At 29.0% G+C, this 72,089-nt stretch overlaps 4 protein-coding genes and 1 long non-coding RNA gene across 7 annotated transcripts; 3 read left to right on the top strand and 2 right to left on the bottom strand.

Moving 5' to 3' along the window:
• Nucleotides 1–88: 88 nt before the first annotated feature.
• LOC126654841 (uncharacterized) lies at nucleotides 89–2,664 on the bottom strand. Its single transcript, XR_008789509.1, has 2 exons — nucleotides 2,415–2,664; nucleotides 89–366 (listed from the first exon to the last, which is right to left on the bottom strand). It is a non-coding gene; the product is annotated as an uncharacterized LOC126654841 (long non-coding RNA).
• A 10,833-nt stretch (nucleotides 2,665–13,497) lies between these two features.
• Nucleotides 13,498–15,276, top strand: LOC126656306 (vascular-related unknown protein 1). Its single transcript, XM_050350841.1, has 3 exons — nucleotides 13,498–13,957; nucleotides 14,091–14,156; nucleotides 14,940–15,276. Exons 1-3 carry the CDS (start codon nucleotides 13,559–13,561, stop codon nucleotides 15,087–15,089), a joined length of 615 nt encoding a protein of 204 aa, XP_050206798.1. The 5' UTR covers nucleotides 13,498–13,558; the 3' UTR covers nucleotides 15,090–15,276.
• A 33,041-nt stretch (nucleotides 15,277–48,317) lies between these two features.
• On the top strand, nucleotides 48,318–57,843 carry LOC126656061 (syntaxin-132-like). 2 transcript variants are annotated; one of them, XM_050350523.2, is made up of 13 exons: nucleotides 48,318–48,462; nucleotides 49,083–49,193; nucleotides 49,453–49,509; nucleotides 50,236–50,284; nucleotides 50,498–50,586; nucleotides 50,699–50,772; nucleotides 50,926–50,968; nucleotides 51,040–51,100; nucleotides 51,207–51,232; nucleotides 51,315–51,392; nucleotides 51,603–51,683; nucleotides 51,770–51,835; nucleotides 57,527–57,843. In XM_050350523.2, the coding sequence occupies exons 1-13, from the start codon at nucleotides 48,445–48,447 to the stop codon at nucleotides 57,689–57,691; spliced, it is 918 nt and encodes a 305-aa protein (XP_050206480.1). In that variant the 5' UTR covers nucleotides 48,318–48,444; the 3' UTR covers nucleotides 57,692–57,843. The 2 variants fall into 2 exon arrangements, with proteins under 2 accessions (XP_050206480.1, XP_050206479.1); XM_050350522.2 differs by lacking the exon at nucleotides 57,527–57,843 and adding an exon at nucleotides 51,949–52,358 and having other exon boundaries at nucleotides 48,322–48,462.
• On the bottom strand, nucleotides 57,415–61,015 carry LOC126656062 (peptidyl-prolyl cis-trans isomerase FKBP16-3, chloroplastic). Of its 2 annotated transcripts, XM_050350525.2 has the most exons (8): nucleotides 60,903–61,015; nucleotides 60,521–60,810; nucleotides 59,632–59,715; nucleotides 59,249–59,298; nucleotides 58,967–59,015; nucleotides 58,527–58,601; nucleotides 58,026–58,191; nucleotides 57,415–57,674 (listed from the first exon to the last, which is right to left on the bottom strand). In XM_050350525.2, the coding sequence occupies exons 1-7, from the start codon at nucleotides 60,925–60,927 to the stop codon at nucleotides 58,072–58,074; spliced, it is 693 nt and encodes a 230-aa protein (XP_050206482.1). In that variant the 5' UTR covers nucleotides 60,928–61,015; the 3' UTR covers nucleotides 57,415–57,674; nucleotides 58,026–58,071. The 2 variants fall into 2 exon arrangements, with proteins under 2 accessions (XP_050206482.1, XP_050206481.1); XM_050350524.2 differs by lacking the exon at nucleotides 57,415–57,674 and having other exon boundaries at nucleotides 57,966–58,191.
• Nucleotides 61,016–61,752: 737 nt separating this feature from the next.
• On the top strand, nucleotides 61,753–66,217 carry LOC126657484 (ribosome biogenesis protein BRX1 homolog 2-like). Its single transcript, XM_050352180.2, has 9 exons — nucleotides 61,753–61,905; nucleotides 62,084–62,307; nucleotides 62,519–62,660; nucleotides 62,988–63,066; nucleotides 63,254–63,378; nucleotides 64,133–64,234; nucleotides 65,276–65,344; nucleotides 65,446–65,544; nucleotides 65,856–66,217. Exons 2-9 carry the CDS (start codon nucleotides 62,099–62,101, stop codon nucleotides 65,985–65,987), a joined length of 957 nt encoding a protein of 318 aa, XP_050208137.1. The 5' UTR covers nucleotides 61,753–61,905; nucleotides 62,084–62,098; the 3' UTR covers nucleotides 65,988–66,217.
• Nucleotides 66,218–72,089: the final 5,872 nt, after the last annotated feature.

Below are 72,089 nucleotides of genomic sequence, written 5' to 3'. Positions count from 1 at the left end.
CATTTCTCTATGGTTTATCATGCATCTCACGTGCATACCATTTTACTATGGTAATTACTGCATTTCACTATGCAGGCCATTTCTCTAATGGACTTAACTGCATTTCACTATGCAGATGCGTTCGCCGCATTTTATTCAAGTGCAGTCGCTCGGACTTTCGCACAGCATTCACATATTACATTATATCAGAGTTTAAGCGTTATAATAAAATATAAAGCATAAATAAGTCCAACGACTACTAAGGTATCACCGTTCATTATTCTAGCTACTGCAACTCTAGACACACAAAGGAAAGGTCATTCTCACTTATTCAATCCAGGGATTTCCGGAACAAGAAATTGGAAATCCTCACCTCAAACTACTCGCCTGTAAAAATATTAAATTCAACGGGGTCAGTTATAAAAACTGGTGAATGCGTACAACATGTACTAATAAACATTAATATGAAAGCAATGCATTCCAGATTACCGATTCATATGAAACCCTAAACCATGATTCATGTTCCTATATGCTTTCAAAACAGGAAACATAAATATTCCACATCATTTCATCATATTCGGGTTAACCTTTTTTTATGGCCGTATTTATTCATTTCTTTTTGTACTCTAGCCCGTCAAATCTGATCATTCATATTTTACGTATGTGAAGGTCTTTAGACTCTTTTCACCATACAACAGATTTCGGCAGTACATATATACCGTCGCCATTTTCACTTTTTTATAAAAGGTTCAACCTCTCAGATCTCGGCAGTTTCTCTTTACTGCCTTTGGTCGTCTATATTCCGTTGCCTCTGAAGATCTGTTCACACAGAGTCTAGGCCGTCGCCTGACTTTCCAGGCCGTCGCCAGGATTCACACAGAATATTCACATGCAACCCATTCTAAATGCAATACCGGTGATCACACAGCACTATTGCCGCCCAATAGTAAGCATGTTTCAATGAATCTAAATCGGTTTCAAAACTATGTATATAGTTCATGCGATTTAAATTCAAAATAAAATAAAGCATTTGCAAATCATGTAAAGCAGTTCGCAAATATTTTTAATACTAATATTTAGCAGTATAAGTTGTAAACACACTCACAGTACTCGCTTATTCCAAATATAAAAATACCACCCGTTGAAATATCAAAACCTTTGCTCGCCGGTTTCCGCGACAAAACTCGCTGGATCTAATTTAGAGATTAAAACATTAATAAATGTAATAACTCTAAATTCTAGGATAAACTCTAGACCGACTCAACCATATAACCACATAATCACATAACCAAATTTGATTCCGACTATCTATTTCCGCGTCATCGTATTTCTATACGATACACCTCGTAGTTTATTTATTTTCAATAAATAAACATAGAATTATAATTCCATATAATTCTATCACACATTCAATTCACATAATTTTCTAAAAATACACTTTTAGAAAATATCAACAAACATATCGCAATTCATAAATAACCAAAAATATCTTTCTGTAAAATATTTTTGACCCGGGGCTCGGCCCCCCCTTATTTTCTGCCAAAAACATTTCGGCACTAACTGCTGCCAATTGAGTTTAGGACTGAGCCAACATGCTCTATCCCCTCTACTCAAACTCCGGTCACCGTATTCCGGTGGTTTTGGCCGGAAAACTCAAAAACGCTAAAAACGCTTAAAAATCCATTTTAAGCCATTTTTATACCGAAATTCATCAAAACCATTTCAAATACATTTTTAATTTTTATCTTGTAAAAACAGCAGCCCAATATTTTTAAAATAATATTTTCCATTATTTTAACCATTAAAACCGAAATATCAATTAATAATCAAAACCGATTATTAATCCTTCAAAACACTACACAAAAATCATTTAAACTCCACAAATAATTATCAAACACATTTCATAAATTTTTCATAAATAATTTCTGCCCAGAAATTAAAATGACAGTTTTACCCTTTTTAGAACAATTTTGGCCGAATAGAGTTATTAAAAATTAAACCCGATTATTAAACCGAAAAATTAACCATCAACCATTTAATTAACATCAACCACAAATATAACTCATCCATGAACAAAATTATTTCCAGAAATTAAAAATCAATTTATTTACCACTTTTAAGTTATTTTTAAGCTTTAAAACAATTAAAAATCGAAACCCAACTAATTAAATTTACACCCGAATTAATTAACATTTTTAATCCACAAAAATTTAACTTTAAAGCATATATAAATATCATCATCTAGATCAGCCCAGAAATTTAAATAAATAATTAAATTTTCACGGAAAAATTATTTTAAAACCGAAACCCATTAAAACAATTACTAAAACTAGTTAATTAACCAACAAACATCAATATTTAACCATCCTAAGCATGTTTCTAAACCTCAACCAACATCAGCAAATAAAAACTAAGATTTGAGCTTGAAATTATACCTCAAACGAACATGCAAATATAGATTAATGATCTACGTAAGCTCCTCGTCAATTTTCGTGAAGAAATTTTTGAGAGAAAATCAAAGGATAAATTTTTGTGTTTTGAGCTTGAATGGTTCGGCACCCACACTCAAATGGAGAAGATGAAATAGAGACTTGGGCACCAAGTTTAGCTTAGGAAAATATCTAGATATTTATTTGAAGTTTCAATTATTTACAAGTTTGCCATTATGGCATTCTTGTAAATAATTCGAACTCTAGGGGCAAAATAATTTCAACTTTTCCAAATATTCAAAAACATTAAATCATATCATATGGGCTGAGTTAAAATATTTTTGGGCTTTTAAAAATATTTAAAATAATTATTTTTACGGTTTTTTAGTGAAAAATCGCAAAACTCACTTTTAACACGTAAAATTGCCAAAAATCACATTTAAGGCAAACACATAGCAAATCACATTTTCACCCATATAAATTCATCACGTGAATTTATTCACTATTTTCGAGGTCCTAATCAATTAAAATTGGACTCTAGCGAAAATAAACACTAATAATTCTACGGGGTATTACAATTAGCAAAGTTCATGTTCGTGCAACATCAAAATACATTATGCACCATTCATGCACGTTTCGTTCATAGTGAAAAAAAGAGAGGGTTTGGTGAAAGATTTTTTAAAATTAATTTTGAGTCTTGAAACAAACTAAAAAAACGAAGAATGTGAAAAAGATTTCTAGCCATCTCTAAATCATTAGGCAAAAAAGGCAAAGTATCATCAAAAAATTGCAAAAAAAAAAAATCAGATCATCATAACTAGAATATCATCAATCAAACCTAAATTAATTGCATTCACAAATATGGCTTTCAAGCCTTAAAAAATGCTTTTAATTATGCTAAGACACCTATGCACACACAATTTCACAGATATTTTTCATTTGTTCATAGTTGCCACTCTATTAATAGAACATTGATTTCTATATAAAAATGATCAAAATTAAACTTGAATGCTTCTACTGTGTGAGATAAGGCATACAAATGTTAGACGGCATGTTAGGAAGACTCAGTTGAACTTGATTTCATTGGATGCTTTCAAAATTAACTCATAAGAACTCAAGTATACTTGAATACCTAAATTGTTTGACCTTATTTGATTTAGGACATTCTAAATTTATTATTTTTTATTGTTATCTTATTTTTATTTTCTACCTTCAACCAAATATATCCTGATGAAATTGTTATAGTATTATGAATATATATATTGATTCTTGTTCAAATTGCAGTACAATGATGGAGAACAACACAATACATGCATAGCATTGAATTCATGAGAACAACTATTTTAGTAATAAGAAAATTTACATATATTTTTAAAGCACCTAAAATGCATACATTTGAGAAAATATACATACTTTATATTGATTAATAATATTGTCAGGGAGATAGATTAATTAATGACGAAATCTTTAGGGTTTAATGTTTGGGGAGGCTTCTTTAAATGTAATTTCGAAGAACTTTTTTTGGTAGATAAATTTATTATGAAATTTAATTTGGAATATACTTGCATTAGTTGGTTGGAGACAATAACCCTCCAATAGAGATTAGAGAGCATTTGGATTTTTGAAATCAAGAAAAATATTTGTGCAATTATTTTGCTTTCATCATTTAATGTTTAAAATGCTTAAACTTTAGAGACAAGGGCATGTAAAATGCTTAAACTTTATGTCTATATATTACAATAATCAAATATGATAAATGGGAGATCCAAGTTCGACACATATACAGAGAAGCCAACTTTGCCGCTGACCATTTAGCTTCACTCAGTGAGGACTATATTATTGGGATAAGTTATCACGACAGTCCCCCCTCTAGTTTAATCCATTGGATCATGCATGATTTGTATGGTATCTCTTATACTAGAGATATTGTGGTTTAGTTTGTTTTAGGCTTTGCCTCTTTTCCTTGTACCAAAAAAAAAAAATATGATAAATGTGTTCTTTTAAACTGCGTAACAAATTTCAAAATTAAAGTGTTAATTGTTTTTGAATAGTAGTAAGAAAAATCTCAACTGGTCTTACTATCTATGTAGTGTAGCCCTCTTCAATACTCTCTGTATTGTTTTCCTCTCCAATTATATCCTTATTTATTCTCTTTAATATTAATATAGTTAAGTATAGCTTAATATTTAAATAATGTTAAAATTTAAATATATTTTTTTCTAAGAGTTAGAGTACTTTCATTTAAATATATTTAGCAAGATGGCTGATATTTTTTAACCCCCGTATCTCCATATATATTTTATATTTATTTTAAAAATATAGTTCCAAATAACTAAACTGTATTTTTTATTATTTTTAATTATAAATAAATTTTAATTTAAAAGCTAATTAATTAGATAAATAATTAAAATATATTTAATCGAATTAGTATTCATTAATAAATATTTATTGATCATAATTTTAATAATAATATAGATTTATTATGTCTCATAATTTTAATATTAACGGTAGTTTTATATGCACCTCACGAGTTATAGTGAAACAATATATATAATTTTTTCACTACTTTAATTGGTAACACTAAATCAAGTAAAATGTCTTCAGTCTTTGAATTTATGGTCAGAGTTTATATATTTCAACAACTTAGCCCATAACGTTTTAAAATAAATTCATTAAATCAACTCTAATATTTTTGAAGCGTACAAAAAGTAACCGTAAAAATATTTTATTTAACTTTTATACCAATTTCAACATACTCTTAAATTTATTTAATAGTTTATGTTTTTTCCAATATGTTTGTATTGAATATTTTTATGGTCGCTTTTCGCATGCTCCGAAAATACAAGAGTGAGCGTGAATAGAGTTAATTTGAAGAACTGTGAATTAAATTGTTAAAATAAACAAAATTTAATTTATAAGCGCATATCTCGTAAATTTAAGGACCAACATAACCTTACATTCATATTTAATGTAAAATGATAAAAAAAATCTAATACTACTTTAAATTGGATTTATAGTAGGGATTAATTTTAAAATATCTCATTTTAAAATATATTTACAATAAATTTGTCTATCTTTTCATAATTTTCCACTCTACACTAATAATAAACATATTTATAAAAGATATATATAGAAGTCTTATCTCATTTTAGGTTACAATTTTACATACCTCTCTTTTCTTTCTTCTCTCTCAAAATTCTCTCTTTTTTTCTTCCTCCTTTTCGTTTGATTTTCCGTTTGTCTCTTCCGGTTGCTTAATTTTCCGTTCATCTTTTTCGTTCGTTTTTCCGTTCGCGTTTCCGTTCGTCTACTTCGATAGATTTCTCGTCGTTTCTGATCGTTTTTCCGTTCGTCCCTTACATTCGCGCTTTTCCATTCGTCTCTTCCGTTCGTGTTATAGATTTCTCAACATCGTTTTTAGATTTGTGTAATTTTTATATTTTTTGTGATGATATAAACATTTTATAAATAAATTATTGTAGATCAATGATTTTTTTATATATAAAATTGTTCTACTATTCATATAATTATTTTGTATTTCTCTTATTAAAAGATTTGTTTATTTATTTTAATGCTACTGATTTTGTGAAGAACGAATTGATTTATGGTGTATTATTAATATTTTTATAATATATTTATGTTATAGCGTATTTTTGGTGTATTATAGTGTATTTATGGTGTTTTTCATGTATTTATGTTTTTTAGTGTATTTCTGTCGTTTTTTTAAATATATTATGATGTAATTACATTGTTTATTTGTATTTGCAGTGTTTATGGTATATTTACAGTGTTTATGGTGTATTTGCATTGTTTTTATGGTATACACCATAAAAATACTACAAAAATACCATGAATACACTTATATATACTATTGTTATAAAAATTTCATAGTTTTATTAAAAATGCACCATAGTTACACTAAAAAATACAATAAAAAAACACCAAATAAATCTATAAAAAAATAAAAAATAAATCATTGAAAAGTGAAAAAAAATATTTGTGAAATTAAAAAAATATATATTTTTTGTATAAAAAGGTCAAAAAGTAAAGTCAAAAAAATAATATAAAGTTGTGCATAAAATAGAAATTAGTGTATTGTAGGAAATTCTCTATAAATTTGATTTTTATCTTTTTTAATAATTTTTTATAAGATAAATGAATTTGATTTTTTTTTTTTTGTAATTTTTTTTAAAACAAGATAACTTTAATTGAAACCAAAATGAAATCTAAAATCAATTGAATTTGAGGACAAACACAAGGAAGCTGGTAAGCTAATAGGCTGGGTTGAGATAAGACCTACCAAACTGGGCCTGCAAGTTGTTCTAGAGTCTAAAACAATTGTGAGCTAAGCTTCACTGCCAATCCAGATGCAGATGGGCTTCGACCTGACTTTTTTGAAACAATTACAAAAAACTCCAAAAAAAAGAGAACAATTATAAAAATACATACTTCCCAAAAAAATTATAAGTTTACAAAAATACGAAATAGATTTTTAATTTTTACATATTGTATCAAAAATGTATCAGAGATATATTGGTAATATATCAAATATGTATCAATTATGTATCAAAAATATATTTTTTATAGTAAAAAATCTACGTAAATTATGTAATTTTTTTTAATTTTTAGGTACTGTTGAATTTTTCTGACTAAGTATGTATTTTTATAAATTAAGTAATTTTTTGGGGTAGTTTTGTAAGTATCCCAACTTTTTTGGAGTTATTTTAAGAAATATTCATAAAATAATAAAATATTCTCAAATATGTGATTTGACCAAATTTATTGCCAAAAAACGATTTGACAAGAAAAAATTGAAAATATGATTTTCATTTTGTACAAATATTTCTTAAAAAAATAAATTTAAATTTAATAACAGTTTATTATCAATTTACTAAAATATAGATTTACTATTGCTACTAGTTTATTTAAAAAAACCAATTTAATATTGGTATACATTTTGAATTATAAAAGATAAAATAATTATTGTTTAGTTTACAATCATTTTAGTAAAACATATGATAAATTAGTTTTAACTTGTTCACTTTTATTTTATCACAAAAAAATTTACTATCGATTTACTTATATTCTACTTGTTTATTTGTCTTTTCAGTTTATAATGTAAAATTATTTCATGATCAATTTTTTGTATATACAACCCTTTAATAACTAGTATATATATTGTAGATTAAAAATTTATTGATTATTAATATTATTGATTTACTAAATTTATATTATAAAAATTATAAAAACTATATTAATTTGCAGACTTACTATTTATATTATATTATAAAAAAATTTAACTAAATACACTTCACAGTCACTCTAAAAATATTATCTCTATCTCTATTTTCAATCCAAAAATAATTTAAAAAATATCAACTTAACATTCAACAAAAAAATAATTATCAAGAAGCAATTTCACAAAAACAATAGCTTCATTTATATGTAATAAAAAATAAAATAATTGTTGAATAAAACTACTTTAATTATGTCCAATATATATAAATTAATTAAATTCATATTGTGTGTGTGTGTATATATATATATATATATATATATATATATATATATATATTCCTTAAAAAATCTATCTAATAATTAATATTTTTATAAAATATATTTTAAATTATATAAATTAATAATTAACATAATTATTAATTATTCAATATGGAGCGAAGTTGGTTTTTTGAAATTTTGTTAATTATTAAAATTATTAATTTATAGAATATTAAATATTAGAGGGTCTACTGTATACACATATATTAAAATATTTTTAGTCAGTTTTTAAAATTAAATTGGCGTAGCCATCAGTTCAACCGGTTTAATTACTGGGTGAACCATTTGAATTTACGAAACTCTCTCAGAATAATAAAAATATACAGTAGAATTTATGCACGAGTTCTGTAATTTTATAAAACAAAAATTAATTAATTATAATAAATCAATAAAAATCAATTAGTTCTGTACGTACAATTTTTTTGTTTCAAAGTGATTGATCTATAGATTTAATTTTTAGAGAAGAATTAAACTAGGGTTACCTCTAACTTATGGTTGAACATGTCAGATTTTATGCTTAAAAAATTGTTTTCAGTTATGAATTCTAGAAGGAAATTGATTGTGGATACAAACACTAAATCAGTTGTTCTATTTTAAAATACATGAACGAGTAATGAATTTTGCATAACTATAATAATTGTCTCTAAATTATTAATTTATGTCACTATGTAAAACATTAATAGCATTAATGTGATAAGTGATAACAATAATAAGATAAGTTTGGATATATAATGTACGGAGACAGAATCAGATTGTTATGTTGTAGCTAAATGACATGGTTTGCCAACCATACAAATATGTCTGCTCAAAATTTTCTCATCAGACATGCAGAAAATGGCAAGAAACATCGATGTGACCAAAAGTTTGGAGGAAATGCATGCTTTACATGAAAATCAATTTCAGTAAAAAAGGCAACATATTTTTTTTAGATTTAATGTCATAAGATTCACCAATTTTATACGTTTTTTTTTATTTTAATAACGTAGTTTAAATTTTTTCATTTTCATGCACGAACTATCACTTAATCTCAAATTCATGCACGGTGCTGAGGTGTCACGGCTCCATTGGTGTAATTGGCTGAGATAAAGATTATTATGAATGAGTGCCACCTCAGTACCGTGTATGAATTTGAGAAAAAAATGGTACTTCGTGCATGAAAATAAAAAAATTTAAACTGCGCGATTAAAATGAGAAAACGTGTAAAGTTCATGATTTTTTTTGACATTAATCCTTTTTTATATCTATAATTTTAATCATTTCAATAAACATATTTTAAAAAAATATAATCTCCGTCAAATTTATAAATTTAAATTTATATTCAAACATTAAATTTTACCTATTTTTAGAACTTATTTTTATAAATTTTTAGTTTCACAAATGATTAGGTTACATAACTTATCTTTTATTTCAGTTTAAGAAAGATTATATGAGTTTAAAATAAAAATTATGTGTCTGAATTGAATTTAAATAAGATTATGATATATTTATATCAATTTTATAAAAGCTTAAGTGCACCAAAAGTTATCAACTTTCGCGTATTTTTGGTATTTAACATAATTTTTTAATTTTGGCATATTTAATACGAACTTTTCAATTTTTTGTAATTAAGACCACGTGTGTGTTTCCTTTAAAAAAAATAGTGTTATTTTACCTCCAAAACGGTGCCGTTTTCATCCAAAATGGTGTCAGTGTTTTTAGTTGCAAAATTTTGAAATTCCACGTACTTTTTTGTTAAAATTAATAGATTATATTAAATATTAAAAACACGCGAAAATTGATGATTTTTAGTGCATTTAAGCCATTTATAAATTATCATATTTAAATAATTTTTCATAAATATATTTAACAAAAAAATAAAATAATATATATAAAAAATGACTTGGCCTCATCAAAATAATGGAGGGGATTGGATATATTTGGCAGTGCAGTTAGTTTGGCAAGCTTTGAATCATGTCGAGTAGTTCACTTCTCACGATTCAGAACTTTCACATCATATAATGGACTAGTACACCTTATAAACCTCAACCCAAAATATATGTGAAAAATTTGAAATTTTCAGGGACTTTTATGATAATAATATAATAAGGGTAGACTTACTAAAATTCCACCAAGTCAAGCAATAATGTCAAATTAGGTATCTCCGTCCGAGCAAGGGACACCAAGACCCGAGCAATACATTATACATACCTCGAACCGAGTAACATATGTCAAAATTCAAATACGATTATCCGATCAAAAAATATGTCCTCAAACGCACATATGCATACATATTTTTTTAAGCGTATAGAAAAATATAATTTCGCATTAATATAAAAATTTGTGGAAAGAATATCATTCATCACATGACCTCATATCTTAAATATATTTATTAGTAAAATTTAGGTATTTTTTGAACAAATTACGTTCAGATTCTTAAGATATATCATAATTATCTGTTTGATATCTTTTATTTCAAAAGTCTACTTAATGATTCTTCAGTTTTAATTTTGTTAAACGAGAGACTCTTCCGTTAATTTAAAGGACTAAATCATTCAACCAAACTAAAATTGAGGTATCAAATCGTTTAAAAGTGAGGTATCAAATTGTTTAATAAAATTAAAAGTGAGGGACTGTAATACCCCATATTTTTAAAGTATTAAAGTTATGTCACGTATTTTGATTTGCGATAATTAAAATCAAGGATGCTAAATATAAGTTAAATTATTAAGGATATAGACCGAAATGGTCTAATTTACTCATCGCAAAATAATAATTTAATTTGAAAATTATTATTCTTGAGAGCGGGTATGAGTGAGACTAAGGAAAATCTAAGTAATCAATATATCAATATTCAGTGACGAAGTCAGACCACAAATTCAGGTAGGGCACAATTTAATTGAAAAAATTTAAAATATCAGACCATAAAAAATTTACACCTAAAAATAAAAGTTATAAAATTGTTAAATATTAAATATAATAAATAATAAAAAAATAAACAGTACAAAATTGACAAATCAGCGGTTTTCATCAAAAAACAAAAACAAAACCAGTTAACGCTTTCTAATTTGAGGAAATTGCGTCCTACGAGTCTTTATCTTCTGAAACCGTTGTAATATATCTTCATCATCAATATTTTTTTTTTTAAAAAAAAATATGTAAAACATACGAAACAATCATTCATGAACTGATTTTCTATCTCATTTCGCATTGATGATATTCATACATGAGAACAATCTTTCAATTGTTGTAGTTGCAATCGTAATACCAACCGAATAAGTAGTTAAACTAAAGAAAATTAACGATCGTATCCCGTCTTAACCATCATTTTAACAAAGTCACTAATATCATGAAGATCACTAAAATTATTTGATGTAAGTTTGAATTTTATTAAAAATTTATCCATGACCTACATCAAAAATATTATCAAAAAAATAAACTGAACATTCAAACCCGTGAAAACTTGAAATTATTTATTATTATAAGTAAATAGAAATTATAAAAAAATTATACTAAAAAGTACAACTAAAATAATCAAATATAATTACATAAATTACTAAAAGAAAAAAAAAAGTTTTCACGAAAGACAAAAATATAACCGAATAAAGGAATTGAAATATATAAACAAAATTAAAGTATACGTGACAATAACACAATGACATTTTTTAAATCTTAATCGGTATGTCAATTTTTTTTACTAATTTCTCTGTAAAAGATAACTTTTATTTTGTTTTAATTGATGAAAGCGCCACTGTGTTAATGACCTAAAACAATAAAACTAAGTATGGGTTAATGAATAGCCAAAACACCCACAAGACTCACTCTTTAAAAAAATTAAAGGGAATTGAGGTAGGGCCCAGGTCCGTCCTGGCCCTACCCTCTCTCCGTCCCTGTCAATATGCATCTCTAAATGGAGAGCTAAACGTTTCGGACAGAATTCCGAAAATTAAAACGTCAAAATACGGAATTTCAGACGTAAAAATTGAAGGATATAGAAGATAACAATTACGAACACGTGGTAATATAGAAGTGGCGGCACGTGGCGATGCATGGCGATTCATGAGCGGAGACACGTGCATGCATAGCGACATGTGGCACGCATGTGGAACGACAAACTCGATTATATCTTAGAAAGTTTTAAATTTATTTATTTGAGGGATAAAATTGTAATTATTTGATATTGAAATACATTTGCCTTTTCTCATTAGTTTAAATTAAATTCAAATTTTAGAAATTTAGGTCCACAACGTTTGCTTCACCTAATGGAATAAACAAATAAAAGAAATAGTTAATTGTTCTCTTGTTTAAATTAGATTAGGTATATACTAATAGGAGTTGGTCCAAATGGTAAGCGGTTTGATATCACTTAAGTTAGGTCTCGAGTTAGATTAGGTATATATTATAATTTATTCATTTTAATGTTAACATTCTAACTCGATCACTAGTTTGAGCAGGTAGTGCGAACTCAATGAAAGTAGTTCAGATTGAGTCTGTGGCCACTAATCCGGTCATCGTTGCTGAAATAGTCCAAACTTTGTACAAAAAATGTTCGTATTAATTGTATTTAGTTGAAACCAAAATCCTGACACGAAGAAGAAAATACCAACATCTGAACCACAAAGGTCAACCCTACCATTTTTCATTTCTTAATTTCCTCTTGCACGTTCTCTCTCTACTTTTTTATTTTCATCAAAATCAAACTCCTCATTTTTAACTTCCTCAACTTCCTTGACCCCACTTATCAAACCAACATTATATTTTATGGGTTACCTTTTTCCTTTCATTATTACCTATTTATATTTGGCAAAACTCATCTTGAGGTCCTCATATTTTACATTTTTTATTGAGAAAATTATTATAAGATCCCTCATATTTATCATAAATTATACTTTAGTCCTTCTATTTGAAAATCTAATAATATAGTCCTTTAATTTTATTTCTGTCAATATTTTAATCCCTCTGTCCGTTTTTGGTGTTAGTCAATGGAATTAAAGAACTTAGAGGTAAATTAATTTATAAATATGAGGGCGAAATCGTTGGCAATAATAAAATCAGGGACGACATTGTTGAGAAAAACAAAAATAGAAGACCATATAGTTTCGTTAACTCAGTTGACTAACACCAAAAATAGACGGAGGGACTACATCATTGACAAAAACAAAAATGAAGAACCATATGGTTTGATTTTCAAACAGAAAAGACTAAAATGTGAATTATGAGAAATGTGATGGACTTCATAGTAATTTGATCATTTTTATTTATAAAGCTCTTATTTTAATTTTTTTTATCTTTTCAGTTTCTTTACTTTTCAAATTTCAATTTTCGCGCCTTTTATTGGTACTAGAAGAAAAAAATATAAGTAAAAAGACCGGGAAAAACTCAATAAAAGGTATGAAAATCGAAATTTGGTAAATATAAAGACTGAAATGATCACTTTTACAGGATAAAAGCTTTTTGAATAAAAGTGATAAAGTATAGGAATCTCGAAATAGATTTAGCCTTAATATTATCAATCATCAACTCCATTTTCTTCTATAAATTCCTCTCAAGAAAATCCTCTCTCTCTCTCTTGTTCCTTGTTCATAATTCAAGATTTTCATTTTTTTCTTTTTTCCCAAATGGATACTTCTATGGATCATTCTTCTCCCATGATGAATATTAGAACAAATTCTTGTTTAGATGAAGAAGAAAGTGGATGGACAGCTTATTTTGAAGATTTTTCTGCTGATCAAAGAAGAAATAACGATGAAGAACACAGTTTTTCTTGTAGTTTTGGTAACTCTTCCATGGTTTCTGATGCTGCTTCTATTCCTGCATGGATTAATAAATCAAATACTACTGCTTCAAATATTTATGATCATAATTATATTAATAATAAGAAGAAGATTTCTTCATTTGGAGCTGATGGGTCCCCGAAATTTGCCAAAAAATTAATTCTCAAGAAAACAAGAGCTAAAGAAATTTATCATGATGATTCTTTGGAAGATACTGCTAGCTCTCCTGTTAACAGTCCTAAGGTTTGATTAATTAATTCTATAGTTATTTACCATAAAAAAAATTAATTCTATAGTTTTTGTTTATCGTAATTTCATTATATTATATGTCGGGGGAAAATATGATGTAATTATCTTGATGTATTTATACTAACAGGTAAGTGAATTTGGAATGGCTGACATGAATTCTGGGAAGACAAATGATCATTTTAATAGTTCTCTGGTAATAATATGTTCTGATTCTCTCTCTTTCTTTATTTTCTTTAGGCAAAATGTTAAAATGTCTAAATTATTTGTTTTAAAACAAATTCGATAGAATGATCAAAATTAAAATTGAAATACACTGTATTCAACTCTGAATATATATTTTTAAACATATAATCTGCATTTTAAACCCAAGTAATTATTTATAGACTGAAATAAAAGATCAATCGGGTAAAATGATCATTTATGAAATCAAAAACTTATTAAAATAAATTCTGAAAATATTTAAGTAGAGGGTTATATATATATTTATTTTAATATGTAAAATTGACGAACCAAAATGTCTAAATTGTTTTTAGGGATATATTTGATAAAATGGTCAAAATTGTAGATATAAAAAAATTAACTTTCTTAATTAAATACTGGGAACGAGAGAGGTTCAAATCCATAACTCGATACATACAATGTCGTAATAGTAAGCTAAGCTTGCCGGGACTATTATCTAATTCTCTATGTTGCACGGAATTTTTTTGATACTTACGATGTTTCGTTTTTTTATTTTTGAGAAAGCTTTTCAAAATTTTAGAACTCTATATTTATATCTAATTTTTTTTAAAGAATATAATTTAGCTGTCGTTTTAATTATTTTTTAAGCATCTTTGTTTCCGTGTTACATAGTTGATATGTAATTATCTTAAGTGGTTGGGCTAATCTAATGGTTTAACGTAGTTAATGATCAAGGTAACAATTTTTTTTTAAAATTATATTCCTAAAAATAGATGCCTGTAATGAATTTTTGTAGGGAAAAGGAGGAATTTTAGAGGAATATGGATTAGAGACAAATGAAAGATGTGAAAGGAGTTACAGTGGGAATAATATTGACAATACAAACTTGAAGAAAAGAGGACTGTGTTTAGTTCCTATGTCTATGTTAGTTAATTATCTTGGTTAATTAATTATCTTCATTAATCATCTTAATATGTTGTTAATATTACCAATATCTCTCTCATGTCTTTCTCTCTTTCTTCATACTAAACCTTGTTTCGGATCTTTCATTCTTGTAAATACTCAGGAAAAGAGAATAAAGACAATATTTAACTCGCAAAAAGAAGATTAATTGAAGAATATAGTGTTTTATTTTTCGTAATTTCATTCGCGTGTAGACATGGGTGTATCTCTTTATAGTGCGCGGTGGACAGTTGACGATTTTATAATTTAGAATTTAAAATGATATTAATATGAATTTTATAGTATAATTTTGTCTATTTTATAAAATATTTATTTTATACACACAAATTATTATTTTGTCCATTTTTATAAAATTCTAATAAAATATGTATCATTTTATATTATTATCCATTTAAAAAAAATTGTGGCCCCTATTGTAGAGGTGTGTTAGAAATAAGGTCTAATGTCTTAAAAACCCCCGACCTTTTAGCCCCTTTTCAATCATACCCTGACGTTGAAAATTTGTCAATTTTACCCTATTTTGCATTTTTGTGTTTCAATTGTACCCTGAAAAATTAAATTAACGTCTTTTTCGTTTGGAAATTTGTTTAAAACATTCTCCATGTCTAGCATATATTAATTGTACGTTTTTAAAATTTATTTAAATTTAGTTAAATTAATTAAGAATTTAAGTTAGTGTTAATATGATTATGGATTTTAGTTAGTTTTTAAAAATAAAGGATTTATTTGTACTTTTTTGAATAAAAAAGAATTTAATTTCATGTTTAAATTTAGTTAATTGAATGATTTCATCATTTAAGTTAAAAAATTAACAAAAATTAAAAAATTGGGGTACAATTGAAAACAGAAAATTTAAAAGTGGGTAAAATTGACAAATTTTCAACGTCGGGGTGGAATTGAAAAAAAAATTAAAGGTGAGGGTTTTTTGAGTGATTAGGCCTAGAAATAATAAATCTTAATCAAGATTTTATTTCACAGTCTAAGTTTTTAAATTAACTGTTTGGCATATATGAAATTGACCATATATTGGCATAGTATATGAAATTCACCATATATGATATTATGATTATTACATATCAACTTTTTAAATTAACTGATTGTCATATATGTAATAATGAAATCTAATTTAAATCAAATAATTTTTTTTAATAAATTTATTAAAATTAATTTAAAATTTTATTTTATTTAATTAAACCTCAGTTTATCTCAAGACTTCATTTTTACTCTAAGATAAAGTTCATCTGAAATTTTAGTCCCTCTACCATCCTCTTTCACTCCGGCCACCGCCGCCCTGTCTCTTTTCCACTCCGGTCGGCTATCATTGTTTGTCTTTTCAGGTGAACAAAACTGTCTTTTCCAATGGAGAAGACGAATGGATCTTCACTACTGAACTGATCCTAAATTTCGGGTCGTAAGAGTTAGTTTTCGTCACCAAAACAATTAGGTCAAAACTGATAGTACTATATATATTGGTTACATAATAAGTTACTTTGATACGTTGTGAAGATAATCTATTTGACAGACAACCTTTTGTCCAACATAGCAACTGATGGTGGAAATTACTATAGAAATGTACTAATAAAATTAAGTCAAAATTACAACTTGGGCATTAATTTGTTATTTCTTTTGTAACTGAATTGTTAGAAACTTATAATTCGTAAATGGTTTGACCGAGAGTGGGTACATATAAACCTGAATTAAAATTGTTGCTAGTTTGAAGTCAATTCGGCAATGTTTAGGAAAATAAATAAATATAGAATGATGGTGGGGAAATGAGTAGGCAGCAGGATGGTTACCAAACCTGTGAGCAGCGCAGCACTATATGGGTGCAGGTGATTTAGTGGTGGTTGTTGTATGGGCGGCAATTAAGTAATTATACATTCATCTAAATCTACTTAATGCCTTCATGGAGAGGTTAACTTCAACATGTCCTCTCCTTTCATTATTATCGTTTGTATAATAAACCGTTTATATAATTTTCATTTTCATCAATAAAAGTTTTAACCTTTTTACAAAAAAAAAACTAAAGATGTTTACAAATATATCTAAAAGAAATAACAACATTTATAATTTAGGCCAAATATCGTAAAAAAACCAAATCTTTCACAAAAATTTCACAAAAGTCCTGACCTTTCAATTTTGTCGATTTTGGCCAAAAACTGATTATTTGGTTTCACAAAAGTCCTGACCTTTCAATTTTATCGATTTTGGCCAAAAATGGATTATTTAATTTCACAAAAGTCCTAACCTTTCAATATATGTGCATGTCACGTAGGCGCCATATAGGCAAATTGAAATCAAATTGAGAGTTGGCCACAGTTGAAACCAAATAATCTGTTTTTGGCCAAAATCGACAAAATTGAAAGGTCAGGACTTTTGTGAAACTTTTATAAAAAGTTTGACCTTTTTACGACATTTGGCCTAAAATTTAACTCTGAAATTATAATTTAAATCTCATATTTCAACGCGCGTCAATATTTGTTTGTGATTCTTACGCTTTAATTTTTTGCTTCAAATCTCAATCAGCATGTTTCTATATAGACGGTTTCAAATGGATTTTAGAATATATATTTTATAACCGTTTAATTTTTAAAACAGTTTCTAAAAGCGTTTCAAACAATATAAACGGTCTCTAAAAACGCAGTTCGCAACCGTTTAAATTTTTTTATAACAGTTTAAAATATTTTTTTAAAAATAAAGTTAAATAGAGTATTTTTTAGAAATTTAGAGAATATGGATAAAAATATTAAAATAAAAAAGTAAAAATTAATAATAAAATTTAAAACCATAATATTTTACAAATTAAGTTAGAAATTGAATATTTTTTATAAACTCTTAAAAAAAATTATGAATTAATATTATATTAAAAGTCATAAAAAGTGACAATTCCAGTATCCAAAAGAGTTTATGCGCAATTAAACTACAACTTTGAACAAGGATTAAAATTCAAGTCAACTAAAAATAACACAATCAGAATTTTTAAATAAATTCGTAGAATAAGCAAAGGACAAATTGTTCAAAAAGCGGTTATATATAATATCTCCCTATGTAGAATTTTTATTCTTAAAAATTCTCTCGTTTCTATATTTTCAAATCTTCCAAATCATAATATCCACAACGTTTCTCATAATTTTGCATAACCGCTTTTAGGATTGAGATTAGCCATTGTTAGAGGAATTCTTTAAAAAGACTTTGGCATTATCCATATCAAATCAAATTTCTGAGGCATCCCATACCAAATCAAACAAACAAACTTATAATGCTTAAATAAATGTTCTTGAGTCTCAACCATGTTACAAACTGAACAACCTGAATTCTCCGAAGTAATAATACGCCTGAAAGATGCGAAAGCAAGGGTTGGAACTTTATTATGTAAGGCCGTCTATAAAATGAATTTAATTGTAGGTGGAGCCACTGATTTTCAGATTAACAAAAACAAACATGATGCTTTCGCTAAGGAGAAGTTGTTGTTTGCAGCAATAAGCTGACCTGCAATAAAAAGACTAGCAGACACCAAAGACCGAGTAACAGAAGCAGCAAGAGCATCGGCATCAGCGTACACAATAGAAGTTGAATTTCGAGAGACTTCATCTTCCTTTCTGGCAATGCAACAAAGCTTATTGAAGCTACTTAGAAAATCATTATACATCACCATTACTGTCTTTTGCAATCTCCATCTCCATCTCCATCTCCATTCTTCTTGCCAGATTTGTTGAATAGTGACATGTTACTATTGGAAATGTTATACATATTAGGATACAAATTAATCGCAATACCAATACCCATCACTCTCACCCACCTTGTATCTGACATTTGCAATTAAAATCTCTCAAATTCGCCTGTTATTGCAGCGAGATTTTCTTATGCGTTTCCAAATGAAAGATTTTTTTAACATACCCATAAATCAAGAAATCCAAATCAATAATTAAAGAACAATTTGAGATATTATGAAACCAAAGAGAATTTATGTTGTTAAATCGCATTCCACATCTATTTAAACAACATACTTAGATTTCTGACTTGAAAAATACCTAGACCGCCCATATTAAAATCTTGACAAATCACCTTTCGACAAATTTTACACAAGACTCTAAAAAAGACATCACCTTTCTGGAGAAACTACTTCATGTAAGACTTTAATTTATTCTTGATCAAATATAGGCAAACGGAAAATAGACATAAAATAGACTATCACACTGAACATGACAGATTAAAAAGACCTAACCTATTTTTTTTAAAGAACTAGCGTACCTGCTGGAAATTCCCATAGCCTAACTATTCAAATTTTCAAATAGTCGTGCCAAAATTTTGATCTCGTATCTGAATGGTGAAACGTGGTACCAAATATTTCTAAATATGAATAAATTTTATTGCAAATATTAAAACAAATCAACGATCACTCCATATTCCGTAACAGGACTGAAAAATGGATCGTGATACGCTAACTCAATTTTCCAAACATGTGAAATTAGCAAATCATTGTTGCATTTTAGCAGTTTCGTGTCGAAAACGTGTCACTCATACGAAATAGGTGGATCTTGTCTTAAATTGACCTACGAACCACCTAACTCATTTATAAATTTTACTACTTATAATAGTATAGAAATAAAGGGAAGTGTTTTAAAAACCAAACCGGTGGCCGAACCGGTGAGGCCACCGGTTCAACCAGTTTAATAAATTTTAAAAAATTCTGGTTCACCGGTTTGATCTGGTTCAATTCAGTCCAACCCTGTCCAACCAAAAAATTTGGTTTTTTACAGTTTTAGACCAGACCACTGTCCGGTTCTTGGTTTAATCGGTTCGACCAGTCGATCCGGTCGCGTTTTTAAAACACTGATAAAAGGCTTAATAATTTTATAAATATTAAAACAAAATTATTTAATAAATTACATATAATTAAATAAAAATATACATAAAATAATTAAACTAAAATTTTATAATTTTAGGATGGATTAATAAATTTGAAGTTAAAAATTCATATTGTAAATGTTTTAAATATTTTTATAAATTAATGAGTCATATTAGTTATATTAATTGTGTTATCTGTTTATCTTAACATGTTAATCATGTCGTTTTGTGTTATTGTTTTTAAATTTATGTTGTGTTAGAATTGAGAATTTTAACACGATTAATTAGATGGATTATGTTCATATTCATCTTAATCGTTTCAATGAGAGAATCAACATGACACATATGACCCACTAATCCTTTTTGTCACCATATACAGTTACAACCAATTGAGTCCATTAAACTTTATTTATTTTCAAAAATAATCTATTAAATTTTATTTATTTATTAAAATTTAAACAAAAAATATTGAAGATGAAATTGGAATCTTTGAAAAATAATAATCAAATTATTACGTTTTTTTTATGGATAAAAGTTATTAGTTAGCATTCATCTCTAATTGTAGCTTGTAAGGCACACTAATCAAATTAGAATTATGACATATAAAAAAAATTAAAATTTAAATGGGAATCTTTGAAAAATAATGATTTTTGCAGGAATACAAGAGAAGATCATGCTTAGTAGGAAATTAAAAATGCGATGATGCATCATGAATATGTAATGTAACAAAATTTGATGTCTTAATAAGTGGGAATATTTATTTCTCATTTGTATTTTTCCTATTTTCATATAAAGAAATTAAAGAATGAATTCTCTTTCTTAAGCAAGAGGAACCACTGCCAATATGCTAGCAGCTAACAAACAGTATTTTGTTAGGGTTGAAATTTTTTCAAGTTTATTTTAAATATGAGGGAGTTATGTTCACAATTTATACTATTTATTATAAAATAGACAATGTAAATAAAAAAAGATATAATTTTAATTATATTAATCTATATTATTCATTTTACAATAAACGGTATAAATCATGAACATGATCTCTTCAAATACATTTGAACAGAAATCTCAATCCTTTTTTTTTATGTTTTATATTTTATTCAATTGACCCCACTATATATTATTCTAAATCAGATAACATAGAATGGGGCATGTAATTCATGTTTCAAAGAAACAGATATCCATACGCAATAGTATATGTTTAAATCAAAATATAATGAACAAAGGATCAATTCACCCCCTCAACTTGATACAAAATATTAAATAAATCATTTTCGTCGCTTTCGGTACAAACAGACCCAAAAATTGCATTTTCGTGTCAAATCAACTCCTCTCTCATTCTTGCCCACTCTCAACCCGCGTTTGAAACACATTCTCCTAATTAAAAATCTAAAATAGTCCTTATTATTTTAAAATATTACTAAATTAATACCTAAATTAATTTAAATTTTTAAAAAGGACCAGTGCTCCTACTCAGCTCCTCCGACTGCCGGAGGAGCATATCTGGGTCTGCTCTTGCTCCACTGTGGAGCAGACCTATCTGGGTCTGCTCCTCCATCGTGGAGGAGCAGACCAAGATGGATCTACTCCGACGAAGAGCAGACCCATCGTCGTGGACCGTGGAGATGGGTCTGCTCTTCCACGATGGGAGAGCAGACACGATGGGTCTGCGATGCGAGAACGAAAAAAAAATCGACTGAAAACTAAATTTCGGCGAAAAAAGAGGGATGAATTAAGGTTAATTGTGTTTTATTAGAATAAATTAGGGTATAATTAAGTGTTTTAATTAAGTAAAATATAATTTTTTTGATGAATTTTAGTAAAATATAATTAATTAGAGTTAAATGTGTTTTATTAGTTTAATTAAGGTATAATTATAGTTTTAATTAATTAAGATATGATTAATTAAGTTAATTAAAGAAAATTAAGAAGCTCACTCTCTCGGGGATTTTTTAATACGAAAACGTAAGTTTTGGGTCTGTTTGTACCAAAAGCGACGAGAATAACTTATTTGATATTCCGTGCCAAGTTGAGAGGGTGAATTGATCCTTTGTTCAAAATATAATATATCCGTATAGACAAAATTAATAGACCAGACTAGACTGTTGTAATCTAACAATTAATTATGGATTCATTATTATGCTTTTCTTTTTTATATTGTTTTCTTTAATTATATCATTTCACTTCTTTTATATTTTTCGCTATTTACTGTTTTATTATTATTATTATTACTATTTTTGTTTTTGGTTCATATATACTATTGTTAAAGTGGGAATCAGAATCAGAAACTAACCCTGAAGGGATGTGAGTTGCTTGTACCCTGAAAGTTAGATTGATAAAATAATTTAAAAAAATAAAATCGAACCTCTTGCAGGCCATTCATTTAAAATATTCAGAAATAGCTGAAATCTGAAGACCCCTCCATGTGCTGATTCATTAAAAGGCAGGTGTCTTTGTGTGTATGCAGAACACCACACCCTTTCTTAATTGGATATTCACTTTCTTTAATTAACTAATACCACTAATTTGTTTCTTTTTAGTTCTAAAGTTGATCAAACTTTTTATAATTCTTCCACCTCTTTTTCACATTTTTAAAACATAATGATGAAATGTATCTATAATAAATTTTAATAAAAGTCAAATTATATTATTTAACATGTAATTTTTAAAAAAGAAAACTTCAAAAATCAGGTTAAATTAACTAAATATTCCCTTTTTCAATATTTTCTTAATATTTTCACTTTCACCTACCTTCACTAGTTAATTGTGTTAGTGGACTTGACAAAATATTGTGACTATCACAAATAAAATTTAAGTTTATTTTGGACTTATTTTTCTATATATTAAAAAGTTATAAGTATTCAAATAATATGTTTAAAATAATTCATGCTAACTTATCGACTGTTTATATTTATAAATTTCAAAATTTTTATAAATTTAAATATATACAAATATTTTCTCTTAAAAAAATCTGAAATTAGTGTTGCTAAACTTGTTTAACAATAATAATTATTATAATTACTAAAGATAATAATAACCAAAAACAAAAATAAAATAAAATGATCATAAATAAATAAATCATTATTTTCTAAATTCTATTGAATTTTTACAAGTTTGTGGAAATTTATGAAACAAAAATAAATTCAGAGGTTATAAAAATAAGAATCATTAATCAAGTCAACTAATAAATTTAATTAACAAATAAAGAATAATAATTTTGATAAGATGTCTGAAGAAATTAAATTTTCAAATGACTCAAAAAAACTTAATTGATTTGATTTAACTTTAAAAAGATAATAATTAACCTTTCATTTAAGGTATTTAGTTAATAAAATAACAGTTTAATAGTATATTCTTTACTACCTAAATTTAAAATAAAAAGATAATTTGACTCGTATTCGTGTGTGTGTGTGTGTGTGTGTAATTAATGTTAATGCTATATTTATGATTAATAAAATGAATTTAAATAATTATATTTTTAAATGAATAAAATTGTTCATATAGATTTTAATAAATAAATTGTTAACCATTTAAATAATAGTTAAATATAAATTCTAAAACAATTATCAAAATAAACTAATCTGATTCTTTAACATTTTTATATTTTAAAATTAGTAAATCGGTATAATCACTTTCAATTAGTATATTAAGTTATTAACACTAAAACATTCAAACCAACCCTTTATGTTTAAATTTTATTAATTGTTTTTATAATTATTGATATTTTGTTTTATAGCCTTTCAATTTTTCTGTTTGTTTAGCATTTTTTTTAATCGTTATCAATATATTTTAAAGTAAATACTGATGTCAAACATCCTTTATTTTTTCTTTATATATTTTCCTAAAGTCAATGTTATTGTCTTTCAGTTGTACAAAGAATAACTGAAAGTCTGAAAAGGCATTTAAAAACGATAAAGAGACGGAAGGAATTAGGTGAAATGGAAAGCCATTAACTACGCAAGATAATATTGTAAGAAAAAAATGTACTTGTTTTTTAATTATTAAAGAAATTTGTACTTCTTTGTATTAAGCTCATAATTCTCCAAATATAAATCTCTAATTCTCGCAATTGAACTTATATTAATGTAACTAATTCAATTTTAATTTAATATTTCATCTTATTTAAAAATTAAAGTTTCAGATGATTTTCTTCAAATTACCAAGTTAATATAATATATATTTATAAATAAACTCTATAACTTAAGTTAAATTGATCATTTATTAAAAGGTCTAATATCTTAAAAAAACCGATCTTATAACCCCTTTCGATCCTACATGACGTTAAAAACTTGTCAATTTTACCATATTTCATATTTTATCGTTTCATCCTAAAATATTAAATTGACGTAAATTTTGAAACTTGTAATGATAAAAAATAATTTCAGTTAATATTATTGCGGTGAAATACCAAATTCTGTAAAAGTAAAAGAAAAATTATCACTGTATAGTGAGAACTGAGAAGTGAAACCTTAACAAACAAAAGTGGATAGCATGCAGACCAAACTGCATTGTGGTCTCATGAGTAGTCTATATCTAATTACTATTTAATATCTCATTTTGACATGTACTTCAAATGCTATAAAATTTTAATGTACTGAATTCTCAAGTCCTAAACTGAAAACTTTATAAGTTAAAGCATCTAATTCAAATACAGGTAGCACAGACATTTTATTCAATTAACGTGTCCCATTTCAGAAACGTTTCGAACACTTGAGTTTCGGACACGAAACTTCATTTTTTACATAGAAAATTTTAAAATAACATTGTTTCGTCGTATCCGACTGTCCCGTTTTTCCGTATCCGTGTCTATGCTATCTATCCACTTTTATAGAAGTGCACTGCATTTAAAAGTTTTAGGTCAGCATCATAAATTATGTGACACTAACATTTTGTACCATATTGAAAGGTAAAATTACTGTTTGATGAAAAAACTTGTATGCCACGATGATAACAGGATGTCATTAATCTGATAGTTGGGTTTAAGAGCAATAATACATGTCTAAATTGATAGGTTAACCATTTTTCATGTAATTAAAAAGACAAAATTCTTTCAACCATTGCCTTTAATTAATTGGATTAAGAGCTTCATTATAGTATTAGGTAATCAGTCACTCAATAAGTTAACTACCACTAGCTGATTATGATGTGATTTAATTAAGATTAGATTTTGAATGGCAGATCACATGTCCAATTACATATCACTTAAACCAATAAATCAATGGCTGGTCCGGTTTAAAATGAGCTAATCTTTTTGGATGTATTTCTCTATTGCTTATGAGCTAATTTTTTTGGATGTATTTCTCTATTGCTTCTTATAAAAAATTGCGGAGGTTGATTTAGTTTTATAAAATTTGGAAATTTAGAAAAACTAGAAACAACATACTCTTTAACATCGTTTCAAATTTTTTTGAAGACTTATTTTTTCTAATTATTTCTGAGGCGGTTCACTTTTATATTTTTCTTCATCCTAAATTTTCTTTTAGTGGAAATAATATTTTTAGATATTTAGAGAATTTTTGTGAAACTTTTAATTGATCCGGCATTGATTTTTTTACATTCCACTTCTTGTGAGTATGCTTAATAAAACATTATTTTATTAAAAAAATGAAGGAATGTGTCAATTTAAATGTGTCTTGTAAATACATTATTTATTTATAATATTTGAGTTGCATATTATTTTTTCTTTTCGTAAAAACACTAATATTATATTTTATACTATGTTTTTTATAATTGAAAAATTCAAGTGTTTGTAAAATAAATTGAATCCACAATTTAAATTATTGTTGATGCTTATTTAAGTTATAGCTCATTGATATACTAATTTCGTTTTGAAAAATAAACGTATTGTGATTCCTTTACAAAAGATTGGCCACCAACTTAGTGATTAATCATTCATCAAAAAGAAAAACTTAGTGATTAATCATTTGATTGATAAGCCCATGTGCTTAGTAATCTAAGTCCTATTAGTTGATTACACACTTGATTACTTTAGTGATTAATTTTGACTTTCTAACCGTAAACAACGTTAGGATATCTCTTCATACCCCGTGACTAAGAAAATTTAAGGCGAAGATTAATTGAACTTTTTAAATCTAAACAATTTTTTATCATTTCCCTTAATTCTAGATTAATGAATAGTACCGATAAAAGAATAATCAAATAAGAATCTCATTTAATTATTTTATGGAGTAACATTTGATTTTATTATTGAAAAACTCAAGCGCTTAGTACGGGTCGTATTCGTGTCGTATTGATCCACTCTATTAACATTAGGGTAACACGAACATGACCCATTTAACTGATCTTGTCAAAATCTTCAATTCTAACACGACACAAATTTTAAATGAGTGACACGACACAACATGATTAGACGTTAAGATGAACAGATAACAGATTAACACTATTACACGGCTAACACGACCCGACTAACACGACCCACTTAACGTTTAAAAATATATAAAATATAAATATTATTTTAACCTCAAATTTATAATTTAATATTCAAATTATAAAATTTTAATACAATTAATTTTATTTATATATTAAAACAATTAGATTTAATTAATTTAATAACTTTATTTTTAATTTGTAAAATTAATGCTATTTTATTTCTATATTATTATAAATAATATAATTTGTAAATGGGTTCGATGGGTTGGCGAATCAACCCGTGACAAGATCCGTTTATTTTCTGTCATAAATGGATTGATATGTCTTCGACACGAACCCGCTAAGTCTCAACCCGGAGTTGTCAAATTTACGTATTAGCCGAATCGTATTATCGTGTTATGCCCCATTTTGACACCCTAAAGAATAGAACTCACGACTTTAACAGAATGATGCCCATCGCTTATATCGTTTAAGCTATTAACTTGTAAATTATGAAGTAATGTATTATTGGCAGAATATATATTTCTAATAAAATTATAGAGCGTCTATTTTATATATATAAAAATTTAAAAAAAAATGCTTTACTATCTAAGCTAAGTGTACAAAAACATGTAGACAAAATCAATACTCGGAGGCAACCGAGACTTCAACCTCAATCTAAAAGTTTGTATAAACATTATAACAATGCTCGGCTCAGCTCCAAATCTTCAACAACATAGAATAAATAATAACATCCAAGCCAATAGTAAATTCTTAATAATCATACCAATCCGACAATCCATAAGTATAGATAAGCAATAAAGACATAACTAGTACTATTGCGGTCTAAGAGTTTTAAAATAAGAAAACCATCTTTATTTCAAACCAAAAGTAGACTTCCACTGAAAATGAAAGCTGGAGTTCAATGGACACACTAAAAAACATAACACTGAAAATGGGTAAACAACGTAGTCAGATATACTGAGATAAGTTCATACTACCATTTACATTTATTAAGTGAAAAACCTTCAAAACAACGCAATCATTCTATACTTATATATATAATCATTATGGAATAAGTATAGGCGAGACGTATCTCTAACCATCCTAGTGTACAGACGAGACGTATCTCTAACCATCCCAGTGTATATATCAGTGCGCATGTAGTCCCGATGATGCTCATCGAGTAGCTCGTTCCAATCCAAATCCATAATGAATTCAAAAGAATTTCTAAAATGCATATATAGTATATAGATACAAAATATATATACTTTACTTAATAAAGCGATAAACGAGACAATATAAACTCACTTCTGGCGAATTTACCTGAAAACTTGGCAAGCAACTAAACCTTCTCCGACTCGAAAGCACGAACAGTCGACGGGTCTAAGAACATAAAATATAATTAATATCATCCTCTAAGTTAACAGAGTACTAGACACCACATAGGACTAACATAAATATCAATCAATCCCATCAAATCGGAAATCAACACATTTTAATATAAAACTAGTTAGTTTGTGAACTAAGTCAACACGTACCAAAATAATTTTGATTCTAACTCTCAAACTCATTTAGATCAGTAGTATATCATACATGAATACAATATATCAAAACAACTCAGATCTAAACTCATGCCAAAAATCACTTAATCAAACAATTACACAAATTTACTAAAAATTGCCTAAACATGCCAATCGATTGAATCACGCATCCAACAATTCAAATCATGTACACTTGTCCTAAGTCATATAAACATAATTAAAAAAAATCCTAAAACAGTAGGCACAACATTTCAAAATAATCAGACGATAATAATGTTCATAACTCGTGAATTCACCATTTTTACGCAAAACCGCCTAACACAATTTACTACATGAAAAGTGTTTGATAAAATTCAATATTTTAAATCAGTCACCCAACATATTAATTCAATTAAGATCAAGTCAAATCATATCTAACATCAAGGCGAAATAACAATTCAAATTGAATTCATAAAATGGTAGAATTAACCCTAACATTGATTAATCATATCCAAATTGTACACAAACAAACCATCATTATATTCATACAATCCATAGTATATAACCCAACAAAACACTCATATGATTTCAATCACCAACAACCCTAAAACATGCATTTTTACGCACAAACCGCAATATACGAATCACAAAATGAAAAGGAATGTAGAGCTTACCTATGAATGATGTATGAGATGATAACAAGTGAAAATAACCAATAAGAATAGGTCCGGACAGAAACCAATTCGAATATAACCAAGCACTCGCGAAGAACACGAACGTAGAAATTGCATGGATCTTGCGAATCGAATATAAAATCACGTTCTAATCGAATGAAATCACACCCGGACTAGTTAGAATGAAGCAATATAGATTTTTCAGTGTATCAAATCGTTTTTAGGATTTAGGAGTCTAAAGGAGACGGATTAGGTCGAGTTAGGGGTCAATTTATAGACTTCGTAAAACCTAGCAGCGACCGCGACATGTAGGTCGCTCCCGTGACATCCAAAACCGATTTTAACCGACCAAATTTTAGCAAATTATCTTAGGAACAACATATCCATACAGAGTGCAATTGAAAGATATGGACGTTTTATTAAAACATGACACTATGATTACCCGGAAACAGATCAAATCAACATCGCACAACACATATGAAACATACAAGATACAAAAAAAAGGCTCAATTAAAGTGTCACAATGTAAAAACCAAACCGAACCAATCTGAAATCAAGTTAAAAAATAACGAAAATATACAGGGTATTACATAAAAAGTCTAAAATGAAATAGAATATTATTTAGTCTTTTAACCAGGTTAAATAAAAATTCACTCATTTCTATATATTTTAATTAAAATTAATTAATTTCAAAAAAATAAAATTTATGTATAAAATATAATAGTTTTATTTATTGTTATTATTATGAGAATAAAAATCGGTTCAAACTTGATCGGTAGCCACATCGGCTCTACCACCAATTTGGATTTTAAAACACTGTTTCAAAACTTAATTTTTAAATTAGATTATAAGTAATAGTTCACCCTTTAATTTCTAAAAATAAATAATTTTTTTCATCAAGTTTGAGTTTTTCAACTATTACCTTTTCCGTAAAATGTTTATGTTAATAAATGATGAAATTATAAAAATAGAATTTAATTTAACCGATAAACTTATTTTTAGTTTAAAAGAATCCAAAAATATAATTTATAATTCATGATACTAATTCTTTAATAATCTAATGAATAAATAATTATTGAAACTAATTTATTTTCTTAAATTAATTAATTTTTAAATAGTTATCAAATAATTTTAGCTTCATAAAATTAGAAAATTGCATAATAATAAAAAATAGTTAACACCAATTATTAAACATATATATAAAAAATAAAAAATTATAATCTACTACATTAATTTAAATTTGTAATTTTGAATTCAAAAATAATTATCACAATATTATATTGATTAATCTTGACAAGAAAATTTGTACACACTTCTCTGAATTTAATTATAACTTATTTTGTTCCCAGTCGAAGTATGTGTGGTGTCAAATCAAAAGGGACGGTTTGTTAACCTATGTGTAGTTGGTGGGTACATTTCGCTCGCTAATTTAAGCCTTTACATAATGCATTGTTTTCACTACAGTTTCAGTGAAAAAAAGGACTTTAACTATGAAAGTTTCACCTTATTTTAAAAAAGAGTTTCACGTTTTCTTTTCCTCCCCATGTCATAGATAAGAAAGTGTAATCAGAGTTCTACGAAGTTAAGCTTAGCAGCTGAACCAGTTAGTAATACAGTTAAAATATGAACATTACGACCATCTTAACCTTACGTTAGCGGTTAGCGAGTCTTGGTATGTGATCGATTTATTGATGAATCGGAACTTTCAAAGTAGGCTTTGTTGTGATTGTCCGAGAATACTCTTTTATTTTGAATTAAGACCTTCCTTTCGTGTTCTCTCATTTTGTATTGGATCCGACTCCCAGTTGTTGTGACACTTTCTCAAAATAATATATTTGAAAAGTTTTACTTTTGCAAGTTATTTATGTAAAAAAAACCACTGGCCAGTGTACAAAAAGACGCAAACAAGCAAAGATAAGAAAAATAATCAGCATGTCAAGGTTTATATCTTGTTTCATGTTAGGTCATTAGAAACAGTTACACCCTTTATGAATTCTTACACCTGTAACTACTTTTTATTATTAATAAAAGATTTTTCGATTGTCAAAAAAAAAAGAAAAAAAATAGTCAGCATTAAAATTTGGATAGATGCATAAATGTCATGTCAATTATAAACAAGTCGTAGATATATTTGGCAAAGGTCGATGAAATAATATGTCAAACTGACAAAGTTAAAATCATGGTATATTTGACAAATGACGCATAGTTGTAGATAGATAAATACATTTTGCCTATTTTTTATCGTGTTTAATAACTTGATAACCGTTGTTTGTTTTAAAAATTTTCATTTAATATCTTATAAAATTTATTATTTTTAAAATATTATGTAAATTTTAATATTTAATCATTTATTAAATAACTTTATTAAATTAATTTGTATCAAAATAATGGCGGAGTTAAATTAAGGAGAGGAAAGTTATTAAATAACTAAAACCTCATGAAGAATAAATTATTTTTCGAAATTCAATAATACATTAACATTTATAATCTAATTTTTGAGATTTTAATAATTGTCCATTAAAAAATCCACTCAATAATTGTATATTTTCTTGTAAACATTTTATAAGGATCTTAATTTTTGCCGTCCGTCAACAACCCACAGAATAAGATTTTAAATTTTTTGTAAACAAATCTTGTGTATCTTCATATATTACATAAATATACTGGTAGATGCATATTATATATTATGCTAGTATTATATGCAAGATACGGTCTACATTCAATCATATTTCCCTCCGCTTCATTATTAAATATTGATTTGTGTATGTTATCAAAAAAAAAAAAGATTTGTGTAGTTCAAATAATAATAACAAAGACAACTGATTTGTGTAAATTTATATTTCTAGGACTAGAACAGTACTATTTGTGGTCTAAATTATACTATTATTTTTCAATTTTTTTGAGGGATTTGACCTAAAGATGTTTTCTATTTTTCTTCATGTACTATTAGATGTATAACACCTTATTTAATATTTATTTAATTGTCTAAGTTTATTCTTCAAAAACAAAATCTCAAAAGAGAATATTTTTTAAAATATAGTATTATATTAATCTAAATTTCTGGGTTGAATAATGCAATAATACATTTATCATCAACTAACTTAAAACACTTCAAATTAGTGTTTATTGTCAAAATTATATCTTTAAATGATTTTTAAACCATCATAAATAATAAAAATAAACTTAGCCACCTCAATTTTTTTATTTTCTTTTTAAAATTAATCTGACCACCGTCATTTTATTTGATTGGCGAGTTTATTGGATTCAATAAATACAAAATTTCAATTTAAAAATAAAATTAAAATTGATAATTTTGAAAGTTTATAATATAAACGAAAAATATAAAATAAAAAGGTATATTTGGATGATTGGAACTTAATAAAATTACTTATCAAATCCAAAAAAATTGTAATACAAATAAGAACATGGGGGATAATTTATACCCTGGTTTTTGATTACTTTATACTCACTTTTTTTTTATTCATGTTTCATGAGATTTTCCTAACGGTTTTTAATTATAAAACGGTACCTTTAAGCCTTACACATTTAAATTATTACTCATTCGAGTATTTTAGATTCTTACGAGAGGCAGATTTTAACAATAAATTAAAACGGCTGTGTATATGAATACGATTCGAATTTGGGATCTCACTTCAATCAGGACCGCCTTACCAAGTTACCTGTGCTCTGATGTCATACTCAATTGTCGTTTAATTCAAAATAAAAATCAATGTTTCACAAACAACTTAAGAGCACATATCCTTTATTAAAAATATTTTGAGGAGTATGTAAGTTTAGTTGTTTTGTAGCATTGCCATTAAATTCCTGCAATTCTGGAACAGCCTGTTCTGTTGAAATTGTTCTTGACACAGAATTTGTACTCTTCTTAAGTTATGTTTCAGTTTCTCTGTTTCAATTAATCATTGAACGGAAAGAATTTGAAAATTTCTGATTAAATTTTATGGTTGGAAAAATCCTTCTCTGGCACATGCATAAGATAATGATTCTGGATAATTTTCAATGGAATCAAGTCAAGTTCTTGAAATTGTTGGTTTATGCGTATAATATTAAAGCTTAATTACTTAAAAACCACCCAACTTGATTTTTTTTATTCGTTTATACCCTAATTTAGAAAAAAATTCATTTATACCTTTGACGTATGTGTTTATGTTTCACCTCTACCCCGCGGCACTAAATTAACATCTTTTCATTTAGAAAAAAGTTTAAAATAGTCCTTCATTTAGAGAAAAATTCATTTCTAATTAAACTCTAATTAGTTTAGGTTAAAAATGAAGAACTATTTTAAAAAAAATTCTAAATTAAAAGAGGTTAATTTAATGCCTCGGGGTAGAGGTGAAACATAAATACATACGTCAGGGTTGAAATTTTTCCTAGGTCATGGTATAAACGAAAAAAATGTTCAAGCTGGGTGGTTTTTAAGTAATTAAGCCTAATATTAAAGATTTAAGGTCTATGGTTTTAAAAATTCTGGACCTTTCATTCCCTTTTCAATCCTATCATGACGTTGCAAATCAGTCAATTTTACCTTATTTTGCATATTTTCATTTCAATAGTACCCTGAAGCATAAAATTGACCTTTTTTTATTTGGCAAAAGTTCAAAAAAAATCCTCTAAATTGATTCTTTTTCCATTAGATTAACTTTTTATATTAAATTGATATTTTTGAAAATTTATTTTGAATTTTTGTCAAGTAAAGAAAGGTCAATTTTATGCTTTAGGGGTACAACTGAAATGAAAAAAATGCAAAATAGGATAAAATTGACAAATTTTTAACGTCAGGTTAGAATTGAAAAGGGGATGAAGGGTCGGATTTTTTAAGGCATTAATTCAAGATTTAATGATTCGTAGATACATTTTTTTTCTAGATTTTAGGTTTTTAATTGAATTTATTATTGTAGGTACTATGTGAAATTTTGGTTTTGTATATATAATCATAATATTCATCAAAGCTACAATGCTTATAATTTTGAACAAATTTTTAATTTAAATTCAGTTAGGGTTTATGGTAAATTAAACATGAATTTAGTATCATTAAAACTAATAAATTTGTTTCTAAAAAAAACTAATAAAATTGTAGTTATAATTTCACCTAATAGTTTTTTTTTTATAATTGAAAAAGGGGAACACTTGTGAAATAAATTAAACCCACAATTTAACAGTTTGCTGTCCAACGTTTATAACACTTTAGTTAAAGCTCATTAATATTTGTGCTTCATAGAAGAAGAAAAAATTAAAGAATGTAAATATTAGTAGATAAAGGAATAAGCTTGATTATAGAAATTTATTGTACTAGAGAATGATTGTTTGGTGTGATGAAATTAAATACAAAATACAATTTCTTTTATCTCTCTCTATTCTTTTTTTTTTTTTTTTTGTCATAGGCTAAATCATGAGAAAGAAATGTGGATATATACAATGAAGAAAGACTACTCAACAATGATGAGTAAGCCAATCTAAAATAAAATGATGAGTACTGCAGAAGCAGTCATCGACAAGGGCTTTTTTAGCCACTAAATGGGCCACCCGATTACAATTCCGACGTACAAATTGAAACCTAATTTCTGAAAATCTAGAAACTAGGCTAAGAATATCCGCTAAAATTACACCTGCATCTCTATCTTCACTAGAGGAGGAATTAATTGCATTAATAAGTACTTGACAATCTCCTTCAAAAATTAATTTTTGATATTCTGTGCGCAATAATTCCTCCATGGATGTACGTAATCCCAGTGCTTCAACCACAAAAGGCACAACTATACCGGGAAAACGTCGGCCTCCAGCAAAGATAAATGCACCTGTAAAATCACGGACCACAAAGCCAATAGCCCCTATTCGAGTGCCCGAGTTTATAGCGCCATCAAAGTTAACTTTATAATAACCCCTTGGTGGAGGTACCCATGAAAGAGTGTTAACATGTGCAGTTGAACAAACTGTTGGTGGTGTATCATTGAAAGTCATTCGTTGTTGTGCTGCCAACCTGTATTCTTGGAACAATTCGTTAGCTTTCGCTATGGTTGCTGAGGTTGTCCACTGTTTTCGTTGAAAAACTAGCTCATTACGTGATTTCCATATACACCATAATATGAAAACACATAGACAGATATCTTCCGTATCCCTCCCTAACTGAAGCATACCATTCACTAAAGCATTCCACCACTCTGTCATAGAATTGTGAGGCAATAATTCAGATCGGAGGTTAAATTTTGTTTCGAACCAAATCTGAAAATCAACCAAAAATAACAATTAAAAATTAATGAAATAATTATAATGTAAAAGACTAATAAACACATAGATTTAGAATGTTATAGAAACCGGTAAGTAGCTAAAAATTGAAAGTACGGTACATGGTATATTGGATAGAAGGCTTAATTAATTATAAAATATATGTGTTATCTCTAAAATTGAAGAAAGTGCACAGCAATAATTATTGGCACCTATATCTTACCTGAACAATTGTATAATGAAAAATTAAAAGTTTACCAACTTAACATTGACTTGCAAGCCAAAAAGAGACGTACATTTTAGCAGTTTTAACAATATATGGGATGGATAGACAATCAGTTGAGCAAATCTATTTTCAACTCTTATTAGTAAGGTGTAGCATGATAAAAAAATTAAAAGTCAGATATTCCTAGTAGAATTCATACCAACTGATTTCGAATTTTTTATTGATGTAATGAAATGCAAGTGAAAATTAAGAAGGAAATTAGTTATCATTAAATATAACAGTAATATATTTATATTAAATGTATATGAATGATTTATTATCAATTTAAGATAGCAGCCAGCAGATTAGCATAAATTGTTCATTAACAGTATATTGTAAGGCAAATGATATTGAGTTAAAATTCATACCTGTTTAGCTTTAGAACATTGTGTAAACAGATGCACAATAGTTTCGTCATTTTCTTTACAAGCAAGACATATCGGATTTGTACTTGGTAGACGACGCTTTAAATTCATGTTGACTGCAAGACAATTAGATAATACTCGCCATAGAAAGTGCTTGTGCTTCGGAGGACAATTTAAGTTCCAGACAAGCTTCCAATTTGGAGAAGTGATTAAACTCGTTCCGATATTATTTGTAATTTGTAGTTCCCTGTCCAAGCAAGTGTCGAAAATTAAGTGGTAGCAGGATTTGACAGAGAAAATGCCATTGCGAGAATAATGCCATATCATCTTATCTTCAACAAGACTTTTCGATACCGGAATAGAGAGAACAAAATTACAGTCAATATCCTCAATAACCATTTTAACCAGATTTACATTCCATTCCCCACAATCTGCCAATAATAAATCTGAAACCCGTTGAATCATTCTTGGAGCATTTTGTTTAACATTTGGCTTAAAAGGAAATTGTGATGGTAACCACGGATCATCACGAATGGATATCATTCTTCCATTACCTACTTGCCAACGTAAGCCTAAAAGGATTGCATCTCGACCAACTAATAATCCTCGCCAAGCCCAAGATGGCTTGCATCCTAGAGATGCCTGTTGGAATTCATTTGAACGGAAATACTTCCCACGATATATTTTATATAGCAAAGTATTCTTTTCATGTATTAGGCGCCACCCTTGCTTTGCTAATAGTGCAATGTTGAAAGCTTGGAAATCTCTAAACCCAAGTCCACCTCTGTATTTGCTTCGACAAATTTTTTGCCATTTCATCCAATGAATTTTCCGTTCGTTATTCTTTTGGCCCCACCAAAACCGTGCTACTAGGCGACTAATATCTTGACATAATGATTTAGGTAATAGAAAGCAGGACATCGTATAGACAGGCATGGATGTGACCACGGCTTTAATCAAAGTTTCCTTCTCCGCAAAAGACAAGGTATTCCTCTTCCAACCTTGCAATTTCTGAGCAACTTTATTCTTAATTTCCGAGAAAGTTTCTGCTTTTGATCTTGATATCAAGGATGGTAACCCAAGGTACTTATCTTGTAATCCAACACTTCCAACCTGTAATTTCTGAGCAATCAAATCACATAATTCAACTGGTGTGTTTGTACTGAACAGTAAAGCTGACTTTTGTAAATTAATTAGCTGTCCGCTAGCATTGCCATACAATTGTAAAATTTCCAGAAAAGCATCACATTCTACTTGGCATGCTCTGAAAAAGATCAAAGAATCATCTGCAAAAAACAGGTGCGAAACTCGAGGGCATGTCCGACTAATACGCAAACCATGAAGGGCGCCGCTTATGCCATATTGATTCAAAAGATTACTGAAGCCTTCAGTACAAAGTAAAAATAAATAAGGCGAGAGCGGGCAACCTTGTCGTAAACCACGTGAAGGGTGGAAAAAACCTTTAGGCTCGCCGTTAATAATAATAGAATAAGATACAGTCGTAACACACTCCATGATCCAAGAGATCCATACCGCAGGAAATCCCAACACTAGCATCATATGTTTTAGATAACCCCATTCCACTCGGTCATATGCTTTAGACATGTCAAGCTTCAGAGCCAAATCATAACACTTACTTTCACGACGATTCCTTATTGCATGTATAAGTTCATGTGCCACTAGTACATTGTCCGTGATTAAACGGCCACTAATAAAAGCACTTTGATTCATGCTAATAATACTAGGTAACAACCGTTGTAAACGTCTAGCTAAAACTTTCGCAATAATCTTGTAGAAAATAGTACAAAGACTAATGGGTCTTAACTGATGGGCAAATTGAACTGAAGCAACCTTGGGAATTAAAGAAAGGACAGTGTGATTAAACCCATGAAAAAGAAGCCCTGTGCGAAAGAAATCCTGAACAGCAAGAAAGATTTCATTTCCTACAACATTCCAGTGAGTTTGGAAAAACTAGCCTGTGAATCCATCAGTTCCGGGGGCCTTCAAAGGTGAGATAGAAAATGCAGATTTACGTACTTCAGCTATAGTAATTTGTTTAAGTAATGACCGACCCATTTGAGGGTTGATGATTGATCCAAGACCCCTTGTTACCTGCTCTAAATTAGTACACCCAGCTGTATTAAATATATTCTGGAAATAAGAAATGATGACAGCTTGAATTTCAGGTTTTTCTGTAACCCAAGAACCTTGGTCATTAAAGATTCCATTTATAGAGTTACGGTGACGCCTTCTAATGGTTGTAGCATGAAAGAAAGAGGTATTACGATCACCAAAATTGAGCCATTGTACCCTTGATTTTTGATACCAGAATAATTCTTCTTGTTGATAGGCGTTTGATAACTCTGTTTCAATCTTATCTACAGCTTCGCGATTGTAACCAACTGTGTCTGATTGTAGATCTGCAAGTCGTTCTTTAAGTGTACTTATCCGTTGACGAGAATTAGTAGAGCCACCACGGTTCCATCTAACTAATGTATGTCGACAGTTTTTTAGCTTCTTAAAAACACAATACATTCGTGAACCCCGGATAGGTCGTTTCCACTCATCTGTTACAATTTGAGTAGCAACAGGATTTTCAGCCCAACGTGCATCAGGTATAAGATAGAACAATGAAATGAAAATAAAATACATGTACTGCATTTTTTTTTTCTTCATTTTATTATTATGCGCAGAATTATCAGCTTTAAAATTGAGGAACAAAAATTATAACAATTATATTTCATTTGTTATATATAACATGATCTTTTAATTTTGCTAGTTTGATTTGTCATTTGTTCGAAGCGTTGCTAAGTATGTTAATATTTAGTTTGGATATGAAATGACCTAATAGGCTAATATTGCAGAAAGATAATTTTTGTACATGTGGACGTAATTATTGCGCAATATCAGTTTTATAAAAGTAGTGAATGAGAAATTCTTAGGTAAACTCAGTCCACCACGTCATCCGTGGACTAAGCCTATTACATAATGACACGTCATTAAAATGATGGCAATCTTGTAATATTACTATTCAAAAGTGTAAATAAGTAATAAACGAATTTACAAGATTGCCATCATTTTAATGACGTGTCATTATATGATAGGCTTAATCCACGAATAACGTGGTGGACTGAGTCTACCTAAGAATTTCTCAGTAGTGAATATATTTGATAAAAAAAGGGACCGAATTTAAAATAGATTTAAAGATCACGATGTATTTAACAAACGGAATATAATTGTGAGTAGATAAATTCATTTTGCTTAAAATCAATTAGACGACTCAAAAACTTAGATGACTATTTTTTTTATGAGATCAATTCCATTTTACATACATTAAAAATAACATACTAGTACCACATTAACCGCAATTAAATCTTAATTTTAGACCTGCATATACATAGAATATCTCTAGATACCAAAAGTATAGAAATATCACACGTAGTAAAAGTAGTAGCATGCAAATTAAACATCTTAAACACATTAGCTTTCCCATTTAAAACTGCACTTGCTGTCATGTTCAAGCTTCCCCCCAAAACATCCAAATAAAATTCAGGATTGTTCAACAATTTCTCCGCCATTAAATCGGCAGTAGTCGTAACGTTAATCGTAGAATGAGCAGCCACTAAATGTTCCTCAATAGGAATATTCGCGACGACATCTCCACGATAATCAACATAACCCATCGAGTTCTTGAACTTGAAATCGCCGTAATTTGGATTGCCAATGGAAATGATCGTGTTGAGTGTCACATTAACTGTCGTGTTGGCGATTAGAACGTTTTCGAGGCCAATAATGTGAATCATGACTTGAGGTTCTTTAGGCTTGAAGATGGTAAAAGCTAAAGATGTGAAAATTACAATGATAATTATCAACAAAAATATTGTTACACCACAGCATATTTTTAAGCCCCTACGTGAAGAACTTCTGCTATTTGCCATGTCGATTAGATAAAATGCAAGGTTTATAATATTTTTCTTTAATAGAAGGCTTAGAAATTAATTAAGTTGGTAAAAATGTTGCAATTCTATCTGGGTGTCTCGGATTTGATTTTTTCCTTCGGATTATTTATATAAAAAAAAAGATAACTAATATTGTTGTTAATTACTTCTATATTAACTTATTTGCTTTTTAGGGGAAGGATTAATGTTGTTGAATGCTAATTTTTTTAAGGACTAGAAAAATGGATAAATGTAAACATATGAATAATAATTTTAATTAGAGGTGTTGATAATGCACTCTTAATCATATGCTTCGATTTAACTTATTGCCAAATACATTAGTCTAGTCTTCTATATGCATGAACAGGAATCTTCAATTCATGCGGCCATATGGGAAAAGGCCGTTCTAGACACTAATTTTGTTTTATTATAGGCAAATTCAGTTGGTGACTATTGCCTCAAATTGAGGTTGGAATTTAATATTTAGTTCAAATTTAAAAATTTCAGATTGAAGTTTCATCTTTCTGTTGAGATTAAAAAATATGTTGTCTTGAATTTTTATTTTAAAATTCATAAACTGATTTTGTAATTTGTGATCAAGTAGCGGTATTAGGTACAAATAATTTCAAAAAATAAGTAGCTAATGTAATGAGAAAATTAAGGAAAATACTCCATCTTCTAAAATAATAGTAATGTTTACCTCAACAAGAAAAAGATAGAAAAAATACCTCACTTTTTTAGCACCTTTATTTTTTTTACTCTAAGCTCTTTTTTTATTATAACAATACTTCTTTTATATTATTTTTTACTCTAAGTATTTATTTTATTACTTTAGCACGTGTATTTCCTTTTTGTTCTCTGATTTCTTTTCTTTCCTCTCTCTTCTCTATTTCTTCTCTCTCTCTCTTCTTTCTTCTTCTTCCTTTCCATTTTCTTCTTTCTTTTCATTTTTTTTCTTCTTTTTCTATTGTTCAACCGTTGTTCCTTCATTAATCCGCCGTCGTTCCGCAATCACGCCGCTGTCGATTTGCCATCCCGCCTCCATCGATCCACCGTTCTTCCATATTTAGTTTTAGCAATTTTTTTTTTAGATTGTGGTGATCATATGCGATTTATTTTAATTCTCAGATCTATAAAAATTGCTCTTTGTTTTTTTCAGTTTCAGATCTAAAAAATAGCATAAAAAACGATTTTATAATGGAAAAAACGATTTTTTGCAGAAAAAAACAATTTTCTGCAGAAAACAGCGTCTGATTATCATATCGGTATCACTATGACATTATCATATCATTATCATAACACTGTAAAAAAAATTGTCAAAAAAATACTTGATTATCATATCGGTATCATTAATGTTAGCATATATGTATCATAATATTATCATATCAGTATCATAATATTATATGTTTATGATAATAGTATGATAAGGTTTATGATAATAGTATCAAGAAAAGTGATTGATCATCATTTCGATATCATTAACGTTAACATGTATGTATGATGGTTATCATATCAATATCATAACATTATACGATTATGATAATAGTGTGATAAAGTTATGATAATAATGTGATACAGTTATGATAAAAGATAAACAACGTTATGATAACAGTATGATAAATTTGATGATAATAATATGATAAGGTATATTAAAATGTTATGATATAGTTATGATAAAGTATGTTATGTTATGATAATATACTGTTATGATAAAGTACGTCATTATAATGTTATGATAATATAATGTTATGATAAAGTACGTCATGATAATGTTATGATAATATACTGTTATGATAAAGTACGTCATGATAATATTATGATAACAGTATGATAATCAAACATTTTTTCTATATAATTTTTTTTATTTTCTGCAGTGTTATGATAACGAGATGATAATGTAGTGATAATGCTATGATAATCAGACACTGTTTTTTTCGCAGAAAATCGTTTTTTTTGCAGAAAATTATTTTTTCAGATGAAAATCGTTTTTTCTACAGATTTTTAAATCTGAAAACTGAAAAATTGTACGATCGATATTTTTTAGGTCTGTAAGTTAAAGTAAACCATAAAAACTACAGAATCGATAACTTAAATCTCAAATAATAGTGGAACGACGGTAATACGACGGCGAAGGCGATGGCGGAGCGATGGCAGAGGTGATGGCGGAGGTGAGGGCGGAGAAATAATGAAGAAGGAGGGAACAAAAATGAAAAAAAAAGAACCATAGAAAAATAGGAGAGAGAGAGAGAGAGAGAGGGGGGGGATAGGCTGTCATTAATGTGAGAGTAAAATTCTGAATATTTTGACACGTAGAGTACAAAAATAATTAGACAAAAATCCTGAGGTATTTTTAATATCTTTTTCACACTGAGGTAGTATTTCTTATTATTTTTTTATTTTAGGTAAACACCTAAGGGAAGTTTAGGTATTTGCTCTAAAAATGAAAATATTTGCACATTTTACCTCAACACAGAAAAGTTGCAGAAAATACCTCAAGTTTTTTTCAGATTTATATTTTTACTCTGAATTTAAAAATATTTATAATTTTACTCCGTTATCATCTGGTTATCATAAATCCTTCTATAATTATATTTTTGCGCACGTTATCATCCAATTATCATAATCTTATCATATTTCATTATCATCTAGTTATCTTACTGCAGTGTTATGATAACAACATGATAATATACTGATACTGAGATGATAATCAGATACTGTTTTATCATAACATAATCATAGATATTATCATAACATTATCATATTTCATTATCATCTAGTTATCTTACTGCAGTGTTATGATAACAACATAATAATATACTGATACTGACATGATAATCAAATATTGTTTTATCATAACATAATCATAGATATTATCATCTTGATACCATAAATATCATCTTCTCGGTATCATATGATAATGTTATGATAACGAAATATGATAATATTATGATAACGATTTTATAATCAAACATTATTTTATGCAGAATTTTTTTCCCCGCAATGTTATGATAACTACATGATAATACAGTGATACTCATATGATAATCAGAGACTGTTTTTTTATAAAAAAATAATTTTTTCTGCAGTGTTATGATAATGTGATGATAATGCAGTGATACTCATATGATAATCAGATGCTGTTTTGTTTGCAGAAAATCGTTTTTTGTGCATAAAATCGTTTTTTTTCATCATAAAATTATTTTTCATGCAGCTTTTTAGATCTAAAATTGAAAAAAATCAAGATTAATTTATTTAGATCTGAAAGTTAAAATGAATTGTATTTATCACCACGAATTAAGAAAAAAATCGCTAAAATCAAATATGAAAGAACGGCGGAGCGACGACGAAACGATGGCGGAGCGACAACGGATCGATGAAGGAACGATGACGAAAAAAAATAAAAATGGAGAAGAAAAGAAGAATAAAGAAGAAGAAGAAGAAAAATGGCGAAAAAAAAAGAAAGCAGAGAAGAGAAAGAAGAAGAAAGAGAAAGGAAAGAGAAAGAGAAAAAAAGTGACAGATAGTGTGATTAGAGTAAAAGAAATATGATTAGAGTAAAATAATAATAAAAAATAGGTATAATTATAATATAAATATGTCTTAGAGTAAAAAAATAATTATAGTAAAAGGGTGAGGTATTTTCTCTATCTTTTCCTTCTTGAGGTAGGAAATCCTATTATTTTTAAAAATAGAGTATTGTATAGACTTTTCTAGAGAGATTACGGGATTAGCCCAAATTAATTAAATAATTACCACCCTAAGTTTGAAATTTGAGATTTGTCATTTCATCTCTTATTATTTGATTTTTAACCTTTCTAAATTCAATTTTTATACTTTCAAAATGAGAAAAATACGGTTCCAAAATCTGAGAGATTGTATGTCGTGATTCTTGCGAGATTTTCCCCTTCCTTTTCTCCATTCAAACTCCAGTTTCCATTTCTTTCAAACTTCCCATTTCAGTAGTTTTTCATAATTTGAATTCAGAATGGTTTCAACTAGGTCAGCCTCCTAAAATCCCCCTGCAAAAAATGAAGAAATCGACACTTCGTTGCTTCGCCGGAGCTTCACTTTGTCTTCCTGCATCAATAATCCAGCAGCTTCTCTCTGTTTATTGTTCAGGTTCGATCATTTTTCTTTTAGTTTATCTTTAATTTTTAATATTTTTGCCTACTTATTGTTTGATTTTCCGTAGCTCCGTTCTTATGGTTTGTAGTTTGCTATTTTTGATTTGTATTATGCTAGATCTGATGCATTTCATCTCTAGTCTATAGTGTGTGTCATCACTTTTAAAGTATTGGAATATTAATTTTCAAGTTATTTGAAAATTATGGCATGTTTATTGTTTGATTTGTTTGCTTTGTGTAGGCTGTTGTTTCGCCGGAGCTGATGAATTTCCAGCAGTGGTGGAAAAGTAGCTGCGAGTGGAAGAGAAAGACCTGGTACTTGGAAATCAATGCGAAGGGAGATTTTGGTTAACCAATGGTTTACTAATGGTTAACCAATAATTTTAATATTTGAAAAAAACGATTTAAATTTTCTCTGATGGTGGTCTTGAGTTTTGTTGGGTTCTTGAGTTTTGAACTCTAACTTAAACTTTGTCTTAGTGTGCAATAGTATGTCTTGATTTTAAGGTTAAATTTAGTGTTTATTTAATGTAGATAATTATTTTTTGGGCAGGTGCTTTGTGTATTACCAGCAAAGTTTTTACTGAATCAAGATGAAAAAATGCTAATGAGAATAGGACGTTATATATGTGTAATGTTTTAGGTGTTGGTTAACTAATGGTTAACATTAGGTTAACTGCTAGTTAATTTGTAATACATTTTTTAGTGTTGCGGTCATTTTCTATTTTTCTTTTGTGAACGACGATTTTTTCGTGTTGCACAGCCTGCACTTTTGCTGTTTGAAGAAATGTTTATGAGAATATCTATTTATGTTTGCAATATATTAGATATTGGTTAACCAATGGTTAATATTAGATAAACCGTTGGTTAACTTGTAATAAATTTTATTTAAGTATATCATTAATAAAATGGTTAGTAAACTGTTGCTGAATTTTTTTTGTTACTAGTTAACCATTATACCATAATTGCAATACAGTGTATGATTTCAGATTGTAATATATTTTGATTTTGTTAGCTATATGTTTTTAGCATAAAATGAGAACTTTAATTAATGGTTAACATTGGGTAAACTGTTGGTTAACTTGTAATAAATTTTATTTTGAATATATCATTAATACAATCGTTATAAACTGATGCTGAATTTATTTTGTTGCTAATTAACCATTATACCATAGTTTGCAATATAGTGTTGAGTTCAGATTGTAATGTATTATGAGTTTATTAGCTATACGTCTTTATCATATATAGAATGAGAACTTCAATTAGTTAAATTGTGTGTTAATTAATTAATTCACAATTTTTTAGCACATAGTTGGTTATTACTTGGTATAATAAAGTGTTGATGAATTTTGTTTTCTTTTATTGTATTATATTTTATTAAATTAAATATTTTATATACTATTAATTGTACAATTGGTATTATATTGGTAAACCAATAAATAAATTGTTTTGTTAGTATGTATAACATTTGATCAGCTTTTGATTGACTTTTAAAACACTAATGAACTATTTTAATTCAGCTTATAGTTGGTCATCGATTGGTTGACCATTAGATAACTAATTAATAGACTATAATTTTATTAGTGTTTTACTCACAGTTCATTAATGGAGTAAAAAATAAAATTAATAATTTATTTAAAAGGTATGTTTAAAATACAAAATTCAAGTTTATTAACAATCTACTAATTCAGTATATAATTGGTCATCGTTCGGTCGACCATTAGATAACTAGTTAATAGACTATATATTTATTAGCGATAAAAGTAAAATTAATAATTTTTTAAAAGGTATAATTTGTTTTAAATACACAATTCAAGTTTACCAACAATTTACTAACGATATATACACAATACACAATTCAAGTTTACCAACAAGTTAACCAACAGTTTACTCAATATTAACCATTGGTAGACTAACACCAGAAACAATACAAATTCTCATAGGCATTTCTTCAAACACTAAGAGTGCAATATCAAAATCAGACCACTACCGACAATGCTTTCTTCAAACACCTCAGTAACTCATTTTTCTATGGAAGAATGCTTTTTAAGATGCACATGACAATTATGGAGCCTTTGAAAATTAGAATCATTAGCTAAAACAATATCGTTTCATTCATCTTCAGATCTAAAATCTTTGGCAGCCATACAAACAACATAAAATTAAATCAGGATCTCCTATAATGGCGGCTCTGTATTTCACTCATGGCGGCACTGGTTTTTTTTCTTCATCGTTAATAGTGTTTCTCTCAGCGGCAGCGGCAATGATGGCTTCCAAAAAACGGAGACAAATCTGTTCAACCGGTGGTGATTTGTGCGTCGGCAGAAATTCGTCTTTGGCAGCAAAATCTTGATTCTTCAGCTTTTTGAAAGATTTTAATTGTAATCTTAAAATTTGATTTTTATAGAGATTGTAGGAGAAGATTTGATTATCAAGTGAAACTTACTTTGTTTAATAATTTCGTATTTTGCTAATTTAGAAAAGTTAATTTTGAAAAATAAAAGATGGACATGATAATTTTCAATTTTGAAAGATAGCCCCGTAATTGTCTAATTATTGTTGTATAAGTTAGGTATTTCTCAATTTTTCTCTATTGTATATGGTTAGGGAACTAGCCCAACCCATCTACTAGGTCAAAAGAGGGCCCATACTTTATGTGCTTAATAGAATAGAAAGGCATTTGGGATGTTTACAAAAATATATATAAAAAATAAAAATATTTGCAAAATCTAACTCAAAAATTATCTTTGGCAAAAAAAAAACTCAAAAATTATAATTTAAAAATCTTATTTCAGCGTGCTTAAAAATTTTAATTTTTACTTTTGAATTATGGTTTTCTTATTCTATTCTAAATTTCATTCCAATGTGTTTTTTCAAAAATAATTCAAAAATATAGTTTTTTTTTACTAAAAACAGTTTCTAAAAACATTGTTTGCAGAAACAATTTTTAAAAAGATTTTTTTTTTTGTTCAAATAATTCTTTAAAGCAGAGCATTTTTATAAATATAGAGAGTATGGACAAAAATATATAAACAAAAGAGTAAAAACATAAATTTTAAAATTTGAGTATTTTCTAAAAATAAAATTAATATGAATTATCTTTTGCAAATTTTCAAGGCATTTCTAAGCTTTTAATCTGAAATCAAAGGAAATGTTAAGACTTAAGAAGAGTAAAGAGAAAAATTAAGCAAATAATCAACCAGACCATAAAATTTTAATTTGAATTGATTATAAATAATAATTTTCAAAAAGTTGGTTAATTTTTTTTTTTAATTTGAAATTTTTAATTTAATCAAACTGACTGAAATATATACGAAGATATTTTATAATTTTTTTAAAAATTAAAAATCCATATCATTTGCTATAGAACTTAAATATTAATTTACCTTTAAATTTATACACAATGAGCAATTAACATCAAAATTAATATTTTTATTATTTTCTTAATATCTGATATAAATAAATTCGGTTATCCATAGTTTTTATTTCACTTTATATACTCCCTACGTCCCACTCTAATTGACAAAATAACTAAATTACAATAACTAATACAAACTAATAAGTGACATGAATAATTACTTCAACTCCCTTCTATTAATAATTGAACTAATTAATACTATTAGTATATTAGTCAAATTTTCATCAAATATTCACTATTTTTTATATTTTTTTTGAAATAAAAAGTTCTATTAATCAAAAACTGATTGATCAGCCATTACATAGAATTTGATAATCGGAAGGACATGCCCCAACCAATTAGATAAACTAAAATAGTCATATACTACCACATGAGATTTTCTATCGTAATTAAAACAACATATATGCATTTCAATTAAGTTAAAGTAGTCATGTGCTATCAAACTGATAATATTACAAAGCAAAGAGTTGTTGTTGAATGCATCTATTACAACCTTTGAAATAAAGGGAATTAGATTAGCTTCGCTTGCCATGATAATACTAACTTTAATCGCACGACTGTTACAGCTAGCAGCTATAACTTCATCGTTAAAGTCCCTAATCACATTTTTTGTGACAAATCTCTTCTCTTGAACATTAAAGACATCATCTATACCAACGAAAAATATACCGATATTTGGTGAAATCCGTCGTAAGATGGTGGCTCTAATTGTTTTAGAAATCCAAATCGCTTGCATCGCAAAAAACAATTCCATCTCCAACGATGAAAAAAACTATTCTTAATTTTGATTAGAACAGATCTAATAAAATTAAGATACTAAGGTAGAAAATAATTTCTAAATCTAGACCAAAATTGGCCAAGAAAGAAACTTTATTCAAAATTAAAGACAAAAACTATGAAAAAGGCTAAAAAAACTGAATTTAAGAGATTGGGGAGGTGGTTTTTGGCTAAGAAATGGCCAAAAACCACCTCAAATGAACAAAAAAGAAAAACTTATTAGGGTTTGAGAGGTTTCTCAAAAGAGAGAGAGACGGCTCGTTGGAGTATATTTTAATTGCGATTAGGGTTTGAGAGGTTTCTAAAAAGTTTAATTTTACATAAGGGTAAAGATGAAAAATTAAAGGATAAAATTATAATTATGTTAAATTATCAATTAGAATTGAACACCAAAAACTCAAAATTTTGTCAATTAGAATGATACGGATAGAGTATATTTTAATTGCGATTCCAAAAGAAATTAATTTTAATTTATTTTAGTCTATTTAAGTTCATGCTCAGGCACATCCTATTAACATAAGAAAGAGATGGTTGTACTTGTATAACAGCTCACAGCGAACTACAACAACAAACAATGAAGCCATAAAGACAAGGTTATAGTATATATTATTATATGTACATTTTTTAAAGCCTTTATTTTTACATTTTTAGTAAATAACGCCTGTGCCGGCTATGCCAACTTTTTGAAAAAAAATAGTGTAACATACAAAAATAATAATTCTTTCCATTTATTGCTCCTTTCCTCTTCTTCTTAACACAAAAAAAAAACATTCTACTCTTTGATTCCAATCAATAATATGAACGACCTGCTCACGGTAATTTTACTCTCTCGGTTTCTTTTATGTTTTTGCACACAATTTAATTTCTGGGTGTGTATTATATGGTGATCAGTGACAGTGATTGTGCTTAAACTGTGTTAATTCATGTTATGATAGTGTATTTGAGTGAAAAGTTTGTTTCTTTTTAACTGTTTTTTTTTTCTTGAATTTCGGTTTGAATTGTGTTTTGAATTAGTGAATTTGGACTGACTGTCAAATAGCAGCCATGATGAGTGAAAAAGAATTTGAACTAAAGTAACTGTACTAGTTCATTAGTATTTTCCTGGACACACGAAATTAGGACACTTGAGACATTATTTTAAGGTTTTCTATGTTAAATCGAAGTTTCTTGTCCGAAATGCGTGTCCCACATGTTTCCGGGAAATGTTGATCGAGTGAAATATCTGTGCTACTAAGATTTTTTTATCAGAATACACTCTAAAAAAGGTTTGTCCTTTTCCAGTGAAGATGGTATTTTTTGTAAGCATTTCAGTGCTTTTGAATCTTTTTGTTCATGGAAATTTGATTGTTCTCGTATGCTTAAGTAGTGGGTTTTTTTACTTACTATATTTAAGGTGGGATTTAACATATGTTGTTTTAATTTGTTCAATTTGCAGGATTCATTTGTTGGTGATGCCAAAAGGCCTTCTGGCAATGATGATATCGAAATGGGAATGCGAACATCGAGGAGCAACTCTGATATGGGAATGGAAGCTTTCAATAAGCAGGTTTGTTTCCCGTATTTTGTGTTTCTTTCCGGAAGAGTATTGATGCTGAAAAGATGCCAGCATTTAGTTTAAATTTTAATTATTTTATCTTTAATATAGAATAAGAAGATTTTAATGTTCATGGAAAGCCTATTACTGTAAATGATGTATTGTCTCTAACGAATAATCTGTTTATGAACTTGTGGCTTCAAAATAGCTCTCCTCTTCTTCTGTTTAGAATTAAAGTTGTCGCTTTTTTGTTCTTATTCTTCTGTTTTAGATACACGAGGTTGAGAAGCAGGTTGACAGGGTCTCTGGACTTCTCAAGAACTTGAAGGTATGTTGTTCGATGGTTTTCAAGGCCATTGTTTTTCCACTATTTTAATGAATAGTCACATTGGATTAGATTATATTTGAAGAAGCTATATGTCATACTTCTATTGTCTAACGGCATCCATTATCTCTGTTACACTTGTATAATTTACTTAGTATATGTTTATGTTATTCAATTTTATAAGCAAAGCTTTTGCTGTGTATATTTGTCACCTAGTTTAACAGAAGTAAAACAATAATCGACTCAAAAACGGACTGGTGTTTTCTGTAGTTCAGTTATTTAACTTCTCACTTAAACTGCATTTCCCAAAATTGATTGTAATTGGATGAGAAATGATCAAAAGGACATTCTTATTTAAGTACACTTTTGTGGATTGTGCTATGAACTTTGGATATTTCACTTTGATGGAGAAGTGCTTAGTTTTGTTATCTAATTTGTATAAAAGATCAGTTTTTTTTTTTAAATTTTTTGTTCTTTTTATACCTACTTTGCTTGAAGTTCCAAGAAAGTATAGCAGAGTTCCGAGAAAGTAACCGGTTTCACTGTAATTGAATAATTCTAGCAGTTAACATGTTTACATGTTTTCTTAATTTTAATTTTTCAATTTAAAAATAAAACAAAGGGAACGTAGATAAGGAAAAGGAAATAGGAAATATTTTCCACAACTAAACACTCTCTTAGTTTTCTTTTTCTTCTTTTATAGTATTCTAACATTGCTCTTCTGGACAGGAAGCTAATGAGGAGTCTAAATCTGTAACAAAGGCGTCTTCCATGAAATGTAAAATTTTGATCTACGTCCTTTTTTTTTTGGCAGCATGTACGCCCATTTTTTCATGTTGAAAAAACTTGCTCTAAGACATACCATTTTAAGCTGAAATGACTTTTTATACTTATGAGCATGAAGGTGTTGGCTCATCACTGGTTGAGTGACATATTGGAGTTTGTAGTCTTACTCTAATTGTGCTCTAAGAAGTTTGTTAAACAAATGTAGCTATCAAGAAGCGAATGGAGAAAGATGTGGATGAAGTGAGTAAGATTGGACGTGCAGTAAAAGCCAAAGTCGAAGCAATTAACAGAGATGTAATTCTTCATCCTTTATGTGAATAATTTATCCATTATTCATGTAACAATATGCAAGTTAAACAAAGTTTTTCTCCTAACTTTTTTTTTCTCGTTGTCTTCTTATCTCCAGAATTTAGCCAATCGACAGAAACCTGGATGTGAAAAGGGAACTGGTATTGACAGAGCAAGGATGAATGTTACTAAGTATGTTAGTTATCCTTGAAGATCTTTTGATATTCGGTTGTATTGTGTTTTTTCTCGTATAGGTTTCATACATTTTTTCCAGACATACACACATAAGCTGTGGACATGCGCATGTTAACTGTATTTATTTATTGAAATCATTATTCTGTGCAGTTCTTTGACAAAGAGGTTCAAGGATTTAATGATTGAGTTTCAGGTAAATATAACAATTTAAGGTGGTTAACTGAAGTTGTCTTTATTTGTAAAACCTCTCGTATTTTGTTTCAGACCTTAAGACAAAAGATCCAAAATGAGTATCGTGAAGTTGTAGAAAGAAGAGTCATCACAGGTTCAAAAACTGTTTGCAATTTTTGCTGTTTATGTTTTATTATTTTTCTGTATCAGATACAGTTTTTTTAACATTTATTTGCATGTTTTCTATCTATGGTGAGCAGTTACTGGAACTAAACCAGATGAAGAGGTGAGCCTAATTTTTGAAACTGTACATAAGTCTCATTTGGATATGAATTTCATCATAATGGGCAAAATTTACCGACTGTTAGACGATTGACAACCTGATCGAAACTGGCAACAGTGAGCAAATCTTTCAGAAGGCAATTCAAGAAATGGGCCGCGGACAGGTTTGTTTCTCTATAGTTTAACTCAACATACATTGAAGATTGTGATCAATTGTTTTAATCTTAGTAATTTCGCTCATGACAACAAAGAAAAAGCTACTCTATAGATGATTGTGCCTTATCGGGAGCTCTAAATATGTGCTAGCCTAGTCATCCTGAATTTGCAAGTGGAAAGCTCTCGATTGAGTTTCTAATGTCAAGCTATGATTGCAGGTGCTAAATACACTTGAAGAAATCCAGGAGAGGCATGATGCTGTAAAGGAAATAGAGAAAAAGCTTCTCGACCTTCACCAGGTAAATTTTCTGCTAAACCTAGTCGTGGAGTCTGCACTCTCAGATTCAAAATTGTTTAACGCAACTTACTGAGTATTATTCGGCAGATTTACCTTGACATGGCTGTTCTCGTTGAGGCCCAAGGAGAGATCCTAGATAACATTGAAAGCCAGGTTTGTTTTATTCTATGCGTATATTATTAATTCCAAGATGAATGTTTGTGTTCTTGCATGGTTAGGGGTTGCATTTTGGTAGGGTGTTATATGTTAATGGAAATGTTGTTCAGGTCGCGAATGCAGTGAATCATGTCCAGACTGGGACAACTGCACTCCAAAAGGCAAAGACACTTCAGAGAAATTCCAGAAAATGGATGTGCATTGCCATTATTATTCTTTTGATTATAGTAGCTGTTATAGTCGTCGGTGTCATCAAACCTTGGAAGAGTAATAAGGGTGCTTGAGTCTGCCCGTTTCTTTTGTTTGACGACCATTTGTACCTATATGTGATCGAGTCCGGGTTCCGTGTCCCTCCTTTACGTTTCAAAATCATTTTTTGTTTTTCCTCTTTGTTTTGTGTGATGTTTTGGTGCTTGTTGAGAGTTTGATTTTTGTCTATGGGGCATCCATGCATTATTGTTCTGAAGAGTGAGTTTAATTTGAAATGACAAAATTTGAAGCATTTTTGTTTGCTTTGGTAGGTTTTGTTTTGAATAAGCTTTTTTTCATTGAACCGGCGAACTTAATTATATCTTGCAATCTGATAGGAGGCATGCTTCTAAAGTCTACTGTAATTTTCCCCCTTTTTTCTACTCTTAAAGAGAATTAAAGGATTTTATTCTTATTTCATGGTAATTTGAATTCAAGAGCTATTGGTTTTAAGTGGAGCCGCTCGTAGTCGTACCACTTGATCTGATCCATTTCGTCGTCTAGTGAAAATATAAAAGTATTCTAAGAAATATATTTAATTTGTTTTATTTAATAAAAACTAATATTTTTTAATGATTTACATTTTTTAGAAAAAAACTAACAAAAAAAATATTTTTGATTTATCATTTTATAATGTTGTTATAATGTATTTAAAATAGTTCATCACTATTATATTTAATAATAAATATAAAAATTAAACTAAGTATATTATTAACTTTTTTAACTAATTTTTTTTCATTGTCATTTCCATATCCATTTTCAACATTCAGCCATATACATTCTTAGTGTAATTAATGGAGTATGGCAACAATTGCGTTGTGGCAAAAGAAACCCAAAAAGAAAACTGATGCATCATGTAGTGACTAAAGGTGGTAAAAAAAAAACCAATAATAAACAAACTGAACAAAAAAATCGAACTGAAAAATATAGTTGATCAGTTTAAAAGAGATTTAAATTTTAGATTTTATGATTTATAATTTAGGTTTAAGATTTAAAATTTTATATGGTTGACCTATTAAATGGTTTATAATGATTTATAAGTAGACATGTTTAGGAGCCTAAATATCCTTTTGACCCCTCCAGGCCCGTCTGTCTAGGGTTGGGCTTGAATAGTGGTTTTTCATCCTGGCCCAAACCAGAATTCGAAAAAATCCTGCTATTTTATGTGGGTCCATAACTTTCATTTTTATATAATTCTTCTTGTATATCCAAAATAGTCCGACTTCAAACCCGCATATATAAAAGAGAAAATTCCACTCAGCACTTGATTATCAAAAATAATTTCAAAAATACTCGAACATCTTTTTTTTTTTCTGTCAACACTTGATCGCACCTTTTTATTTCATCCAGCACTTGATTCCATCTTTTTATTTCATCCAACACTTGATTCCACCTTTATATTTTATCCAATACTTAACCCAACCTTTTTATTTCATCCAACATTTAACTTCATTTTTTTAAGATTTAAAATTTGGATTTTAAAATTTTAGGGTTTAGGGTTTATGATTTTAGAATTAGGGTTTAACATGATTTATGGTTTAGTATGATTTAGGGTTTAGAGTTTAAGATTTAGGATATAGGGTTTAGCATGATTTAGGATTATGGGTTTAGGGTTTAAAATTTAGAATATAGGGTTTAGCATGGTTTAGGGTTTACAGTTTAGAGTTTAGGGTTTAGAGTTTAGGGTTTAGGATTTAGTATGATTTAGGGTTTAGGGTTTAGTATGGCTTAGGGTTTAGGATTTAGGATTCAGGGTTTAGAGAAATAAGATTTTAAGTGGTAGGTTTAATGTTTTTATTAAATCAAGTGCTAGGTGTAGTTTATTTTCTTTTGTAAGTATTGTCCGCAAATAAAAACGAACATAAGTGTTTTTGAGATTATTTTAACAAAATCAAGTATTTTCAACTTTGCCCTATATAAAATATAAAGACTAGGCTTGGGTAGAAAGTAGCGCTTTTGTCGAAAATACTCGAATTAGGGGTTCATATAGCAAAGATACGCCTACTATAAAAAGATAGCACTTATACGCTTTTTTTCTCTTTTAGTTTACAAAGGTACTCTTTATTTTTGTTTGTCTTTTGTGCCCTACCAAACACGTGCTCTTTTATTTATGTAACAAACCTATCCTATTTTATTATACATCCTATATTACTCTTTAGAAAAATTATCAATCACACTCTGACAGTGACCTACTTTGGTTGGTCACTTTTTGAATTTTTTTAATAAAAAAATTTCGTTTTTATCTCAGATAAAATGTTTTCTCTATAAAAAATTTAAACAAATTGAAAAATAAAATTTATAAATATATTTTAAAGTTAACAATTTATAAAATATAAACAAAATGAATAAAAAGAGATATGTATAAAAATTAAATTTTATTTGATTTTAGTTTAAATTGTTTGTTAGTTGTTTTTTATTGCTCGTTGATTGTTTTTTTTATTGCTCGTCAGTTGCTGATTGGTTGCTCTTTTGGTGCTTATTGGTTGTTCTTGGTTGCTCGTTAGTTGATCATTGGTTGTTCGATATTTATTTTTCACATATAAAAATTTCTCATCTAATTTTAGACATAAATCTTATGTATTTGATCTCTTTTTAAAAAAAAATGATATCTATATTATTTAAATTTTAAAAACTGAGACAAGTTGATCACTGTATCTTCAGAGTTGTTTTTCATACTTGAACATAATAACTAGCGTCGCTGCATTTATAAAAAGAAAAAGATAATGCACTTTTTTTCTAGCGATTGCTTTTAGAATAAATTTGTACTATTATAGAACAAGAAGGTTGACAGAATTAATGACCACAAGTAGCTGAGATAAATTAAAATTTCCAAAATAAAAAAATCAAACCAGATTTTTCAAGCTAACTCTTTGCCTTCAGAAGAAGAAAAAGACCCAAAAATATTTACTTCTTTATCTTCTTTGTTTGACATTTCTTTATCACCATACTACTCATTTCTGGATATTGAAAGAGAGAAAAAAAATTGTAATCTCATCTTTCTAACATTTTTAAGATCTATTTTAAAATCTCATAGATCTTCTTTTCACTTTTGCTCTCTACTTTTAACTCCCATTTGCACCGGCGGTTCATCGTCCTTCTCATCATCATCATCTTCATCGTTGGTGGCATCTTCGTCGGCGCGGCATTTTCGTCGGCAGCGGCATCTTAATCGTTTTTCACGTCCTCCACAGCTCGTTCATCTTCGTTTTTAAAGTGTTTATGGGTCCTTGCTTCTCCGAGAGAATGGATCTGCTCAATTATTTATGGGTTAAAGAGGAAGCACCAAACAATATATTAAAAAGGCTATCATTTGGAGAAGAAGATAGAAAATGAAAAATAGCATATAAATGAAAGAAAAAAAACTAAAAAGGAGCACGCTTGAAATTAGAGTTTTGGAGTGAGTATTTATGCAAACTTTTGAAAAAAGAGAGTATATTGTGTCATTTCCTCTAGAAAGTATGCAGTCTGGGCCGGGCTTAGCCTTATATAAATAGAAAAGTACGGCAAGCCCAGACCGAACTCGCCAATGAATATGTCTATTTATAAGTAATATATATCCTAGATATTTTTTAAATGTTTGGATTTTAATAGCATTTTTTTATTTATTAAAAGTAAAATGGACTAAAATTGCAGTTTTTTTATTAACGAAACCTTATTCTATTAAATTTAACTTGTTTGAATTTAATTTTTTTTAATGTTTACATGGTTAAAGATATAAAATAGAAAATTCAAATTGTTCTAAAATAGTAAGCCAATTAATTGATTAACCTTTTTAAATTTTCATATTTAAAATTCATAACATTATAGATCGATTTATAAATAAGCTTATGTGTTGGTTAAGCGGTCTATGTCATATCTTTACATTTTGTAGCCCAAATGTCTTTTCCGACAATTTTGATCATTGTGGCATATACCAGAAACGGTTGTATGCCATGTATGATCAAAGTTCCTGGAAAAGCTAGATATACAAAATATAAAAACGTGAAATGTTAGGATTTGATATGTAACGTTTTAACCTTAGGATTATATTGCTACAATCATCACACATTGGAATTTAATACGTCAATACTCCTAAAAAAAGTAAAAGTATATTTATTTCTGTTTAGCATAGTAATATCTTTTCAGATAAATTTGATTTTTTTTTAAATCTACATTTCTATTTTTTGATTTTCGTGACCCTTTTCTTTTTAATACATTGACTTAATGGACTGTAAACTATACAATACAGTTGATTATTCCTTTACATATACCATAAAGATGATAAAATCATGCTATTATATGTGGATGTAGAGTAGGAAATTTTCTTTGTGTAGGTTGTATGATAAAAAAGGATATAAATGGTTAAAATCTGAAATTTACATGTTAGAAAAATGCATCCATACCATTAGATTATAGGGAGGGACCAGTCTATTTTCATATTAAAATTTGGTTCATTTATTAGATATTTTATTAATATTTCTTTTTATCCAATTAAATTGTGCTTAAATTTACATGTTTGAAGAATTTTCTCTCTATTTTGGAAATATTCTTTTACAGGAGGGAAAATGGAAGGAACGAAAATTAAAAATTGAAAAAAATGTTTTATCTTTTTGTTTGGAAGAGTATAGAATTAGATGAAATGAATTTTTTAAAAAACATTTTTAGTTATAGTAAAATTATTATCATTATATTCATATTTTATGTTAGAAAAAGTACAGTGTCAAGATTAGAATAATAATTACATCATTTTTATCCTTTTTTTTTTTCAATTATGACAATTAATCAAGAGAGGGATACACCTTATCCATTACTATTTTGAATAGGCTAGTTCACCTTAGCATATTATAGTAGTGCAATCCCACACACATTAGGAAAATGTTGCACCATTGCAAAATCATTATATTACTTCATCATACTACGACCTGCATAACATAACATGGTAAGTAATACTTAGGCCATTGTTACATTCAAGAAATGGAATAGCATGGAATGAAATAGCTATTCTATAAGAAATGAAATAGTCATTCTTTAGTTTTTGAGAGAAGTATTTATTCCACAAAATAATGAAATAGTAATTCTATAAAATACTTATTCCATGAACCAAAGTAAACAATAGTCATTTATACGGAATAGCTACTCCATTCCGCACCTATTCCATGAACCAAACATGGCCTTAGCTGCATCCGCCCTTTTGTTTGTGTGCACTTGTTCTTTGTATTGCATGTGTGTAATAATTGAACTAAATCGAATAATTAAACCGAACAAATAAATTCGATTCAATTTGGTTCGATTCAATTTGTTTTGGTTCAAACTGAACCGAAAATTCTAAACCAAACAGACTGGTTCGGTTTGGTTCGAAATAGTTTATATCCTTATAAATTCAGTTCAGTTCATACAGAATGCACACCCCTAGTTGTAATAATGATAAGTTAAATCGCGTGGATGTTTTTTTCGAGACAGGTGACAAATGCAGTAGATCATGTTCAGAATGGTACGGAGGCTCTTAGAACTGCGAAGAGCTTGCAAAGAAAGACGAGGAAATGCATGATGATTTCCATCATTTTGCTCTTGCTCATTGCTATTATCATTGTCCTCTCCATTGTGAAGCCTTGGAAGAAAAAGTAACCAGCATAACAAATCATAAACTCTCTTTCTAAGACTAATTTTATAATGTATGTGCAATAGCTTTATTGATTTTTTTCGTCACTTTTGTTGTTTCGGGTTCTCATTTTGGAGAAACATTTACTAACAAATAATGTAAGCAACAGGGTGCCATATCTTTGCATTCTAGTAGAAGAAATAATGCTTCTGATTCTAAAAAACAACTCTAGATTTTAAACATCTCGTTATCAATCATCAGAAGTAATTAAAGCTATATCAAGAAATGAACACTTCACAGTTTGCACAATAATGGAAGAAATAAATTGGATGATTGAAGACATACAATGAAGTAACTTACAGTGGTAAAATTAATGATGAATCTAGTATAAGAATGCAGACTGCTTCTACTCTTCTTCCATTTCAAGGCCGGGAATATATTCCAAACTGACGTCAAAAATTACAGGACTATTTGGAGCCACCCTTGGCCTTCCGGGAGCTGAATTGAGACCTTTTGGAAATGCCAGCTGATGAAAAGAATGAAATAGATGCCAAGCAATCAGAAACTTATAGTATAGTAATCTCTTCGTAGTAGAGATTCTAGTGTGATTGTCGTCAAAATATTAGAAAAATGAAGAATGACATCATAGAATATCCTTGACAGATTGAACTAAATAAGATAAGCGAAAAAGACAAGATAGGCTAGATCAAGTGGCAATAGCGCCCCACCTAAGACCGAGAGGTCCTGGGTTCGAGTCACCACGGGGTAGGAGTGAAATCCTTTAATCCTCATAGAATAAAAGGAAAAAGAAGAAGCGAAACAAATTTAACATCCACAAGCAACCATGTCATAACAACTTACTGATCCTGGAACATAGATTCTTCGCTTCCCACCAGCTTTCATACTCAGAATTCCTTCATCAAGTCCCTTGATCACCTATTCTAGTCAATCAGATTAAGAAATTAGAGATGAGGATGAAAACGTTCACACTAATTTCAAGACATATTCTCCAGCACTCAATGTTAACGTTTTCTATTATGCAATGCTGCATACAACGTGAAGAACCATGCTGCATATCCAATCTCAGAGTGATGACCAAAAAGGTTTTTGTACAATATCTAAATAGTTGAGTACATTATTGTAACTTACTATGCTAATATAATAAAACAGAAGTTTACAATGTACAGGAACATATGCAACTTATCAAGGGAGATACTCTTTTATGAATATCTACTAAGCTTATTGGGCAACTGATATAATTTGAAGCCAAATTCATTGTTAGGGAACTACATGTAGCTTACCTGGCCAGAACCAACACGGAAAATGTAGATCTGCCCTTTCTCCAGTGAACTGCGAGATGAATAGAGAAATGAATTATTAACAGTCTAAATTTAGCTCTGCTTTACAGCTACGAAGCAAGAAAAATGCCTAGAAGTGCAAAAGTTTGAGGTTTTGTATGTCAGAATAGATTCACCAACTATCTATATTAGACCATATTAAAATTTCAAATATAGAGGCAAATAAAATATCCAGAAACAGCTATAGGTAAATAAAATGAATGCTGTTTGATTCAGGAAACTCGCCTATCAAATATTTGTCCAGATGGAACCATAGCAACATAATTAGCAGCCACCTGCGATTATGAATTGTACTGGCATGAGATACAGTCAAGTAGCAAATACGGAACATAAGATGATAAAAAAAATAGAACATGCAAAAAGTTCAACTATTAGTAGGGATATTGTTCCAATAATTAGGCATGCCTATCTCTATATAAAAAAAAAAAAGTACATATATCATACCCATAAGCAGCTCAATCTATACTGATAAGGCATCGAGATTAAAGAAGATGAACACAATCTTCTAAAGCCTATGTTGCCCAAGATAGTTTTAACCAACTAATTTAACATTAAGCTTTTAGCTTAAGAGTTCATTAAATATATGCAAGCCAAAGAAATATATGTACCTGAAAACCAATTGGAGGACTAGGACCTGCACCAACTTTAATATCTTTGTATTGCAGTCCAGACTCCGTCGTTACCATCGGCACCTAGAGAAGCAATTACTTCCATGCTCAGAATAATGCATCAGCTAATGTTAATCAGACATAATGAACCATCAAATACAATCCTGTAGCAGTAACCACAGTATTCTACGTTGCACAAAAACTTATCGATTTTTATATTTTAGCATTTCGATTTGGTTTCCTGAAATACTCATGAAACTCTGAAACCTTATATTTATAACATTTTCTTTTAAAAAAAATCATTTAAAGGTTTCTTCTTTCGTGTCTTCTGTTTCAATGTTTTCATTTCTGTGCTAGATATTACTTGGGATCCTCTATGTTGAGAACCTAAGTGATTAATAGTATAAACCTCTAAGTCGAGCACACTGAACAATATTGGATGATTATCCATATCAAGAAAATTAAAAAAAATTACAGCTAAATTAAAACATATTTAAATGCGAAAAAGGAAACATTAGGATGTGTAATCGAGCCAAGTCAACTCGCTAGCTACTCGAGTTAATTATCGAGCCGAGTTCGAGCTCCTATATACTTGACTCGATGAGCTCGGGAGCCTAATCAACCTTCACTTAATTTACTTTTTTCCCTATTATATTTATTGATAACAATACCTTTATTTTTACATTAAAATTTAATTTATATATTTAGATAGATAATCGAGCTAGAGTCGAGCTCGAGTCTTAATAAATGAAACTCGATCGAGTTCAAGTCGAAAGTTTAAGATTTTAGAGCTGAGTTGAGCTCGAGCAGTGTGTCCATTCGACTCGACCCAGTTACACCCCTAAAAAGAGAAGAGATTAAGTATGAGGCAGAGCAATTCTCACCATACATTTTCAAGCTCCTTCTCACAAGTTTGATCACATAATCTGGGCTTCTCCTCAGGAGGTAACCCTGCTCCTTTGGCAACATTGTCCGATACTAATACCATAATGCTGCTCGAAACCGATCCAAATACGAGACCAATCAAACCCCTACGCTGAATCGAAAAATCATCGTTCTTCTTGTACTCTCTTCTTCTAATATCCTTCATCTCCAAGTTGGAGCATCTCACATTTAAACCTCCGACTCTACCACCGTCGCCGCGGCCGCTGCTGGTTGAGCTTTTCACCGATGCAGAGCCTACCGGAGAATAATTTAGCATAAGAAAATAGAAAATAATGGGGTTGGGGATTGATTCATTTAAATGCAAAAGAATAAAATTAACGGCGTACCCACTGGAAAGAGTAACGATGCCATGTATGTTCCTTTCTTTCTCTCCTTGTGTTTCTGATAAGAAGTTTGTTAGAATTGGATAATGAAATCTTATGACTTCTGCTCTGCTCTCTGTTGCTGACTCAGCAATAAATCCAACTGATTTTTAATTTTTTTAATTTTTTTTATGATTATAAAAAGTATATATCGTAATTTATTACTACATAAAAAATAGTAATCCATATGTTTGTAAATTATATAATTTAGATTAAATTACTCTGAAATTTCCACATAATGTATAACTTTACATTTTAATATTTCATGTTTAAAAATAAAATAATATAGCTTTCCCCTTTTATTTATATAAATATTTTTGTCATTCCGTCTATTTTTAGTATAAGCCAACTAATTCAGCAGCCAATAATAAAAAAAATTATTTTTAATTATATTTTTAATATGTTATAATAAAATTTAATGAGTTAAATATTTCAATTTAGTTTTTTTAATATTTATTAATACTTTAAACAAAAATATATTTTTATTTTTTTGGTTTTAAAAGTTAAATGATGAAAACAATTACGAAAGATTAGAATTAAAAATTAAAAGTACAAAAATAAAACTAATAAATTAAATTTATTAAACTACTGGATTTTATGAATATTTTTTTTATTAATATTTATGTTAAAATTATGACATTTATGAGAGCTTTAATTTTCTCTATAATTTATTTATTGTTTATATTTGTTGTAAATTATGTTTTTTTTTAATTAAAGTTAATTTTTATTTAAATTAAATATTATATTTAATTTAATTTAATTTAAATTAATATTTTGAGTAAAAGTATATAGTTTTGTCCAAAATAGACAATAACTCTTAAACAAAAGAATACCAACCCTAATAACACAAACTCAAAGCACACAGTCTGCTGTGTTTCCCTGCCGCGACTATTCGTTGCTTCCGCCTCCAACTTCCGTCGCAGCTTAAGCACCGTGCGGTGCTCCTCCGTCTGCGGCAGTCTTCTTGGTAATTCTTCTCTTTAGTTGAAATTTACACAAATAGCCACATAACTTCTCTGTGCCATTGAAGTATGTCCTAGTTTCTTAATTTTTTATTCCTTTGCATTTTCACTGTATTTCTATAGTTTTCATTTCTTTCTTGTCAATGGATTTCGTCAATCGATTATTTTAATGGTTTTCTTTAGGTTTTCAACTATATAATGGGAAAGAAGAGAAAGCACAGTGAAGCAGAGGCATTGGCGACAACTATTGAAAAGAAAGATGACGCGGCTCCTGAGAGACCTAAGCGAACTCTACTCGGCTGGAAAGACAAATCGGAAAAGAAAGAAACCGAACCTGAACAGCAGGAGCAGGGTTTTAGAAATAAAGAAAAGGTTTTGGTGACTTGCTCTCGCCGTATCAATTACAGGTTATAAACTAATACATTTTGATGCTTTTGTGTTGTGAATTGATTGAATAATGATTTTAAGGATGATAATAATGAGCTAGTAGCACGGAAAACAGAAATGACACGAAATGGACACTCAGAAACGATATTTAAACGGACCGAAATGTTTCGTATGAGTTTCCAAGACAGGACACACAACTTTAATGACTTGTTTGGTTGATTGGGGATGCAGGTATCGGCACTTGATGTTGAATGTAGTGTCACTTTTGCCTCATTGTAAGAAGGATAATAAGGTTGAATCCAAGGGTAGTAAAGGCACCACTCTTAATGAATTGGTTGAGCTCAAGAGCTGTTCTTCCGGTTTATTCTTCGAGGTATGGATATTGAATTCTTGTTCATTGCTTGTTCACCCCATTACTTTTCTTTGTAAGTCCAAAGAAAGTCTTAGAAACTATAAAAACTTCAATCATGACTCATGAGTATTGATTAAGTTGGAATCAGTTCTATTTAGTGATTGAATCGAATCTTTAAATGTTGCTAAAATACGGTTAGTGTAAGTAGCTTATTTTCCTTAAAAAAAAACTCTTATTTCTGATGAACATACATCTTGAATTTGCAAGACTAGAAAAAGAAAATAAAAGGTTATTTTTCTTAATGTGATGAATGAAGTTTAATGTTTGCTATTATACTGTATCTTGCAGTGTAGGAAACATAAAGATCTGTATTTATGGATGGCCAAGTGCCCTAGTGGTCCTTCAGTGAAATTTATGGTTAATGCTGGTAACTTTCTTTTTAATCTCTAATCCTGTGGTATTTTGATCTTCTTTCATTCCCTTCTTTTCTTAATAAATAGTTTTATATTTTAGATAATTTTAAAATTTGTTGTTTAGCTGTGTTGTTCACTTTGTTATGTCATTGTCATCTGTTAAGATGGCCTATCGCTGTAATTTGTTTTTGTTCATTTTAGTGCACACAATGGAAGAACTAAAGCTCACAGGAAATCATTTAAAAGCTTCAAGGCCTCTCCTAACTTTCTCTGCTAATTTTGATAAAGATGCTCATTGGAAACTCTTGAAGGAGATGCTACTGCAGGTTTGCAAGTCCTACTTTTTTCATCCTTTTTCCATGTTTAACTTTTTATCTGTTTTGTATATTTTTGAAGTATTACTGAACCAATTGGTTGTTAAATAGGAAAGGAGTTGATAAAACATATTTTATAATTATCTTAATTTTTGGGTGGGAAATTTGATGGTGGAATAATTTAAATGGGATGAAGTTAGCAGCAACAAAACATACCCTGTGCCTCTTCCTTGTTGTGATTAAGAGCTTCGGTTATTATCAATATTATAAATAATAAAGTTTATGGAAGATAGTTATGGTATATTTATATTTTCTCTTTTGCTCTGTTGCTGGCAACATTCCTGTAGACAATCTCTTAATCCATATGTTAAATCAATAATTCTTTGTGAATTCTGCTTTTTTAAGTATGCCTTGTAATCTAATTCATTGCATGGAAACCCATATCATCTACTTCTTGATTGGAATAAAGGAACTCCTGCAAAGTATGTGTTTTTGGCATAGAAGCAATTGAACTCTTGCCAAGTCATCGTTTGCTGCACGATTTCATTTTATTGATGTGTTTATGAAAGAATTTAAGAATCAAGCTCAATTCAAGTAAGAGTTATATGCTTTCAAGCCTTATAACTGACTAAATAGATCGACTTCTGGCATCTTGTACTTCCAAACACAACTGGAGCTTTATAAATCAATTGAATTCTGAAATGGTTGATGACAAGTAGCAGAGCTTATGTTTCTAGTACTTATTCTTTTCTTTTTGTCTTTTTAGATTTTTGGAACACCTAAGGATCATCGAAAATCTAAGCCTTATCACGATCATGTCTTTGTGTTCTCCATTGTTGACGATCATATTTGGTTCCGTAATTATCAGGTAATTTCTGCATTGCTTACAGTTTTATAGCCTAATTTTCCTTGTACAATAAGCTGTCTAAAGCCTTTAAACCATAACATACAAACATGCGTTTCTCTTGGCATGGGTTTATAGTCTACGTTTAGTCTTATCTTATTTGAACATTATTATCAATAAATGCTTTATTCTCCCTTTACTTGGGGGTCCCATGAGCTTTAATTTTTGTAGTAAGATCTACAAATACTTCTGTTGGCTTGTAGACTGAATATTGTTCGTCTTTCTTAGATCTTTCAGATTCATATCTATTAGGTTTATTGGAAGTTAGTTAATTTTTATTGTAGCATTGCTGTAGTTTTTTAATAAAATTTGCTAGCTGATTGGCCCCACTTTATAATAGGGGTGTCATTACTGGCACTCGTGCACATAAGGTGCCAAAATAACCTGACAGTATAGTTTGATTAAGGTGTTTGTCTCCTAAAGACAGCTTTTGCTACGCAAATGCCATCTCACACAAAATTGCAGATCTTTAGAGGGTTTAAATCATATAGTTGATTTTTCATGGATAGTTTTTCTAAAACGACATGGCTATTGGTAATTGATATGTTAACATAATATTCAAATCAAGTTATTCGCGTAATCAGGAGGTGCATCTCTTATCGACTTATCCTATATTTGAAGAATTGACTGGAGTTATTTTGTTATTGTTTATGTTTGGGCATGTTTGGTTCATGAAATGGAATAGTATGGAATGGAATAACTATTCTTTACTTTTTGAGGAGTGTTTATTCCACAAAATCATAGATCATGGAATAGCAATTCCATGAACCAAAACAAAGAATAGTCATTCTATATGGAATGGCTATTCCATGAACCAAACATGGCCTTAGGAGTATCTTTGTAGTGTGAAATCTGGAAGGCTTTGTAGCATCGGTTTTTAGTGCCCTCCTCTACCCACAATGTTATTCAAGCTTTGTATTCTGTGTGATTTCTGAAGCTACTCTTACTCTATTTATCCTTGTAGAGATTCATGTTTATTTCTTATCTTTGTCTCTCTGCATGTAGATATCTGTTCCTCATAATGAATCAGATAAAGTGATCCGAGGAGGCTTGGAAAAGATGACCCTTGTTGAGGTTTGTATACTTGTGGTGATAAATGGAAAATGTTTATTGATAAACGGAAAAGGTTTGTATTCATGCACGTTTATTAATTAACATAAAATGTTTCTCTGTAGGTTGGTCCGAGGTTTTGTTTGAATCCTATCAAGATATTTGGTGGAAGCTTTGGTGGCCCAACACTCTATGAGAATCCATTCTACATATCTCCTAACCAGGTTAGACTCGGACATTTTCTACTATTTCATGCTGTTCTACCTATACCGACATTGCTTCTTTGAGTAGGGTGTCATGGTTATTCGTCCCCCTCAAAACTATACATGCTTAAGTACACTTTTGGTTCTTCAAACTTGCATAACAAAACTTTTAGCAAATTTTGTACTGTTCGGCTCTAATACATGGCCTTCTGTTTTCTATTTGTCACTCTTGCTCGTTGCAATAACAATGCCTGTCCCTTTTATTTCTCGATTTTGCATATCTTTGGTATTGACGAGTGCAAAATGTTAAATCCATCCTTCGGTACTTGCAGATTCGAGCGATGGAGAAAAGAAAGAAGGCTGGGAAGTTTGAGAAGAAAGTCAAAGCGAAGACGAGAAGGAAAATGCATGAGATGTCAAATCCTCTGGAACCTGATGAATTTGCAGAAATGTGGAGGGAATAACTTTTCTTGTGCCAATTTTGCCTTGTATGATCGATTGATGAAGTAAGTGATATATGGGGTGTTCTTACCTTCATGATTTCATAAGTCCTTCCCCACTTTGTATTCCAATTTAATTGGATTTTTTTGGTTTTGTTTCTGAAAACTGGTAGTTAAATTGGAACTTCTACAAGCAACAAAGTCTGAATTTTGTAGTTTGGGATTTCCTTACAAAGATCTTGTTTCTGATTCAATCATTATGTTGTTAGCATGAAATAGTTAAAGCTTAACTAAATATGAAACGAGTCCAATTGCATCAATAACGTGTTAATTAAGACTCGTAATAAGTGTAGTTTTGTGTTAGGAATATCATAATTGAGGTGATTTCAGTTGTAAATGAATTATACTTATAGGTTTTTTTGGTTAAGCTTTAACCATACTTATTTATAGGGTTATTAAATGAAAAACTACTTTTATATTCTCCCTTTTGAACAAGACCAGTCGTTTTCTCTCTGTGAATAGTGCTATATTTATTTGTATAAAATCGTATGCAATTGTATATAAACTGAGCTGTGAGTGAATTGCTTTTTTTACTTTTTGATAATTAGAAAGGGGGAGTGTTTGTGGGCGAAAATGAACATACAACTTAGTAGTTTGCTCTTAAAAATTTATATCATTTGAGTTATAGTTTATGGGTGAGTGAATTGTTGAATCATGAACAATATGGTTGAATATGTTGAACTAAATTGATATGCTTAGGTGTCTATTTCATAATCTTACTTATAAACGGATGATCTAAAAAAATGAGAAGGCTTAATAAAAAGCACTCTCTCTTAACATTGCTCTTCTTTCTTTCTTAAAAAGTTTCTTCATTTTTATCCTTTAGATATTTTTCCGGTTATAGTCGGAAAAATCCTTTTCTCTCCGCCCATATTATTACTTTTATGATCTTTAATTTTTGTTTCAATAAATTTTCTTTAGAAAGTTTATATTTTAATTTGGTCTTTTTTTCAAAATCTAATCAAACTTATAAGGTTTAATGCTATTCTTATGATACGATTTTTAAGATCTATTAAGAATCACTCGTGTTTGTTCAAACTTTAAATTCAAGTTCTCGTACATCTAAAAATCAGAAGGTTTTTAGATCTAACTTTCTAGATCTATTTAAAGACGATGATTGAAAAATACTAGATTTCAACAGATCGAGCGGATCGTCCGTTAAATCGGAAGAAGGATATCGAAATCTCCGTCCAATGAAATTTTGTTCATCGTTGTGTTAAGTTTGCGGGATCCATGACTAGATCTTTTTTTTTGCAATTTAATTTTTTACTTGTATATTGGGTTGTTATATTTTATTTGGTTGTTCGAATCTTGAAAGATCATAAATAGAAAATTCTTATTGTATAACTTTCGTTTTTGTATTGTAATCTTTATCGATGGATCTATCGTTTGAAAAAAAATGCTTAATTATTGAAAAGCATTTCATCTTTTTATTAGTAAACCACACACTTGTTTTTTTTGTTAAAGGTTAAAATATCCATTAATAATAACGAAAATTACATAATGAACGGTTTTTTCAACAAGTTGAAAAATGATTCTAAAATAATGATGAGAGCTGTAAATACAGCAGTACATACAGTCATCGATAAGGATTTTACAAACCACTAAATGAATCACTCAATACATTTATAAATCAAATATTGAAATACAATTTTGAAACCGCTCTATCCTTAAAACTTCAAATTTTTCAAGTGTCATCTTCAGCATGAATCCAAATAGTAGATCTAGTAAGAAGCAAACACAACATCAAAAACCATCTTCCAATTCTTAGATTTACAAGAATATGGATCTAAAGCTCGAAACTAAAAATTCTTGAACGATCTAAAATATCGGATCAAAACTTTGTGAAGACCTTAAAAATTTATTCGATCAAAATAAAATACAAACAACCAAACAATTTAAAATGTATGATTTGGTTTGATTTTGTAATATGGATATCTTTTTTCATATGATGAGAAATAGCACAAAAACCATGTGAGAAATAAGAAGGTTCTATTTTCTCCTAGGGATGCTAAAACACATCCATTTCCTACTCAACGCAGGACCGCTAAACCCTTAATCTCTATCAGCCATCACAACTCCCAACAAAGAGCTATTCATTCTGTTTTTAACCTTTTTAAAATACATCTTAAAGCATTTCATTTAAAATACCTACAAATCAAATAAATGGCCAAATTTTTAAAAAATATCAGATTATCCAATTTTTACTCTTGTGATTAAAACTTTTATGATGACACAACACATAAATGTTTAATATTTTATTGTGATTAAATCTTTTCTAATTTCATATATATGGTTATCATGTTAGCAAAAAAATCAGTTTGATTCGAATTTGGCTATAAAAAGAACATAATATGCAAAAACTGGTTACATTTGCTCATTTTAAAAGGTTTGGTCACAATTAACAAAAATTACAAAAAATCAGTATTTTTAGAAGGTTTTAAATTAAACAATTGATCTATTATAGAAATACAAATAAAAGATTAATGGTGTAAAAGATTAACAAGTATTGAATGTTTTTGAACATTACATATACATTTAAAATTTACATGTTCATTGTGTTCCGCACTACAATAATTTTAATTCATAAAGAAATTTGAAGCTGAAATTCAAATAAACGTTAAGCAATTTAATAGTAAAACAAATCCAAACCTTTACAACTTGTTGTAATTTTACCCAATTTTTTTAATTTTTGCAATAATATTCAAATTGCATTTTTTGCTATAATAATAACCAAATTGATGGCTAAATTTGTTGTTTTCAATTAAGATATTAGGCTATTATTATTTTTAATGGTAAAAAATTCAAAAATATTCACATAAAAAGTGCAATTTGGCTATTATTGTAATAAAATAATGCAATTTGGATATTATTAAAAAAATTAAAAAATTAGGATAAAATTGCAAGTCGTAAAAGGTTTGAGTTTTTTTTGCCATTAAGCCGTTAATCTAACAAAGGATCAACACACTAAAGCAAAAATGACACTGAAAACTAGTGATAACCTATAAATGGGGATGTGTTAGCAGGGAGAGGGGCTCAGCAGTCGTGCGCGCTCGACAATAACGGCAGCACAACGCGCTCGGCAGGATGCTAACAAGGCATTGCATTATTTTAAACTTGACATGTCTTGAGGGTAGAGACACAGAGTATATAAGTTTATTTTGATGAAAATTAGAATTTAAGGCTTCACTTGGTTAAAAAATATACAATTTTCGTAACAAATAATTCTACTTCTGCTGTTTTGCTTCCTTCTGCTGCAAGTCCTCAAACATAAAAGTCACGTGTGACTTGTTGAAGAGTGAGCTGTTGCTGAGCTGTCTTTCCACGTGAGAAGTGTGTTTTGGATTGATTAGCTGTCATTCCTTAACAGTGTGTATAACAGAATTCTGTAGCTTAGAGAATTCTGGTAACTGCTGTTTGTAGCAGTATAAATAAGAAGCTGTAATCTCTTTTTCTAATTAATGAAAATGATATTAAGCTTTTCTAATATGGTATCAAAGCATAACATTTTGCTCTTCTCTGAATTTTCTTTCATTTTCTTGACAACCAAACAGTAAACGGTTATTTCTTCTTCCTAAAATTTCTTTTTCTTAAGCTCTTTTCAATGGCAGAAAATTATAGACCTGAAGATCTACCTTCGAGTCCTTACTACCTACATCCAAGTGAAAATCCCTCACTTCTTCTCGTTACTAATCTTCTTTGTGATGGAAATTATCATTCATGGAGCAGAGCGATGAGAAAAGCCTTGATATCGAAGAACAAGTTGAAATTCATTGATGGAAGCATTAATGTTCCAAACAGGAATGATCCTTCCTTTCCAGCTTGGGAGAGGTGCAATACAATGGTCAGTTCATGGTTGACAAGAGCTGTAAGTTCTTCTATTGCTGATAGTTTATCATGCATTGATAATGCCATTGATGTTTGGGAGGATTTGAAAGAAAGATTCTCACAAGTTGATTCAATTAGAATTTCTGATTTACAAGAGGAAATTTATTCTTTCAAACAAAATAATTCATCAGTCACAGACTATTATACTCATCTTAAGATGCTTTGGGATGAAATTGGAAGTTTGAGACCTATTCCTAATTGCACATGTGTTCCTGCTTGTTCATGCAATTTACTGAGATCTGTCAAAGATTATTTTTCAAATGATAGGACTATAAGGTTTGTGAAAGGCCTAAATGATAGTTTTGGAGTGATTAAGACTCAGATAATGATGATGGAGCCCTTGCCTTCAATCAATAAAGCTTTTTCAATGGTGCTGCAACATGAAAGACAAATTAATGGTTCTGGAAATGAATCATCAGTATTTCTTTCCAAGGGAAATACTCAGTATACAAGCCATAGTTCTGATGAGAATCATGAGGTTAACTACAGCAAGGGTAACAATTATGGAAACAATGTTTACAAGCCTAAGAAGTTCAACTATAGTCAGAGTAAGAAGCCAATTTGCTCTTACTGTGGTGTAGAAGGTCATACAGAGGAGATATGCTACAGAAAGCATGGTTATCCACCTAATTTTGGATATAAAGGAAGAAGAAATGAAGCATCTGCTAATCAAGTTGAAACAGATTCTTATCAGCAGGAAGGATCTGTTATTGACAATTGTGAAAGACAAATCAGCAATCAAGAAGCTCCTCAGTTTCAATCTCCTCAATTTCCATTTACCAAGGATCAGTACTCAAAGCTTCTTGCCATGATTCAGCATAATGGAGGAGCATCTCATGTCAACACTGTTTCAGCACATTTTAAGGCTGATCAATCTACAGGTACTGATAATCATGTCTGTTTTATGGCAAAAGGTTCAAATTGTTGTGACTGGATCATAGATACTGGTGCTACAGATCACATAACCTGTAACAAAAATCTTTACAAAAATTCCAAGACTGTGAATGGAATGTTTGTGAAATTGCCTAATGGAAGCCAAGTCAGTGTTGAAAGAATAGGAGACATTCAACTTAGCCCATCATTGCTGCTTACTGATGTCCTTTTTGTTCCAGCTTTTAGCTTCAATCTCATTTCAGCAAGTAAGCTAACCAATTCCTCTCTGATATGTTTGATTCTTTATCAAAACATTTGTCTCATTCAGGATATGACAAAGATGAGGACGATTGGATCAGCTAGAAAAACTAATGGCCTGTATGAATTGCAAATGAATAAAGCCATTAGCTGCAATTCTGCAGAAACTGCATCTTTATCCAATGCAGACCTATGGCATTTTAGGTTGGGACATCCCTCAGCTCAGAGAATAAAGAAGATTCATGACATTGACTCTAGAGTTGATTGTCAAAATAAATCAGTTTGTGATTTTTGTCATTTAGGAAAACAGAAAAAGTTGTCTTTTCCTATCAGTGAATCTAAGAGCAAAGCTGTTTTTGATCTTGTACATATGGATATTTGGGGTCCAGTTAACACTCCATCAGTTAATGGTCATAGATATTTTTTGACTATTGTAGAAGATCATAGCAGGTATACCTGGATTTTTCTAATGAAAAATAAATCAGAAACAAGATCTTATATACATAACTTTTTCTCTTATGTTGAAACTCAGTTTTCTCAGAAAATCAAGGTAGTCAGAACAGATAATGGTGCTGAATTTAACATGAATCTGTTCTTTGCTGAAAAAAGGAGTTTTGCATCAAAGGTCTTGTGTGTATACTCCTGAGCAAAATAGTGTGGTGGAGCGCAAACAGCAACATATTCTCAATGTTGCCAGGACATTGAAGTACCAAGCAGGTTTGCCTTTGATTCTTTGGCATCACTGTATTGATCATGCAGTTCATTTAATAAATAGAATTCCATCACCTGTTTTGAATAACTCCAATCCTTACAAGATTTTGTTTGGCATTCAACCAAATTATCAGCATTTAAAGGTTTTTGGTTGCCTTTGTTTTGCTAGTACAATACCCGCTCTGAGGAGTAAATTTGATCCTAGAGCAACAAAGTGCATTTTTGTTGGCTTTCCTGTAAATGTTAAAGGATACAAATTATATAACCCTGCTTCAAATGACATTTTTGTTTCTAGAAATGTCATTTTTCATGAAAACCACTTTCCCCTACTTAAAA

Source organism: Mercurialis annua, linkage group LG7 (assembly GCF_937616625.2).
Source record: "Mercurialis annua linkage group LG7, ddMerAnnu1.2, whole genome shotgun sequence".
NCBI lineage: Eukaryota > Viridiplantae > Streptophyta > Magnoliopsida > Malpighiales > Euphorbiaceae > Mercurialis > Mercurialis annua.
The sequence above is the reverse complement of the archived record's forward strand: the minus strand, read 5'-3'. Positions and strand labels throughout refer to the sequence as shown.

What these genes read in the sequence shown, in the direction of transcription:
- LOC126656306 (XM_050350841.1), top strand. Translation starts at nt 13,559, where the DNA reads ATGGATACTTCTATGGATCATTCTTCTCCCATGATGAATATTAGAACA. An exon ending in CTCCTGTTAACAGTCCTAAG is followed by an intron (nt 13,958 to 14,090) that starts GTTTGATTAATT and finishes TTATACTAACAG; the next exon opens with GTAAGTGAATTTGGAATGGC. An exon ending in ATCATTTTAATAGTTCTCTG is followed by an intron (nt 14,157 to 14,939) that starts GTAATAATATGT and finishes GAATTTTTGTAG; the next exon opens with GGAAAAGGAGGAATTTTAGA.
- LOC126656061 (XM_050350522.2), top strand. An exon ending in TCGAAGCAATTAACAGAGAT is followed by an intron (nt 50,587 to 50,698) that starts GTAATTCTTCAT and finishes TCTTATCTCCAG; the next exon opens with AATTTAGCCAATCGACAGAA. An exon ending in GCAAGGATGAATGTTACTAA is followed by an intron (nt 50,773 to 50,925) that starts GTATGTTAGTTA and finishes TATTCTGTGCAG; the next exon opens with TTCTTTGACAAAGAGGTTCA.
- LOC126656062 (XM_050350525.2), bottom strand. Translation starts at nt 60,927, where the DNA reads ATGGCATCGTTACTCTTTCCAGTGG. An exon ending in GTCCTCCAATTGGTTTTCAG is followed by an intron (nt 59,299 to 59,631) that starts GTACATATATTT and finishes TCATAATCGCAG; the next exon opens with GTGGCTGCTAATTATGTTGC. An exon ending in GAATCTATGTTCCAGGATCA is followed by an intron (nt 58,192 to 58,526) that starts GTAAGTTGTTAT and finishes TCTTTTCATCAG; the next exon opens with CTGGCATTTCCAAAAGGTCT.
- LOC126657484 (XM_050352180.2), top strand. Translation starts at nt 62,099, where the DNA reads ATGGGAAAGAAGAGAAAGCACAGTGAAGCAGAGGCATTGGCGACAACT. An exon ending in GAAATTTATGGTTAATGCTG is followed by an intron (nt 63,067 to 63,253) that starts GTAACTTTCTTT and finishes TGTTCATTTTAG; the next exon opens with TGCACACAATGGAAGAACTA. An exon ending in TCTACATATCTCCTAACCAG is followed by an intron (nt 65,545 to 65,855) that starts GTTAGACTCGGA and finishes CGGTACTTGCAG; the next exon opens with ATTCGAGCGATGGAGAAAAG.